General features: G+C 36.8%; 6 protein-coding genes across 8 annotated transcripts; 2 read left to right on the top strand and 4 right to left on the bottom strand.

Moving 5' to 3' along the window:
• Nucleotides 1-7,492: 7,492 nt before the first annotated feature.
• Nucleotides 7,493-8,345, bottom strand: LOC141658090 (uncharacterized). Its single transcript, XM_074465371.1, has 2 exons — nucleotides 7,884-8,345; nucleotides 7,493-7,844 (listed from the first exon to the last, which is right to left on the bottom strand). The coding sequence occupies exons 1-2, from the start codon at nucleotides 8,269-8,271 to the stop codon at nucleotides 7,651-7,653; spliced, it is 582 nt and encodes a 193-aa protein (XP_074321472.1). The 5' UTR covers nucleotides 8,272-8,345; the 3' UTR covers nucleotides 7,493-7,650.
• Nucleotides 8,346-9,977: 1,632 nt separating this feature from the next.
• On the bottom strand, nucleotides 9,978-15,155 carry LOC141602088 (SWI/SNF complex subunit SWI3A). 2 transcript variants are annotated; one of them, XM_074422402.1, is made up of 7 exons: nucleotides 14,964-15,155; nucleotides 14,304-14,872; nucleotides 12,643-13,380; nucleotides 11,375-11,544; nucleotides 11,244-11,293; nucleotides 10,965-11,128; nucleotides 9,978-10,580 (listed from the first exon to the last, which is right to left on the bottom strand). In XM_074422402.1, the coding sequence occupies exons 1-7, from the start codon at nucleotides 15,076-15,078 to the stop codon at nucleotides 10,386-10,388; spliced, it is 2,001 nt and encodes a 666-aa protein (XP_074278503.1). In that variant the 5' UTR covers nucleotides 15,079-15,155; the 3' UTR covers nucleotides 9,978-10,385. The 2 variants fall into 2 exon arrangements, with proteins under 2 accessions (XP_074278503.1, XP_074278506.1); XM_074422405.1 differs by having other exon boundaries at nucleotides 10,113-10,580; nucleotides 10,965-11,125.
• Nucleotides 15,156-18,435: 3,280 nt separating this feature from the next.
• On the top strand, nucleotides 18,436-27,278 carry LOC141602098 (F-box/LRR-repeat protein At5g63520). Of its 2 annotated transcripts, none has more exons than XM_074422412.1 (10): nucleotides 18,436-18,761; nucleotides 19,499-19,606; nucleotides 19,705-19,797; nucleotides 21,303-21,428; nucleotides 21,502-21,594; nucleotides 21,695-21,734; nucleotides 23,115-23,279; nucleotides 25,024-25,214; nucleotides 25,576-25,694; nucleotides 26,764-27,278. In XM_074422412.1, the coding sequence occupies exons 1-10, from the start codon at nucleotides 18,555-18,557 to the stop codon at nucleotides 27,167-27,169; spliced, it is 1,548 nt and encodes a 515-aa protein (XP_074278513.1). In that variant the 5' UTR covers nucleotides 18,436-18,554; the 3' UTR covers nucleotides 27,170-27,278. The 2 variants fall into 2 exon arrangements, with proteins under 2 accessions (XP_074278513.1, XP_074278519.1); XM_074422418.1 differs by having other exon boundaries at nucleotides 18,444-18,761; nucleotides 21,499-21,594.
• Nucleotides 27,279-27,870: 592 nt separating this feature from the next.
• Nucleotides 27,871-33,494, bottom strand: LOC141602106 (gamma carbonic anhydrase-like 2, mitochondrial). Its single transcript, XM_074422421.1, has 2 exons — nucleotides 32,912-33,494; nucleotides 27,871-28,523 (listed from the first exon to the last, which is right to left on the bottom strand). Exons 1-2 carry the CDS (start codon nucleotides 33,312-33,314, stop codon nucleotides 28,147-28,149), a joined length of 780 nt encoding a protein of 259 aa, XP_074278522.1. The 5' UTR covers nucleotides 33,315-33,494; the 3' UTR covers nucleotides 27,871-28,146.
• A 1,464-nt stretch (nucleotides 33,495-34,958) lies between these two features.
• Nucleotides 34,959-37,518, top strand: LOC141643090 (PKS-NRPS hybrid synthetase cheA-like). The gene is made up of 2 exons (XM_074452122.1): nucleotides 34,959-35,069; nucleotides 36,505-37,518. The coding sequence occupies exons 1-2, from the start codon at nucleotides 34,959-34,961 to the stop codon at nucleotides 37,516-37,518; spliced, it is 1,125 nt and encodes a 374-aa protein (XP_074308223.1).
• Nucleotides 37,519-56,962: 19,444 nt separating this feature from the next.
• LOC141643100 (uncharacterized) lies at nucleotides 56,963-57,979 on the bottom strand. Its single transcript, XM_074452131.1, has one exon. The coding sequence runs from the start codon at nucleotides 57,977-57,979 to the stop codon at nucleotides 56,963-56,965; it is 1,017 nt and encodes a 338-aa protein (XP_074308232.1).
• Between the last annotated feature and the right edge of the window lie 2,969 nt (nucleotides 57,980-60,948).

Genomic DNA, 60,948 nt, shown 5'->3' on the forward strand with positions numbered 1-60,948 from the left:
TATTTGATAGGAAAAGAGAGACGACAAAAAAGAATTGAGTAAGATGACTCAATGTAAGTACAGTTATGGAATTCGAATTTTATTGGCATCTATATGGTTAGACACAAGGAGGAAGAATTTTAAAGATTGCATCAGACATATTGTGGTTTCAATTCTATAAATCGAGGATGTTTAAGAAAAGAAAATTTGAAGGTTAAAGGACTTGAGTTTTAGGGACTTGTAATTGTTAAATCAAATAATTATTTCAGTTATGGAGAATGTTGGATTAATGTCTTTGGAGGTCATTAGTGCATGAGCATCACAATGTCTTATTAGAGTTTTGAAGATATTGTGGATTGAGGACTTGGATGATATTATTAAGGGATTTATAGCTAATAGAGTTGTACTTAAGTCGTTTGGATTATGCAAAAGAGATTGACATTGGGTTACTTAGAGAGTTAGAGGTAAAAGAAAAGGATAAAATATTTTCAAGTTTTAATTTGTATTTTGAGTATGACTGTGAATTTGGGATTGAAATTTGGAAGTTGTTGGTTGTTGATAGTAATTAGGTAATATGCTAGTGATGGTGAAATTTGGATTATAAAGTTTTGCTTCAAAGAAAGTATTAGATCAGTGAATGCATTTTTTTTTTATAAGTTATTTGTGATTAAGATGATAAGATCATAATATCAGGTGATTACATTATTCCATAGATGGAATAGTAGACATGATTGAAGGTATCTTGTGGGATTAATTTATTAGGCATTATTAATGTGGGTTACTAAGTAATTGTGGATTAGTGGAATATTGAGTATTAGAGTTATGATGTTTTAATTGGGGAACATTTGAATATTTTATGAAGCCCAAATTGAAAGAGCCCAGTTGAGATGAGCTGGCATTTACTGTTTTGAAGTATCGATGTTGAAACAGTATTAGTATAAGACAATATCGTAATATTTCGTAGTTGAGATGTCAACTTGGGAAAGGAGCCTAAGTGGTCCGAGAATCTCAGATTGTTTAAGAAGTCTGAGGTTCGATTTCTAATAAAAGGCAAAAAAAAAAAAAAAAAAAAAAAAAAAAGGTTACCCTATTTTTTAACCTTTTAAACATGATTAATATGTGTAGTTTATTTGACAAGTTGTTAAGGCGATAATCAAACTTCTAAAAATAAACAAAACACGTAGATGAATAACATGATTAATAAGATCAAAGAGAAAGTAAGCAATAACTATTTATTTCGTAATATAAATTATAATTATTGCAAATACCGCTACTAATACACATATTAGTATCATTAGCAAGCTAATGAGTGTCTTCACTTCATTAAGAGACTTTGTAACGGAATTATAAAGCTCATCGGAGGAGATATCGGGTGATTTATTGGATGATTTATCCATAATTTAAGAGAATATTTTTTTATGAGATTTAGGATAAGAAGTAAATGAAAAGTGAGTGGATAAAATGGTTAATTTTTGTGGTTTTATAGAAAAAAAAATTAAAAAAAAAAGAAAAAGAAAAAAAGTGTCGGTAGGCACTGCACTACTGTAGCGTCAGTGGGTACTGTTGCGTTAGTGAACAGTAAGAGTCGGTGGAACGGTAAATAAGTAGACAGTCTATTTATACAATCAATAAATTAAGTTATATAGAGTGATAATGTACAAATTAGGAAAAGGGAGAGGAAATTGGTTTGAACATAATATTTAGTGCGCCTGTTCCTAGGCATAGAAGCTAAGCTATACAGTGACGCCTCTAACCAGAAGTGAGTTTATTCTTGGACAAACTAGGAAATGTGATTGAATATTTAGACAAAATAAAATGGAGGTTCATATGAGACGAGGTAAACATGAGACGAGGTGAAATGATTTTTGTTTCTCATGGATTGTAATATAGGTATTCAATAGCTCCTTTGTAAGACATATGTGGTAGTAGAGGCACTTAGTGATAGCTGTTTTATTGCTTATCTACCCATAGTTAGGCAATTCGTGATTCAAAATGATGATAACGGAAATTAGATTTAGTTAGCTAGTATTTCATGTTTAGAAGATTTAGAAAGATATGAGAATAGAAAAAAAAATTAGTTTGACTTATTATGTATAATGATGGATATTATGATTGTGAGAGCAATGAGTGTACCTAATAGTGGAAATTTTAAAAGAAGGAGAAATTAATACTCATGTACCTTATATTAGTACACCTTTTAAGGGAATTAGTTGTATAAAAATATTTGACATATGTGATGACATCATAGGAAAGTACGAAATTTTAGAATTTGTCACAAAATGTCTAACCTGTCAGCAAGTGAAAATGAACATTAAAGGCCAGGAGGAAGTTTACAGCCTTTGGACATTCCATCATGGAAATGGGAGTCGATAAGAGTGAACTTTGTGACAACGTTTCCTTTGACACCAAAAGGAATGAATGAGATATGGGCGATTTAGATCGACTAACCAAAAGTGCACACTTTAGCAACCAAAACCACGTGAAAATCTGAACAGTTAGCAAAGAATACCTCAAAGAAATTGTCAGATTACATGGAGTTCCCAAAACCATTGTGTTAGATCGTGACACAAACTTTTTAGAGAAATTTTGAAAAAGTTTCTAGAATGCCCTAGGAACTCGTTAACATTGCTTTTCACCCACAAAACCGATGGACAAACAGAGATGTTGAGACCCAAATTAATTATTTAAGTGTTGATGATGCCTTAAGTCAAATTAATCTCATTGTTTATTTAATTGTGTGCCTCTTAAGTTTTAATCTTATAGCTCAAGAGCTCTAATTGTCAAAGAAGATTGCAAAAGGATGATCAAAGATGAAAAATGTCGTAGATTGAGTCATCGTGTTATAAGAGATCATTAAATTTGGGTTATTGTCTAAGTACAAAAAAAAAACAATTGTGTAGTCCACTGTTACTTAAGAAGACTCGTCTTTGAAAGAAACATTTCGAAAATATTTTAACTCTTGAAAATGGCTTTCCAAACTTTCAACAAACCTTATACACTTCAGAAAAAGAACTGGTTTACTCATTTAAATTGAGAATGAAGCTTTTGATTTCTTTGGAAAAGAGCTTATGTACACAAAAAAAAAGACCCTTACCAAAAATGAGTTGATTACTTTTACAAATATGGCAATGTTTATGGTTCCCATGAATAACACCAATTAAGCTCTTTACGGAACAAAAACCTAACCCATATTTGTTAGTGTGTAAGCAACAAGATTACTTGGAAAAGTAACCTATATTTGTTAGGAGTATGTGTTCTGAAAGTCCAGGAGTTTTGAGAACAACATTTTCCCTTGACCGAGTTTCATATAATAGTTATCATGTTAGTGTTAGAATGACTCATTTTGAGGCTTTGTATGCGAGAAAATGTGGATCCCCAATATGCTTTAGTGTTAGTGACGAATCAAGGGTCATTGCACCATATTTCATTCAATAACCCATGGATAAAGTGAAAACCATACCATAGAAAATGAGAGTTGCTCAAAGTTGTCAAAAGAGTTATGTTGGACTTAAGAGATGACCAGTGGAATTTCAAGTAGGTGATTCAAATTTTCTAAGGTATCACCAACGAAAGGGGTTATTAGATTTAGGAAACAGAGAAGACTCAGTCCAAGGAACATGTCACCATTTGAGATAGTTGAGAGAGTTAGAAATGTTGCTTATAGACTATCCCTTCCAATAGAATTTTCTATAATTCATGACGTTTTTCATTTGTCACTCCTAAGAAAGTATATCCCCGACCAAGTCACGTCATTAACTTACCTCCAGTTCAAATTATGGATGACCTAACCAACGAAGAGAAACCGATTCAAATTTTAGATCACAAAGAAAAAGCTCTTCGAAACAAGGTTATTCCACTAGTAAAGGTTTTGTGGTCACATCACGATGACATATAGGCGACTAGGAAAACAAAATAGGAAATGAGAGGTCGATATCTTTATTTGTTCCAATAAGGTAATGATCCAAGTTTCGAGGACGAAACTTATTTTAAGGGGGCCGGGTAGAATGTTATACCCCAAATAAAATTATATTATTTAATAGATTTAAGTAAACTATTCATTGAAAGGGGAAAGAATTTTTATCAATGTGGAGTCGAGAGAGAGTACAAAAAATGAAATGGACCTTACCCGAAGGGATATATTGACCTAATAAAATTCGAACGGCGTAGTAACCTAGTATAGGTAAGAGCCTAGAATAAGAATAAAATAGTTCGGTTGAAATCCGACTCAATAATAACTTCACCCGTAGAATTTTTATTAAACCTATCTTAAAGAAAATAACCCATAAGATAAAATATCTAGATATTTTACAAAGTTTATAGCTTATTATATGACTTTTATGTCACATGTCTAAATTTGGAAAAAAAAAATGTAACATATGTGCATGGTTGGAATGCTTTCCACGTACAAATGTAGAATGGTACATAGGTTTTACTTGGCTGGGGTAAAACACACGCAAGGCATAGGTAGGAAGGTAGGGCACTATTGTCACCGACTTATTTTCACTATAAAAGGACGTAAAGCCCTTTGAAAATGCATGCACACACAATAAAAATAACCAATTAGAGCACAAGGTCGAGTATTCGGAGTAGTTGAACAATTGTAAAAGGTATATTTCCTACCCTTTCATCTTAAGTTAATGTAATGAGTAAGTTATCGTCATAATTACTTAACTGATATTATAATATACGTGAATGATTGTTTATGTGATAAAGTTAGGTTATAGTTGTATAATTTACGTAATGTGGTTTACGTGAGATATGACTGTGGTACTGTTTTTGTTAATAATTGATGTTATAATGCTCACATGATAATGTTAATGTTAAAATACCAGTGCTAAGATATACATTTGGCCAATGTATCATCCGGGGACATTATTGTTGAAAGGGACCGGACCACATTATTATTTTATCCCGTGTACATGGACGTGAGCTCTGAAGTGAGCTCGGCAGGGGGCTCGGCAATTGGCTCCGTCCCGTTATATCCGGATAAAAAGAAAGAAAAAGGAAAAAAAAAGGGAAAAGGAGGAAAAGATTGTTATCCTGTGTACACGGAGGAGGGCATAGTCTAAGGGAGTTTCGACTCAATAATGTGGCCCTGTTCAATAATAATGACCCGAATTATATTAATTTGAGTTGGAGGTTATGGGAAATATACTCAACCTGTGGTTGGTTGACCCTTTATTTTATTAATCTTTTTCAGGTACAAGAAACAGGGAAGGGCATGAGTGAGGTTGACGCAAGAAAATAGAATGAGAATAATGTATCATAATAATATAATCTTATCAATAAGACTTGTTACTAGCTATTTGGTTGTACTAAAGAATAATGTAAGCCTTGTATTTCTCTGTATGGGGAAATACGGCGGTAACGCTCTGTAATTTCCGCTGCTATTAATAAAATATACCATTTTGTACTCTTGTTGTTTACGGGGCGTTACAATGATGTAATTTTGTTGATATTAATATACTTACCTTTTACCAAAAAAAAAAATAAAAAAAAAATAAGGAAATACAAGTACTTAAAATGTTTGAGAATAATAAATACTAGTTTTAAACCCGTGCAAAATTACACGGGTATGTATTTGGGCCGGTATTAATGTTTTTGGATGTATTTTTTTTTCGCATTTCTATTGTACTTATTTAGTTGGTCTAAATCAGCGATCTACATAATTAATGTTTAAACTTGTTACAAATATGTGTTCACATGCAATGGTTTAAGAGGAAATAACAAAGGATATTTTTTTAAAAAAAAATATATGGTACTATCTAGTTTATAAAAATTATGCATGTAATTTATTCAATTATATGTAATTCAATCCCGTTATTAAATGTAATTCCTTCTCGTAATTATGTTATTTTATTATTATTATTTTTCTTTTAAATTATGTAATTCATTTATTTGTAATTAGTTTCATTTATTCCGATTTGTAATTCATTTTGCTTATATGCCATTAATTTCATTTATTCGAAATGTATAAAATTATTTCATAGTATTTGCTCTAAGACGGAATTTGTCGCATGTTTGTATAGCCGGAATTCTGAAGAAATAAATACATTGCACACTAATGGGTCCCACCATAACATGTATTTCAAAAAAAAAGGTTGAATTAATGACGTGGCACGCCCTGGATTGAGTTTTGTCTTCTGAATTAATAAAGATAAGATACGTAGTTGCTCTTTCATGGACAAACATTACTCATTTGTGGACTTTTTGTCATTAGTTTTCCATGCCTTACCCTTCTAAAGAAACAAAATAAACAAATTCTCTATAAGTCTCTACTCAACAAAACTAATCAAATCCATCAAATTATTCAATTATGAACGCTAATTCTCATGTCGATCAAGTAATAATTATAATTTATTAACTATGTTACATCAAATTAGAGAGATTAAGTTATTTTTTAGACAAATTTAATTAGGGTTTGTAATTATTGTCATGTGGAGACCGGTTACGGTATTCGTCCAATCATGCAACTTTGTTGGAAACCAACACGGCGACACCTATGCGGTCAGCAATTTAATGTGGCCTGCGATACTAATGGATGAATTAATGCAAAATCTAGTAGTTCCAGTCCCGGTAATTTCACTATACATGTGTAGCCATTCAGTCTCATTTATTTAGATGTTAATATACATGAGGCGGTTGACTTAACATCAGCAGAAGAGATTTATTAGCTTCTTGATAATTCCTTCGTTGATTCGTTTGGAGATGCATTAATTGTGCTCTTATTGATGTGTGGATGATTGAATTGAGTTTACAATTTTGGATTAGTTTTCCATAGTCCGTTTTACATACTACGGTGCAGGGGTGGGTGGGCGTCCGGCAAAGGGGGTGGTCTGGGACCGGTGATGGAGGATGGTTCGGTCGGTGCGGTGGTGGAGGAGGATGGTGGCTTGTTGGAAGGTGTTGTGAGGATTTAATGATTATGAAGCAAAATGAAAAATGAGGGAATAGAAATAGCAAGGGTATAATATTCATTTATGTCCATGATTGAGTAAATCATGTCCATGAATGAGCATGACCCATGTTTTTTTTTAAGACATAATTTAATAAAATTAAAACAAGGTCAGAAAATTAACGTTTAAAAAATACACAAGATAAATACACAAGTACGGGTTATAAAACAAATTAGATTCAGGTGTAAAACAACTTCAAAGGTTTTTGAGAGTAATAAATATATTAATACCTGAAAAATCAGACCTTAAAAAACAATAATAATGTTAGAGAATAAATTAACTAAAAATTTACATAATACAGTATTTTTTTTTGGAAAATCAATGCTTAGCTTTGTAACGTTTTAGATTATTAATACACTTGATAACATATTATACATTGAATAGTATTGATTAGTACCTTAGATTATAAGTATGTCGAATCTCTAATTATTGACTTATTTATATTTTTAAGGCATTAAAAATTTAATCACGCTTTTTTATGTGTTTATATATTCAATGATACCGTCTCTTATTACGACCCGTGTATTTTTTATCCGGATTTAAAACTAATAATTATAATAGAAAAATCAACACACCCCTTTTATTTATATAGTCCGTCCTTAAACATATTCAATCAGTACATATAGGACGGAGACATGGAGTATATGTAAAACCACATATGACACAATTTATGCAACACTTGGCCTTATAGGCATACTATAAGACATGCAACTTGTTAGTTATGACATCCATCTTTTCCGTAACCACCGTCACCTCCGTAGTTACCACCATAACCACTCCCGTAGTTATCATTTCCTCCCTTATTACCGCTTCCATAGCCACCATTGTACCCATTTCCATAGCCCTTTCCGTAGCCATTCCCATCTTTATAGCCATAACCGTCTTTATAGCCATAACCAGAACCACTTCCTCCATAGCCGTTTTTATAACCGTCACTTCCATATCCACCTCCATAGCCGTTTTTATAACCGTCATTTCCATATCCACTTCCTCCATTGCCGTTTTTATAACCGTCATTTCCATATCCACTTCCTCCATTGCCGTTTTTATAACCGTCATTTCCATATCCACTTCCTCCATTGCCCTTTTTATAACCGTCATTTCCATATCCACTTCCTCCATAGCCGTTTTTATAACCGTCATTTCCATATCCACCTCCATTGCCGTTTTTATAACCGTCCTTGCCATCCCCACCTCCGCCATAATACCCTTGGGTACTAAACTCACTGTCTTTCTCTTTCTCTGCAACATGTGTTCCCTCAGCTGATCCGAAATACATCACTGCAATCGACAACAAAAAACAGAACACACCCAAAACTCCCAAAAACTTCCCCATGATTTACACTCAGAGTCACTCAAGCTGTTATTGATGTTCAGAATGCTTGAATTGTTTGTGAATGTAAATTATTGAATTTTGCGCTTGTATTTATACAGGAAAGTTAGGTGGCTCAGAAAATGACATACAGTAGTTGGCCATGCTTTAATCACAGCAATTATAGCAGATTAACTGGTGCGTGCCTATTATCTGAATTAATCGGAATAAATGACGTATCAGTCAGTATGTATTATCTTCTATCTAGTACTACACTTCAAGTACATAAATGTTGATGTTGCCACATCGTGGTCTCATTAAGAACAAATTTTGACGTATGGTCGACTGTACCAGGCTTATAGAAGAAGAATAAACGAAATTGGAGATCACCACCCCGAAATCCATGAAAATGTATATAATACCTATTATCCAATCTCAACAACAGCAGAGGCTCAATCTTGATCATCAGAAAGACTTAACCAGTAGGAATAGAGAATATTTCGCAGACAATAATAAATTCAGTCCGTCCCAATCATTTATTTGCAATAAAACAAATGATTGGGACAAAGGGAGTAACTAAAAATAGTAAAAGTTGACAAAGAGTGGAAGACCTACAGGCCTACAGCCCGTGCAAAACTGCGTGCAGGCTTCTGTGTTGAGCGTGAAACCAGTAGGGACTCATCACATCAGCCATACACAGTCTGTACGATTCAAGTCAAAATCAAATTTCAAAATCAATCTGGTGATGGTATTTATATAAGGAGCATATCCAACCAAGTTTCCCGGTATACTATCAACCATTGCAGATGACCACAAGGAATGTCATGTTATGAAAATTTGTCATGAAAGTTTTTAGTTTAAAATCAAGACTTAGAATCTCCTACCAATGTCCAGGTATTAAATGTTAAATCTCTATTAAATTAATTACAACTATGTAAATTAGATTATCATATGATCACTAATTCGTATTCACACATTTTTTGCTTAAGACGACCATATTCGTATTAGAGGTGAAATGGAGCGAAATATTAACACTTGATGGTAATACTAACACATTTTTTGTTAGCATATTTGGATCCGTTTTACCAGTAAAACAAACATTACGTCTTAAACAAGAATTTGTGCTCGGATTCAGGCCCGTGTTACTTAGTACTCACCCATATGCTACCAAATGTATGTTCGCGGAATTGGTTGTCAGGGCATTAGCAATAGAGGTTCATCAAGAGGTTTGTAGGATGAGAGGTTTGTCAACAAACCTTCTATAGTTGGTGATGAATGTTGAGGTTCAGGTTGCTTGAATTGTTTCTGAATATAAAATGTTAAATTTGTAGCTTCTATTTATAGGGGAAAGTTAAGTATCACAGAAATGAGATGCAGTAGTTGGCCCTGGTTTAATCCCTCCCTGTAGTTAGTTATATCAGATTAGCAGGTGCATCTGAATTAATCAGAATAAATGACGTACCTGTAAGTGTTAGCTTATAGTACTACACTGCAAATCCATAAATTCTTATGTTGCCACATAGTCGTCTTATTAAGTACTACTCCATAAATCGTAGTTTTTGATGCACCACATTACTTCGATTTGTTGACAAATTCTTGTTTAAGACAGGTGCATCCATCTTAAGCTTAAGACGGGTCAAATAGTCTGAATAAGACAAAATCAGAATGTATAGGGAAAAGAAAAGATTTATTTAAAATGCTCAAGTGAGATGATATATAACCAGTTTTAATGTTAAGAACGATACCTCCGTCTCACGGGAGACTAGCTGCAATATCTTCTCCTGAGCCAAATTATATGCTTGCAGTATTATTTTCGGAGCTAATTACAAAGAACATTACAATTGATATTACCAAACTAAGAAGAATAAACAATCAATTACGATTCATATATCAAGTAAATGTAACTGTTATAGAGATCACAACTCACAAGCACATCTGTGGCTCAAAATTAGATGTAAGATGTCTTATTTCTCAGGGAGATCAAATGATCTGCTGTTAACTAGATGGATACAACACAGGTGGTATTCAATTAATACCTCATAATATTACAGAGATGATGAACTCTTCCCTTTGTCGGCTCATGGGAAGCTTTTAGGCATAGGTACTGGCTTCCTCTGTGAACAATGTCAAAGGAAGACCTATATATCATGAGACGTCGGTCTCAATGAACTAGAATCCCTTAATCGGGAAATTCCTTCACCAACAATTCTTTGCAAAATGTCCAATCGTTGTGCAAGTATCGAGTCTTTTGATTCCTCTAATACTGTATGTTGCTTTTGCATCAACTGTTCTAGATCTTCGGAGAGTTTTAGTTTGCATTCCACTTTCTTCAACTGTCAAACAATGTGATTTGCAAATCAAAAATTTCAGACGGCTAGGTCGCATAAACACAAAGCGTAAGAATCTTCATCCCTTGGATTCAACACGAGTCTTAAGTACTTAAAATCAACAAAGTATTACCGAATATTATCTATATTTGAGACTCCACATTTCAGTTTAAGACGCACACATCAGAACTCTTAAGACATTATGTAGGATTCACCTTTTCCCATCATATTCACTATTCAGTAGTCTAATGTCTGAATATGTGGCATATGTTAAAACAAAGGCTGACGCTCAGAAGCTAGCTTAAGCCTGGGATAAAATAATAGCAAGTAGGAAATAACTGATCAGGGTTCATGATACCGTAGCTTAAATGGTAATTAATGAACATTTACCTGAGTTTCAATTATGAAGGCAACCAAATGTTCGATTTTCTTTTCTTCGTGATCGGCCAATAGCCTAGCATGAGCTGCAGCTGCTCCTAGCGCTGTACCAACAGCAGCTCTTGTTTGCAGAGCTAGAGGAATGGACTCTCTAACTGAAAATATCTCCTTAACTTCTACATAAAAGTAGTGTACAGCTACGTCAGTGAAAACGGTTGTGAATTTATAAAGTACCAAAAAGAGGTACTACTGCAACAATATCATGGGCAACATCTCAGGCTAAACAAATACCTGAAGAGTGCGATGCATCCTTCATTTCTGCATCTTCAGAAATGAAAGCCCTGAAAAGTTTCAAAAGTCTTAATACGTCGGCGTCCCTTCGGTACATGACAATAAAATTGACTAAGGAAAGAAACAATTACCTCTCCATTTCCAAATTTAAATTGCCGGATTTTTCACCGTTGACAGAACCATTGTCGTCTACATAGAAAATGTCCCTCACTAAAGGGTTGCCGTCAGAGAGAACTGTGACGGCAGCATTTGCAGCAGCCGCTGTTATTTGTGGGCCAACCATGGTAGAAAGAAGAGCTACCTAACAAACATTGAAATCAAGAGTTTACCAAAAAGTACACAACAGAGTTTGTGCAACTTCTACAGTTGGATAAACGGACATAATCACATTTATAATGTACAAGATTCTACCTAATAAACTTACATGGAAATTAAGAATAGCAAGAGGACTAATAACATGTAGGAAATAGTGTCCTTGTCATCACCGATCGATAAAATAGTATTCCATAATCGTCTAACTGTCCAAGGTTAACCTACAAATGTTCATTACATGCCTATATGCATTTTACTGCACCATCCATTAAAATTCATTCTTCCCTTCATCAACCATATTATTTCCATAGTAGACCAGGTCTATCACATTGTCATTGTTATATCCAAGATTAGAACATTCAAATTTGAAAAACTTCCAAAGTTTACAGTGTACAATTTCTAACGTACAATATCCACACTTTCCCATCATAGGCACCCTCTGTCCTCCAAATTCCAAACATAGTACCACCACCCAGTTTCGGACTCAAGAAAATTTGTTTTTTCTGGTGTCCCTATGGGTATACTCTTTTAAATTTTCTAAAACAAAAATTGGGCAAATGCACCAAAAACAATTCTGGGGTTAAGACCCTGTATATCATAAGGTGCATCCACCATTGCTGACACTAAAACCATGTATTTCAAAGTACTTAACAGTGTTTACATAGTAGTATAATACCCACTTAATTGAGTATGTTATACATAGATTTTAAGCAAACCGTGTTACATGAATACACAAAACTGTTCGCAATTCTCCGACAAGTAGCCGAATCCGGTAATACAAATTTAAACAACCTTCCTCCCATCGAATGGAGAAAAAAAAAGGAAAGAAAGGATACATGAAATGCCACATAATAACGAAAATTAAAGAGGCAATGCTTCAGTATATTTCTTTTTTGGTATCTGATGGTATGACCAATAAACACAAGTTACTAGTAAAGGTCCTTTGTACATCTAGGCGATTTAGCCCCCATCTCCACCCCCAAAATATTTAGAAGCAAGGCAACACTATTAATCATACAAAAAAAAAAAAAAAAAAAACACGAGTATACGAATGAAAATATAGGTGCCAGCTAAATTGGGGGGAAACCTGTTCCATCAAGGATCTGCTAGGGTCTGAATTATCAATGCGGCTTTTCTTTAAAGGTGGTTCCAGATGTTCAGTATCATCACCGTTTTGCAGTTCATTTACTGCACCATTTTGCATTTCAGTGATCTCTTGCTGATGACTGTGAACGATCTGCATTTGATGATTGTCCATGATTTCCGGATGAGAATTGTCTTTCATCAAAATGTTATCGCGGGATTCACTTGGGGCTTTTTGCTCTTGTGTAGCATCAATAGATGACTTCTGCTCTGGGCCCGCATCGATTAAAATTTTTTGCTCTTCTGTTGCCTTGTGCTCCTGTCCAACGCCAAGAGAAGATTCCTGCATTTGACTGGCAACATTTGGAGTGTTTGGGTCGGGAATAGTAGTAGGACCAGCAGAATGTGAAGCATTCTTATCTCTTCCTGCATCACCTTCGTCAATGCTAGCTCTAGATGCAAGCTTGTCCCGTGAACCTAGAATTAGCTCCCCTAACGGCAACTCAATGAGCCGTGATATGCATTCATGTTTTGTCTTGGTTTGCACATTTTGTGCAACAACCTCCCAGTCATCTCCATTCTTCAGAACAGACTCCAAAAGGAGAAGAGTTTCTGCCTCAGTCCAAACAGGTTCTTGATTACGACTGCTTTCAATACTGTCGTTAATCTTGAAATCCTCCTTAACCTTGTTTTCCCCAAATTCACCTTTCTCGAAGCATTTAAGGCAAATTAGATATTTTTCCTGTCAGACAAAAAAGTGATACAATTCCTTCAAAACGAGCGACAAAAGGTATCGAACTTGTACTACAAGGTTACTCAGCAAATCAAACCATATTTAGGCATGCGAAAAGGAATCATAATTGATTGTTGAAATCAGGAGAATCAATATGGAACAATGACAAATGGAAATCTTTTTAGATAATTGATTATGAAAACCAATAATTCCCTCCCACAAAACAGCGGCAAAGCATTTGATCCCTCAAAAAGACGTGTTTTGACAACGGCACATAATGCTATTATAGATCAACGATTTTATCGCAACATCTTTGCACTAACAGGAAGTATAGGAAGAGTGTGCTAAGAGACAGTAAAAAAAAACCTTAACAGCAGAGCTTAAAGATAGCAAATTTGAAATTATTGTATAGCGACGGACTCTCATGGCTCCTGCCTCCTACAATAGATTAAGCTCAAAACCAGATACTACAGCCCCCGCATCTCCACTACATAATTGATTTACCAAAGATTACCATAATGATGTTCATAAACCACTGACCAACTCGTTAGCTTACGATTAAAGATCGGTAGTACATATCAAATTTTATTTCTGAGTATCTATCAATTTAACTAATATCCACAACCCATTATTAACATTCCTCTAACTGAATATAGCAAAATACAAAACTCCCTCCATCCCCAATCATTTGTTTACCTTCTTTAATCATGTGAGGAGTATTTTAATCAAATGTACACAAATGATTGGGACGGAGGGAGCAAGATTTACCACGTCAACTCCAGTAATCAACCTTCTACTATCTATCACAAACAATAATAAATCAAAGAAAAACAAAAGGTCCATATGCAATTCAAAGAAGCCATGCTTGATCCAAGCAACGAAAAGCGAACTCAAACATAGAAAAACACAACACAAGAAAAAATCAACATTACCTTAGTACATTCATAATACTTGGAATCACACTTCTCCTTACAACTCCCACACCTCACCTCCTCCACCCTTTCTTTCTCTTTTCCCACACCCACCTCTCGAAACACGTCCTTATACGACGCCAACGGCAATGAAGACACCGCCTTAAACCCACCATCATCACCACCAGCAGCACCCCGAACAGACACCACAGGTGGCACAACAGGCTTAAGTGACCCAGGCGCGACAACAACCCGAACCCCAAATGGGGCACCCTCTTCAACCCTAACCCTAACCCCACCATCATTCTCCACCACCTCTGGCGGCGGAGGCGGTGGCGGAGCACTAAAATTGATCAAACCCCATTTATCCAAGAAATTAAACACCTTTCTCAAAACACAAACATCACCCACAAGCGATTTCCTCACCTCGGTGAATGTCAACCTTCTAGAAGGATCTTCCCTATACTTAGAAATCATAAAATCCCTGTATTCCTTATAAATCTTGACAGATCGCGTGAATGAGCTGTTGTCGAAGAATTCCCGTAATTCGGATCGCTCCGTCTCGTGTATCGAATCCCATGAAAACCAACCTGCAAGAATTGAAATTGAAATTGATTAGTAATAAAAATTTGAGTATTGGGGGAATTTTGGGGGGTAGGGGAATTAGGGTTAGGGTTTTACATGATTGAGTGGGGATAGTGTATAGTTCTAGTTGAGGAGAAGGGGGGACATTAATGGCGGGAAAAGGTGATGATTTGAAAGAGGAAGAAGAAGGAGGGAAGTGATGAGACTCCATTAAAACTTAAAACCAATTTGTGAGACAAGTGATGTGTGTGTTCGTGTGTGTTGTGAGAGAATGAGTGTGAGGTTTTTTGTTTAGTTTCAAGACTATTTTGGTTTAGTGCACGATTTGGTCTTTTTTACTAGGTGTACGGTGTACCTTTCACCTTTTAAGACGTTGGGTAGGCCCGTCCGAAAAATAATATACTCTGTGTTAAACACGGTGGTATTAAGATTGTTGTTAGTTTGTCACGGAAGACTATTGTAGTTGGGTTATCGTAGTGGGAATGTACTGTGAGAGGGTTTATCATGGTCGACGATAGCTGGCAGGAGAGGAGAATGATTAAATTTCGGTGATTAGGGTGATAAAGTGATGGTTGGTGGTTAAAGATGGGCTGGTGGATCGGGTGTAGTCGTGTAGGTGACATTGTTGGGGATGTAGAAAAATGGTTGAGTTAAATTTGTCTCATAAGACGAGACAACTTCAATCTAAACGTACTCAATGTTTTTGTGTTGGTTGGGGTAATGGTAAGATGTGAAATAAAGTGTGTCGTTTATTGTGCGTTTCATCCTTCTTTTGTTGATTTGTGGTATGTGGATGAAAGCAAACGTAAAGATGGGATTTAGTGTTAATAGGATGTCAATACTCGGCCGTTATTCACATAGTTGTAAATTTTTCGTAAGGTCATCATACGTCATACAACGACCTTATATGCCTGCGAACCTCAATTATTGACAACTTCAATGAGATATAAAGCCCAAAATTACATTGTAAGGTTGTTTTACATAGTAGATGTGTAACCAAGTGGATATATATCAAGCTCGGGTAAGCTTGAGATCAGCTTGTATATTAAAAATCGAATATGAACCCAAGCTCTTGAAATCTATGTTTGATCTTTTTTTTTTTTGGTACATAAGAGGGGCAAAGCCCCGATAAATTAGCTAATAACTAAACGAGGGAAAGAGACACCTAGAATATCATCACGAAGGATGATTCTAAGTTCTACAGTAGGAGAGTCAAGGATAGTAATGGCTGGAACCGAATGAATCCCTTTGTTAGCTAGCCAATATCCGCAACCCGATCAGCCTCTTTGTAGATATGATCAATATGAACAACCCAACCGTCCATTGCTATCAAATCTTTGCATCTCTGAACCAGTGAACGTAGATTATTACTCAACAATTGCTCGCTTCGGAAAAACTCCACGCATGGGCTATTGTCCATATGAACCGGGAGTCGCGGGATATGAAAGGATCGCGCATGCTCTAAACCCGCTAGCAATGCCCGCATCTCGGCTCTCATAGAGGTGCAAACACCACTAGAAAACATGAAAGCGGAAAAAAGTTACTCGTCTCGCCCCTAAGAATACCTCCACAACCCACACCCGGCTAACTCCGAATTTCCACAAGATGCTCCGTCAGTATTGAGTAGGACCCAATTGTAAGGGGGGGGGATGCCACCTAATGTATCGTTCCACGCGAGAAGTACCAGGGCTGGGGATAAAGAGAGAAAAAGGGTCGAAGGCTTGCTTCGATAATTCAAATTGACGATGACGAAATGATATGGGGTCTGATGGATTTTCCGTAGCTTTGCCAAACACGAGGTTATTTCCCCATCTCCACAACCACCAACGTGTTATAACGAATTTCATTGACCAATCTATGTTTGATCTTAATTAATATAATCTGTCACAATCATTTTTTTTCCTTTAAGCTTGATTAGGGGTGTCCTAACTAAAATAATTAAGCTTAAGCTCTAAGAAGGCTTAAGATTGATGAACATCTGAGCTCGAGTTTGCTCGCAGCTATTAGCTCATCAAGTTTAAAAAATGAAGTCTGACCTCGCCTTGACATCATATTCTTTACACGTATTCACTTTTTAATAATTTAACTACAAATATTGTCTTAAAAAGCAAATATTATCATATTATATGATTTTAAAAAATATAACTAAAAAATATAATTATACTCAAAAAACGAGTTTTCGAATTGAGTCATACCGAGCTAGAGATCGAATCATATTTAAACAAACTTAGCTCGAGTTCGGGTAAACTGAGTTCAAGTCGAGCCTTCACCGAACCGATTTTAAGGGTTTGCCGTTTAAGCTCAACTCATTTACAACCCTAACTTGTGTTACATATGGATTACAACCGTTTTATACGATGACTAATGATCAGAAACCGTTTAAAAAAACCAATTACAGGAGATATTTTTCTTAAATTCTTTATTCTAAGCCTCCGTTTGGCAAGACATTATTTCATGTACCTGTTTTGACTGAACTACTTCCTCCCAATGTCTATGTTTACCCCATTGTCCTAATATTTGTGAGGTGTATTTTAATGAAATGGGGCAAACATAGACATTAGGAGGAAGTAGCTTTTTTGATAAAAGTTTCAGGTAACTTATTTTTATGGATGTGTTAGGCAAGTAGCTTTTTTGCCCAAATAAGCTACCTGAAATGAAATGCTACCTAGAGTAGCATTTCACATTTCGTAATGACGATTCTTAGTAATATTACGTTTTTGCCCTTTCAATTTATAATATATTAAATAATTATTATATTCTTTTACGTCATTTTACCAAAAGAAGCTACCTTTTCGATTAGTTTGCCAAACAATTTTTATATAATCGATTCCTTATCGATACCTTTTCAGGTTTTGATTAGCTTTTTCGCTTTCAGTACCTTTTCGTTTTCGTGTACCTTTTCAGTTCGTTTTACCAAACAGAGCCTAAATACTTGGAATTATTGGGGATTAAAAATTTAAAAATGTGTAAACTAAACTAAAATATACAAAGTTATAATAATCGAACTAAACCGAAATTAAGTGGATATAAAGAGACTATTTAACCAAATTCGATCATTCCTAAAATTATCTCTAAAAACCTAGCCTCCATTATTATTCGGGGGCTTCCATCGATCATCCATCGATGGTAAGCCCCACAAAAGCTTTCTTAAACAACTAATATTATGCAGATCTATCTTATTTTCAATAATAGTCTCCCTTTTGGTGAGATCTCATTTGTTCCGTCCCTTCTTTCGGGTTTTTCCATTTTTTCGTGGGATTGTTATCAATATAATAAGTTTTAATCGACGGGAGAGATTATCGATTTGTTTCGTGGATGAATACATCAAGACGGCTACACTGTTTCCCTCCATCAAGAAGGATGCAAAGACATCGATTATTCATAGATTCAAGAAATTTATGATTTTGGAGCGGCAGCGCCATTACGAGTATTTAGATAGTTATTTTGAATGTATTTTTTACGTTAGCAATCTTGATTTTCCTTTGTCTATTTGTTATTTTCATTGTAACCTACGCCTAGTTGATTATTAATGAGATGACAATTTAAAAAAAAAAATTCGATCATTCCTTATTACCTCTTCGGATTGTTCCAACTTCCATTCTTCCAACCCAAATTCTAACGTCCCCTGCACCACCTTCACCTCATTTCTCTATTCCCCTCATCACCGCTGCCGCCGTCACGGCCACCATGGAAACACCGCCGCCGTATCCACCATCCGCCGTATGCGGAATATCTCACCTTGGCGACGATCTTCTACAGAACATCATCGGCAAATTACCAGCTCAATCCTTCGCTTCAGCTGCTTGCGTTAATCGCTCTTGGAATGCCGTTTGCGCTCGCGTTCTTTCTCGTCCCGTCATCGCCTCCGCTCTCTCCCTCAACTCTTCTCTGCCTGTATACTCTCCCTCCCTCTCTATTTTATTTTTTTCACATAATTAGTCGAAATGTTGGTAGTGTTGTAATGAAACTTTGATTATATTTGTTTTTTAGGTTTAGTAATTGAGTTTTTAGGGTTGATGAAATGTGATTATGTGATTTAGGGAGCTATGATGGTAGTAGTATAACTAGTATTGGGTTATTAGGATACTGGTAGTGGCGGAACCAAGATTTATACTTTAGAGGCGGAATTTGTTTGAGATTAATTAATTCAATTATGTAAATTGGAAGAAATTTCTGACTTTTTTGTGTAACTTCAAAATGCTCATTGCTTGGAGCGATCGCCCCTGCTAGGCTCTCCTTAATTCCGCCACCAGATGCTGGAATTGTAGCGAAGAAAATTTGATTTTGATGATTAGTATTTGAGTTTGGAGGGTCGATTACTGTTTTTGTATGATTAGTAATTGTTTTAGAGGGTTGATGATTGTGATCAATTTGATTTTAGGAAGCAACGATTGAGGTATACTAAGAGTGTATAGTAAATAATTTATGATTTTTTTGACTATTATTAATTGAATTTAGAGCATCATTTGGAAACATCCTCCTTGTGTTTCTAACACAAGACTAAGACTGCGTACATCCGACCCGCCTTACCCCGCAATATTTACGGGAGCTATTGAGGTATTGGGGTAATATTGTTGTTGTATTACTAATTAAATTTGGAGGGTTGATAATTTTGATCGATATGATTTTAGGAAGCTATGAAGGAGGTGGTAGGGAAGGTTCTTTCAGGACCTATTCGACCGCATTTTGCAATTCTCTGCATTTGTCCCGCGTTTGATTTGGATGAAGCTCATCGACTTGTATGTACTTTCTCCATTTCATTGTTTTTTTTTTGTCCAGTGGGGTTTTAGAAGGGTGAAGAAAGTTGGATTGTGGTGAAGTGTATTTGTTTATGCAGATTACTCATAAGTTGGGTTCTAAGACGCCGCTTATCACTTGTGATGCTGGAGGGATAGTTGGAAGAGACGCACTGTCTGATCAATTTAGCGAGGTAAGGTCGTATAATTTACTTTTTAGAGTGTTTAATTCTTCTTCAACACAATGTAATTAGTTTACGATTGCTTATTTTGCTGAATGTAGGTAGGTTAATAAATTTAGCTAACTAGATATGAGCTGATTACAATTTACACGCACAAATATACACAAGTATCAGTGTTGTTTGCTGTTTCATAATTTTTTATTGTTCTGGAAGTGGCTGAAAAGGTGAAGTGTTGCGTATAAGATCATTGATTCTATCATGTATGACATATATGATGATCTCGAAGATGTATTATACAGAATTTGAAAAATATTGAGAAGCCATTGGCAATGATGTTAAATGTTGTTAGTTGAAGCACATGATTAATGGAAAGGAACACTATTAGGGCTATATATAACTCGTGTGTAGAGAAGTTACCCTCCAAGTGTCAGCCAAAACAGTAGAATAAGAACTTCTCTAAAGATGGGTAAAAAGCCTATATTAGTTGCATGACATTTGGACTATTATCATAGGTTGTATCTTAATGTTGTGTTACAAGTTGCATCTATCCCTCAAGCTTTATTCATAGCTTGCTTATGATGATCCTGGCAGACAAGTAAGCTGGATGAGGGGTCCCGTGATTTTGTTACAAGCAAAACAGCAGTAAATCTCATTGTCTTTGGTGCGGTTGTAACAATTGGGTTCTTGGCAAGGCAAAAGGCTGATTTCCGGTCACCATGGAGTTAGGCATGCTTTGATGATTTAGTTACAGCGGCATCAGAATTCCTTTCCATCATAGCCGTGTATTCTTGTTTGGGGGAGCATCTTAAAATAGCGTTAATTCTTGGAACCTTCCAGATGAAGTAGGGTCTACCGTTTCAATGTTGAAACCTATAAGGGATCTTCTATCAGGGACAAGATGCCAAGTCTGAGTCGAGGTAAGCTTGTAGGTTAAGCTGATTTGTAGCCTTGAGAAGAATGGCTCGACCACAAGTATTTAAAGGATATAGTGGAGGTTGTGGTGTGGTAAATTGGTATGAACTGGGTAGCTAGAATCTGGTCTGGCACTGGTGAGGAGATAATTTTGCCAACTTGGTTTCTATAGACTGTTGGATTAGAAAGAGAGACGCCTTTGTCTGCTGTGAACTTCAGGTTTAGTGGCAGGGAATTGACTGCAGATTTGAAACTCTTATGGTTGCTCTTTTAAATTTCCTTAGAGCAGTGTTTATTTGTTGAGGAAGGTATCCAGCCCCCTTGTCCTAGAAAAATAATGGTTATTTGTGGAGGAAGTTATCAAACCTCATGTCATAGAAAAGTAACTTGATTTGCCCAAATCTTTTATTTCATTTTTTCATGAATTTTTTTTATGCTCTTGGCCTCGGCTAAACTTGTTCTAGTCTGCAACTTTGTCGTCCCCGTAGACTTCAAGATTGGTCAACTTCATGTTAAAAAATCTCCAAGGAAAATGTCTGTATTCTGGCTTTAATGTTAGCCTATGATTTGGGGTGGTACTAATGATTATATCATTCATTGCTCAGGTAATGTTCCCATATTATGACGATGAAGAAGTAGTTGATCCTGCTGATTATAAAGGCATTTCGTTGACAGTTGGATATGTACCTGGACTAAAAGTGGATGTCATCCCACTAATGTACTCAGAAGAGGTACAAGTTGTGCCATATAATGTTGTTTAGCTTTCGATGTAAGGGCCATGATTAAAAAGGTTGACAATAGCAGGGTCATATCAGCGACAAGTTTGTTATGGATATCAGGGATTACTCCGCTTCAGTATCTGGTTACACATCCCCTGAAGCAATTTTTATGTTTGGGGTGAGTGCTGCCATTAGGTTTGTTTGCTTTGTAATTGTAGATGTTTTGTCAATGTAAATCTTTTGTCCTTTATCTTCACAAGTCGGGTACAATGTTGCAGGATTCAGAAGCTGATATGAAACCTGTCATTGAAAAGTTGGGTGAGTTTCTTTGTCAGTTGCTCGTTCTTAACTGTGCGGGATGACATGATTTGTTGTTGGCCAATCTATTTCTTCTATAAAAGAGCTTTAGAATCACTGCTTTGTATGTGTTGAAGTCATATATATAGTCTATGTTGCTTAGTACAGTCATTGTTTGACTATCTTTCCCCTCCTCCAGTCCTCCTTCCCCCTACCTCTATCTTGGTAATCTTCTATTTCACGTGTTATGCTAAAGAGCAAATGTTTAGATTCACTGTTGTCTTCCAGGAGAATAACCGGCCTATTGCCATAGTAACTGTCACGCGTCTTCTTTAGTTTATCAGAAATTAATATGAGTAGGTAAGAGGCATGGGAGGGAGGTAAGGGTATTCAGGATCGTTGAAGACTTGAAGTAAGTTGGAGGCCCACGAAGGAGGCAATATTTTTCTTTGAATAGATGTTGAGCAGCTGGTCTTCCTCATTCTTACCGTTCAGTTTTTGTTAAACTTACAATCTGACTACGTGGAGTTGCCAATTGACTTATTTATACAGCAAGTCAAAATTGACATAATGATTGATTACTGTATTGTTGTGCAGTAATATCATTATACCTTTTTGAAGTCCATGTGTTACTATATATACAAGCTTAATGATACCACACAGACGCACAAAACATCTTCATGAGCGCTATTCAAGTTTATTAGATATATGTGAATATGATTATCTAGTGTCCAACACCAGTTAGGTCCTGAGTTTTGACACCTTTAACGCTCATGGACATTAGTTGGTCTGTAAATCATCTGGTATCTCTCTGGGCTATGCCCCTTTATAGGCTGGAACTCTGGAAGAACTTGGGCTGTAATTTTCTAATGCTCTTTCCAAGTGTTAGAATTAGCCAACTTAGTTGTTCCACGTGCTAACTGTATTTCCTTTTGGGCTGGTCTTCCTCTCTGATTTTCATGACCCTGATGTTGAGCCCGGTTCTGGTGTCAGAAGCACCCCTTAAGTTTTGAACCAACAGTTAAGTGGCCGTGTGACTGTAAGATACAGACATACAGTACGGTTGTGTTAACTTGCTTCATCATATGAATTAATTGTTTTTTTTCCTCATTCGTCGTTCCTAACTTGCCTCCAAAGCAACGGAGTCAACATAAAAGGAAAAAATGGCTTACTGAATCGTCAATCGTCTATGCTTCTTGTAACTTGAAGTATGAGTCTATTGAAGCAACTCTCGACACATTTTTCATAATGGTCATGAGTCATATAGGAACAACCTCTTTGTGGTTAAAAAAGAGGGATAGGTTTGGAGATTATGCTTTTGGCCGTCTTACATTGTCACAGACTCTAGGCTTCAAGGCACTTGGCTAAATGTTTTTAGTTGCTAACTATTGGATTGTACAGATTATGCTTTGCCTGAGCAGACGATCATTGCTGGGAATGAAACCTGCCGTTTCAGGTGTTCAAGAATGAATAATCCGTCTTCCAGTTCTTTACCTCAAAGTGATCAGGCACAGACTTATGGCGCTGTTGGTCTTGTATTTGCCAGTAACAAAAATGCACCAAATGGTATGGTTTGTTTCTGTGTTTTTTTTTTGGAACTTTGCCTAATTTTCTTTCTTGAAATAACTTGGAGGCCTGCTAGTAAGCCTTTAATATAAATATTGTGCTAGGTGATTTATGTCTTGTAAACTGTACGTGTCAAAGTCACTCAGATTTCAATAAAATATCTTGAAGCAATTCCATGTTGCATTCTGACTCTTCTGAGTGCTTGCCTAGTCACCCATTCTATTGCTTCCTCATTTGTATGGGATTGGAATCTGTGCTCTGCCTTCTAGTTAGATTTAAGAGAGGAAAATTTTCTTCATTTCCAGAGGGCTGTCTGTTGCCAGTTAGTTGGCACTTGAAATTTCGTATGCTTTCTATAAGCTTCTGCGCATTTATGTTTGGCTGTGCATTATTCTGCTTCGCTGATTGCACAGTCAGACAAAGTTGTTGATATTCGGCCGTCAGCATCAAGTTTCTATCGAGCTCTGTACTTTGCCTTTACGGCTTTACCTTCTGCATACTCTCTAAGTGAGGCTGAATCCAAAATGAGGATCTTACTTGACTCTGTTACGCCATCTCCCCACTCAGTGCAGATGTCCTTGCACCTTCAATTTTTTTTGACTAAGACCACTTCAAATTTACAAAGATAAATCAAATCAAGTCTGATGGATATTTTTTAATTTACCAAGTATTTGGGCCTTTTCCTACATTATCTAGTGTTTCGGAGCTATTCATTACAAGGTTGCCTGAATCGTTATGAGTATGCTGCGTCTGATATGCAATATGCTCGTATAGAGTGACTCTTACGAATATTTTGAGCAAGCACCATGATAGAAGATTTTTTAAATTGATTTGCAGTTTGCTGGGGCCGAGTGAATCCGGTAACCCAGATCCATTATTCACTTATACCCTTCAGTTCTCATTTTTCATAAATTTTCTGACAATTGTTGGACCTCAACCCCAACTGTGTCATAATAAACATTGTCCCCTTGCCTTCTGCGATAGAGTCCTCTGCTTGACCTCCCCTCATCATTTACCTTTCACCAAATTCGTACATTCAGTCCTGATTCCAATTTAATGGTATTCATCAATCAAACCATGTTGAAATTTATGCTTTGACTTATCAATTAATTCAAGTAACAATGTCAGCTTTCAGTTTCATAACCTTTAACCGTAACTCTCATATGGCAAGGGTGGAATTTAGGCTTTGACTTATCAATCAATTTAAGTAACGATGTCAACTGTCTATTCGGTTTTTTGCCAACTTCACGGGCTTCCGATAACTCCCGTACAGCCAGGGTGAAATTAGGAAAAACAAACCTCATGGTTACTTGGAGAAATATCCTTGGTAAAAACCATTGGGCAGTCCTGGATCACATTCCATTATTCCACCAAATTTGTGTTTTATTTTCTCCTTAGGAAGAGTAGCATCAGATCTCTCAGGGATTCAAATTAGTTTTCCATGGTTGATTGCTAGTTAGTATACAGCCCCAGGCGACCAAACACATGTCAAAGCATAATTTGGTATCATTTGTGCACCCCTTGAAAATCCGTGAATATTTACCATTGTGAGGACCATTGTCGAACAAGCACATTTAACTTTGGTTTATATCTGAACTTTTGAAGGATAATTGGATGACCTTTTATTTGGAGTTTTATGCGTAGTAATGTAGATTCTTTTGCGACATTTCTGCCCTGAGTATTAAGTTCATCATTTAGACCTAGTAAGTCACATTATACTGACTGTATCAATCATGACAAGCAGGTGCCTGGAAAATTGATTTCCACTTTGCAGTAGGAGCTGGTGTTGCTGCTGTTGGTCCAAATTATAGGGTTGTTTCTGCAAAATCGAGGAACCGTGAGTATACTACCTGGCTGACTGCTAAACGGGAAGGAGAAAATGAGCCTCTCGATGGTGAACAGATATTAGATGATTTACTGAATGTTAACCTGGAGGTACTTTTTCACTCCAACTATTCCCAAAATGATTTGCAACTATGTGAACCGTCATAAGGAATTGTGAAGGTAGCTTCTCTCTGTAATTTGGTTTAGTGATAAGTTTATCTGCCTTTCCTCTCGCTTTTGGAAAGGAAAATTTTGTGCCTCCCAACTCATGCTTCTAATGTTGAGTGCATTGGAATTGGTTTTGTCAGTTGTTACATAGCGCCTTTTTTTTTCTTCTGCGAAGAGGAAAAAACTTGCTAACTTCATTCACAAACTGCTGTTTCTACCAAGCTTTTTCCATGGTTTGCAGGTTATGTTTATCAATTTTCGTCTCAATTTTAATTTTGCTATAACTTTCTCTATAATTTGGCAGGCAGTAGACCCTATCTTTAATTATGATCTTTACATTGGTGTAACAAAGAGAAGAAAATATTCGTTCGGCGGGGAGAAGGTTAAAGCTTTGACATTTCTGTCATATCATCCGGTCCAACAGTAAGTCATGTAGTTCTATATTTTTCTTTGAATATCTATTATGTCGTCTCGTGTTTCGTATTATTGATATATTAAACAACTATCTGAGTACATTTGCTGCTAAGATGCACTGCTTAAAATAGAGCTTTATCTAATAAACAAGATTTTCTGCTATTTTAACACTCTTTACCATTGTTTAACCTTTTCCCTGCTTCAATTTGAATATGCTCTGTTTTAAAAGTCTGCACTCGGTGCTTTTTGTCCCGGATAAAAATTGAGGCTGGCTGTCCACTTTTTGGTCGAGAATACAGTCATGCAATAGACTGAATCAAAATGGCTCATCCTGCACATCTTATTTTCCTGAAGTTGTCAATGACCATGCTGTTTTTGATAAACTTGGAAATACTATTGTAGGAGAAAGGTTACATACAGTGCTTCTCTTACCCTGCTTTGAGTGCGAGCCTCTTCAAAAGCAATGAGTGTAAAATAATGACAAAAGGTGTTAATAGTGTTTGGTAGTTTCCTTGTGATCATCGTTCATATGATGTGTTGTTTCTTAATTTTACCAGCACATATATTAAATTAGCGGGAACTTTTATGAAATGTAGGGGCGGCTGGTTTTGAACATGGGACCTCGAGTTTAGAGCAATACTCTACTAACCAACAATAATTACAATGGTCTATATGCTTGCAATATATATCTAATACTCCATTCACTTGGGAGTATTACATTTCTTTTTGACCAAAGTTTTGGGAATCTAAAATTTTAAAGAAGATTGCGGCTCACACACCCACTCCCATGTTTTGTGAGTTATTTTTAACCGAAAATGGAGATGTAGGAAATTCATTTGAATGTTCAAAGGAAAAAGGAAAATGTGCTGATCCAAATGAATAGTATTAAATTTCTCTTCGAATGTTAAGGCTGATGGGACTTTGCAAAAGCTGCCCCTTCATATATTTTACAGAAACCTGCCGTAGACACAGGATTTCATAACTAAATTAGCTAGTTGCCGTAATGTCTAACTAAATTCATTTGATTTCATAGCTGATTGAGTCCTTGACATATTTTACGAATATTTTGGGTATACAGAGGAGATGAGCAGTACCTGTATGTCCGTGGTTTAGACATCAAGACTGGAGATTCTTTTCGGTTTTATCTGTCGAATCCAGGATTCGCACTTGGCCAATGTGACACTGTTTCTGACAACATAAGGAGGATAAGGCACAAGGAAATGATAGGGGGTTTTCTCTTCTCTTGTTGTGGCCGCGGTTCGACTTTCTTTGCTCGACCCAATGTGGATAGCTTGCCTATCTTGAATAACTTTCCCTCCATTCCACTAGCCGGAATGTTTTGTGGCACAGAAATTGGGCGTGGGCCCCCTATCGCAGCTCATTCAGGCCCAGAACAAGATAAAGATTTGACCCGCACTTGCCTGCATGTCTATAGCTCTGTCTATGTTCTCATGTCTTGCAGTCAGCCTTCTTGTAGGCCATAGAATTACTGTTTTACTCTGAATAAAGGGGGAGAGGAAGTGATTATGGTGTTTTCTGGCTTTTGTTACGGGCTCGGCTGATTGTTATTTTTACAGTATGGTCAGATGTGGCAATAATGTTTGACTTTAGACAGTTATCTGGCTATGGTAATTTTTTTTTTTTTTTTTTTTTTTTTTTTTTTTTTTTTTTCACATTTCTTTGGAGTGTCACCTAGTGAGTAGTGAGTAGCAAGTAGCAACCCTCATTGTAAAAACAAAAAAAAAGTTGGATCTAGGAAAAAAAAAAAGGAAACAAGAGTGATGTGCCTAGAAAGATGGAACTGCAAACAAAAAAAGGTTATGTCGATCGTACTCAGCTGCAAGTGAAGTGCTAGGAGTTGGTGTGTTTTAGAATTCCTTGCTAGTTTCATGGGATAGTTTTGGGTCTCTGAGCCCCTGTTCTCTTTGAGAGAAATGACCGAACGGAAATTTGTAGGAACTGCAAACAAAAGATTGTATTGAATCCCGACTTCTACATAAAGTGTGCAAAGAGTTGGTAATGTCACGGAGACGTATATTGTTGTTACAACCATACTGATTACCCATACATTTGTTCAAAATATATATAGACAATGAATAAATGTATGAAAATGGAAATAGTATGAAATGCATATGCTCATCAAACAAACTACAAGACCAGCTTCTGGGATTGCACTGAGGTTCAATAACATGAAATAGCATATGCTGGACATGCTGATTTGCATTCTCAGGCAAAAGTTACAGAAAGATCCCGGTGCAAAAAATACGTTACAAACTACTACATGGGATAGTCAATGATTCATTCTTCTGTTTAGTCTGAACTACCAACACGCATACATGTGTATAATCGGCACATACAGAAGCAAAAGGACTTTGAAAACATCGATCTGAGTCAAAACTCAAACTGCTGCTTATTTCAGAAATAACATTAAAAACCATGGAAATTCCGAAACCAAAAACAATCAAATATTAATTCCCAGCTTCTTCTTCAGCTTCTCGACTTCCAAATATACAGTGGAGTATGGTAAGAACTCAAAGAAGTGAGCTTTGCTCAGGTCATTGATAGCTGTAGCAAGCTTTGGGATCTCTAGAGTCTCTTCATGAGTCAAGGTTCTCACAAATCTAGCGGGATTACCAGCCCAAAGCTCGCCAGTAGGGATTCTTCGTCCTGGAGGAACCACTGAACCAGCTTCAAGGATAGAATGAGTCTCCATCAACGAACCTTCCATTAGAATCGAGTGCTGGCCTACTATGCATTCCGGTTCTATTGTGCACGACCTTAAGAGAGAATAAGCCCCGACTGTGACAAACCTATCCACGGTTGTCTCAGCTGGTAGGCCTGGAAAGCATACAGGTAGACAAAATTATATGAGATGGTAACATTTACAAGTTGATTTCTGAGGACAGTTAACTTACTTTGTGATTGAGATTATCTACACGTCTTGAAAAGAAAGTAAACTAAAAAATGGTAGCAAGAACGACAACAAAGGCACTATCTAATATACATCACTACAATTATTACCCTGGATGGCCTTGTTGGTAGTGAGTTTGCAGGGTTGTATGCTCCAACTCTGGGTGTTAGGACTTACGAGTAGTGACGCACAATACAATGATAGACAGCCAATGTGATACTATAGCTGCATGATTAGTTTGGTTGAATGTCAACCGTAGATATGGTGAATTGGCAGCTAAAAATTCAACACCAACTGGTGGGTGTAATCCTATCCGTATACTTGCCAATGTTGCCATTATAAAAACAAATTACAATAAGATTCCTCACCAAAATTATCAAGATATGTTGTTTGCAGGGCACAGTTCAATTTAAACAACGCTAATATTATCACTGTTTGAGCATCAGAACCCGAGCGAAGACTCCCCCAAACTCAAATATTTAATAAACCCACCTTCCCTAGATAATAAAAGATGTGGCCTCAACCTTGGTGATTGTCATCACTTCAAAGTATTACAGAAATATAAACTCGCATTGCCATGTATCTGAAAGTTACCGACGTCCGAGGTAAAAGGAGATGAAGGATGTCACCAATGACCAATCTAAAATAGGCATGTGACTGTTTTAACACCATTTTGAAGGAGCAGTCATAAGCTTTGTTCAGATTCAGGAACTTTAACTGTTTAGTCTTTGCTTAGATCACAACCAGTTTATCAATGAAACCAAAAAAAAAAAAAAAAAACCTCATGCCAACAGTGACTCCATAATATATTTAGCAAACACAGGCATAACTCTCCAAAACTATCCTTAGAAACTTCAATCCCAGTTTCAAATACCAAAGACATTAATAATAAATCCACTCTTAACTCAAAAAGTCCACCTATAGTGCAGTAGAAAGCAAATGAGACAAATATCTTGTGGATATAAGGAACAATACCTTTCGGCTTTCCATACACACCCTAGCCAATCACATTTTTCCCTTTTTCATTTCTACTCACTACAGGGCAATAATACCTCATCTACATATCACCGTCTCATTCATCCAAGAGTCCAATAATGGTACTCTTTGTATGCTAAGGACATATCATTCACCAAATTTCTCTACAAACAAAGACAAAAAAGATGAGATTGTTGAAATTTCCATAATCCTCAAGAGCCGAGCCCCCCACAACTCCAAAAGCCTATAGAGGCGAGGAATTCCAGTTTCCAAAGAGCCCAGTGAATGATTGGAGTAAACCACTATCTATGCTACTACTGCTCTAACAGAACACAATATTGTACACATAAGTGGGAAATGCTCAACACACTTCCCAGCTCAACCATAACATCATCATCACTCTTCTGCCGCCCAATCTTGTAAGAAGACACCCATCACATCACAATTATGCCGCCCAAGCTCGGAATATCCTCATATTAGACTCATAAAAGTAAGTAATGGAGTTCAGATACAAGCCCAGTGAGACTTCATCCTGAAACCAATCGATACTACTCGTTGTTATCAACCTTGTTAGGCTTTTCTTGTTTAATAAGATGAATGATAAGTTTGAACTAGTCTCATGACCAAGTTATAAGTAAATTAGAGGATTTGAGTTTATTTGGCCTGAGTTTGTAGGTTTCATTATCAAAGCAATACTCGCGATCAAAGCTACAAACTAACAAATTCTACTAATATATGACCAGTGCACTAAACTAAAATCTTATAGCTTGACATATAATCTTTAACACTAGTTCAACTTACTTATTACTCATCATGTGTAATAGAAAAGTCTAACTAGGTGTTTCCAACAACTACGAACCTCATTAACAATTTAACAGTATTTTTTAAGCTTATGTTACTAAAATAATTCCTCGAATTAATTAACTTGCATGCAACAATTGGTTTAAACTTCTAACTTTTTATAGGATGGAGGGATTTGGAGGGGAAGGGAGGAGGACAATTTCCTTTCTTTGGTTAGGAAAATGGATTTGGAGGGGAGGGAAAATAAATCTTTCAAAATTTCCTCCATCATATGAAAGATATAAAAGGATAACTTAAATGGTTACATTCCTTCTCTTCTCCCCTTTCCCGTTCTTTTTGTATCCAAACACGCCTAAGGTGTGTGAGTTCACAAAGATATTCGAATTTTTTTAGTGTCCCAACTTCAAAGGTTAAGTCATAAAGTTTCCGAAGCCTCACTTGTACCACAATGCTCCATACTCACAATTCCATCCATGGCGAGGTTTCTTAGAATATGAACTGTCACATGAATGAGATTACTCCTTTCATGAACTTGGAATTGCAACAATAGACAAGAACCATACTTTGCAGTACTACCTTGGAAACTGAAGGCCAAATGAGTGAACTGGCCGTATTAAACGGAGTAGAACAAGAATGGAAAATGATCCGATTTCAAATTGATAATTTTTTTACACTTGAATATGATGTTTAGCAGATCGCACAAATCCTCAAGTGCCATGAATGAGCCAAGTGTAGCATAAGACGTGCCAATGAGCCTTTGAGTGACAAAGTCCGAAACAACTTTTGGTTAAGTCGCAGTTTAAGTTTTTGTGAAACTGTCAAGCCAAAGTTCATCAGATTCGCAAATCTGAAACCTCAACTTTCTGAGACTATATCACCTAGTTCTGAGATCTGTTTGGGTGACATTTGTGTGCATTTGAAGTTTGAAGTTCAAGAAGTTAATTTTTTAGTGGAACAAGTTTCGTCCAAAGATTAGGGGCGGTGAGAATTTTATAGCAGTTCCGTACAGTATGTCTTTCCGGCAATTCTGGTTCACCAGAGTTGTGTTAACTCTTGTTTACTCGTGCATCAATTGAAGCTGATTTGGCCATGCCACGAGGTACTTGGACAAGCGAGAATTATTAAAATAGCATATGTTATTTACATGAAGTGTTTTAATACGATAAGATGTCTAGGAATATTTTAGGTAGTGAGCTAATAAGTCTACCTAGAAGATTGGCAAGTGTAAGAGACAGTCTAGTTAGTAGTACTAACTAGGTTGTTTCTCACCCTCAACATCCTACTAGCTAAACTTGATGCTTACAATTAACATCAATTAGCTAAACTTACACTAAGCTAAATATTCCTAAACAACTTAACTATATACTTACTCTGTTCCAATGAGTTGTATACGTTTGCTTTTTGGGCACTATTCATAGGTGAGGAGAATCTTCACTATAACTTCTACTCCCTCCGTTTCAGTGATATGTTTACACTTTATCTTCACTTGAAATCGTCTTATCAAGTACGTTATTAATATCAATTTTTTTATAATTTTTAGTAATGTGTAGCTAAAGATATGAGCAAAAGAAAACGTGCATTGATGTACGTGTACAAAGCAAACGTATACAACTTATTGGAACGAAGGAAGTATAAAATACTGCATGGCTCTACAAGTCTACATCTATGGCTTTTAAGAGCACATTTCGCGCGCGAACTGCCTTCAATCGCAATATCCTTAGCTACAGCCTACAAGAATGACAGGAAACTACACAAAATCGCCGACAAAAGCGTATTTTTGTATGAACTATGAAGATCTAAGTTGTGTATGGGTTAGCCACAAAGAACTTGTTGGATAACTCAAACAAGCTCTTAGAAGTAAGTCAGTCAATCCACTCCTACACTTAGAATCTCGGTAAAGTTCCATCCTACTGTACATACAAACCAAGTGACATCAGATCCTAAAACCAACTTGGTGAATACGGTGATACGAAAACTCACCTACATACAAACCAATCTGCTCACCTTCACCTCAACAAATCTCAGTTTTAAACCACCCCCAACAATAATTCCTAGGAAATAGCACCTAAAACGCCGGTAAAATCATCAGGAACTATTATTAACTCTGCATTTCAAATGTATTCAAAAATCTCAACAACATAGAAACAAACAAACAAACAATTCATTTGCAATATCCAAAGTATTAAAGCTCCCACATTTCCCACAAATCCTTCACCAAATCAACTCACATAAAAGCAGCTAAAAACACAATAAACCCTGAGGTATCTCGCTTAAGACCGTCTTAAATCTACAATAACATGGAAAGAATTCGCCTTTAAGTTTAGGACGGTCTCAAACGAGATTCATCAGCAACTACAATCGTCTATCAACTAACAATTCATGTTATCAATCAACCTCCTACATTTCCCCCAAATCCCTTCATAAAATCAATTCCCAGCATAAAATCAACAAATAACACAATCAAATCAAACCTCGAGCTAGTCTCGCTTAAAACCGTCTTAAACTTCTGATATCAAAACAAATCAAATGAAGTCCGAACCTGTGGGAGAAGACCAAGCGGCATGAAGAACACACTTCTCCTGAACATTAGAACAAAAACCAACACTAATCTTATTCAAATCACCCCTCAAAACGGCGCCGTTCCATACAGAAGCACCATCCCAAACAGTGACTTGACCAGCGAGCACAACATTCGGCGCAACATACGCATCGACGGCGATCTTAGGGTTCCATTGACCTAATGGAATGAGACTCCGTTGTCCGCGATAATCCCATTTCAATCGATCGGGTGATTCTTCGATTTCTCGCTTTGGCAGCGGCGGGGGAGGGCGGTGATCGACGGCGGCTGCGGCGGCAGTTGAGGTGAGGTGGCGGAGGATGGATTTGGAGGAGGTGGGTGTGAGACGGAGGGTTTTTTGAGTGAGACGAGATAATGTCGCCATTGTTGTTCAGGTGAGAGAATGGGAAAGAGAGAGGTGGGGAGTGTGGTGGTTTGTGGTTGGAACACAATGCTTTTAGTTGTTACGACTCCAAAACTCAAATAAAATGGTTGTTGGTTCGGGGAGTAATCGGGATCGATTCGGTTAAAACTTAGCTTAAACGAGAGTCACCAACTCGGTCTCGATTGAAAAAAAAAAACTTTGTATTAGAGTTTTTAAGTATAATTTTAATTTCTTTTGATTATATTATTTAAAATTTTATATTCATATTTATGATTATATCATGTTTTACTACTTTATAATTTTACATATTTTTATTAAATTTGATTTAGACTAAAAAGTGAAATGAAAAAAATGAGGGAAAGTGAGGTAAAACCTAGGCAACAATGACGGCGCATAAGATTTCATCATCTTCATCAAAAAATAAAGAAAAAAAATCGAATAAAAATCGTTATTCTCCCCTTGATTTTTCTGTTGCTGGTTCTTCATCGATTGTGAAGATTGGGTCAAATCCAGTTGACATCGAACCTTATGAACTTGATGACCTTCTTACTGATGAAGAAACAGAGGAATGGATTGTGCAGAATCGAGGCAAGAATAAGCAGAAGTTGGATACTATCCCGGAGGAACCTGAAGGTATGTTGCGATTCTCTGCATCTGACGTTAAAAAGGAACTGGATTTCTGGGCGAACTCTGTAGTTTGTTTCATTTTAAGGGCGAACCCTCTGTGGGATGTTGTTGAGGATTTTGTCTTTAGGATATGGGCAGATTATGGAGTTGATAAGGTTTTCTTTTTACCTTCTAGTGTCTTTTTAGTAAGATTTAAGACACAGAAGGATCAGAAAGCGGTTCTGCAGCATGGTCGTTTCCTGTATGAGAATAAACCGTTGATTGTGAGGCCCTGGTCTCCTAATACAACCCTAACCAAAGCTGATGTGAAAGTGGTTCCAGTATGGGTTAAGCTCCTTTACTTACCTTTAAAATTTTGGGGGCAATGTATACCCAAAATTGCGGGTTTGTTGGGTGAGTATGTCAGATGTGATGGACCAACAGAGGACTGTACTCGATTAGGATGTGCTAGAGTTTTAATAGATGTGACCTTTGGAAAGGTACCACCAAAGGAGATTAAGTTTCTGGATGAGGAAGGTGATGTGGTGTGTATTGCAATTGAATTTGAGTGGCTTCCTATCCTCTGTCAGGCCTGTGGTGGCATGGGGCACCCTGATAAAGCTTGTCAAAAGCCTAAACCTGATCAGAAGAGTAAGCAGAAAGTGGTTAAGAAATGGCAACCAAAGGTGAAGGATCATGTGGGGAAAGCTGTTCCTATGGCTTCTCATAGGATGCCTGATCCAAAGGTGATGACACCCAAGACTACTCAATTCACTGTGCAAGCTCCAACTCTTGCCACTCCAATGGGACATGTTAAGAAGATTTTGGTGTCAAGGAACCTTCATGGATCTTCTATTGTGGCTACCCCCTGCTAGGCCTGTCATCAGACTAAGTAGACATGATTTGATATATAGACCAGGGTGGTAGTTCCATGAAATTTGGCCAACGTACGTTTTTGGAAGCCTTGAACCATGAAACACCTAAAGTTGGGATTTGCACGGTGATAGAGACACTACCCCCTGAAAAAGGGGCAGTGCAATGATTGGTTTTTGGAACATTAGGGGGTTGAACAGTCCTTCCAAACAGAAGTATGTGAAGTGGTTCTTGCATCATCATAATGTTGGATTGTTTGGCCTCCTTGAGACGAAGGTAAAATCTTCGTCTCTAAATTCTATGAGGCATAATATTTGTGAGGGGTGGTGTATTTCTACTAATACTCAGTGGCACAAGGAACCTAACCTCTATCAAATTCATTTCATTGAGTATAATGCTCAATTCATTCATGTCAAGGTGGATGAATTGGCTACAAAGGAGTCTTTTCACTTAACCATCATTTATGCATTTAATGGTGTCTAGGAGAGGAAAAAACTATGGGCTAGGTTATGTCACTTTTATGATACTATGAATGGCCCTTGGATTCTGTGTGGGGACTTTAACACAATTCTTAGGCCTAGTGAGAGATTAGGGGGAGTCAACTGAGGAGAATGTTAAGCTTTTCGAATTCCAAATAAATCAATTTAGGTACCACCTTGAATTGCACCGAAGATATTAAATCAGATGTCGAAGAGAAAGGATTTTTATTTTGATTAAAAATTGCCAAAAAACAAATAAAAGAAAGTTGGAACATGGCCCCTCCATAATGACGGCATATGCATCCCAAGAGAATAGAACAATCATCCGGATGTTAAAGCCCTCAAATACAGGTTTAATTTTAGGCGTAAGATCTCTCTAACGGCAGTGATCAATAATTGTATATTTTCGTAATTTATTTTCGCAGTACGTTTTTTACTCATTACAGTACTTTTTACACCACACTTTCCATTTGTTTGCCCTTCACAAAAAAAACAGTAAACCTAATTCTCTCTCTCCTTCTCTCTAGTATTGAAACCTTAACCATCTTCAACCATATTACAACTCTTCAATTATGAACGATTATTCAAGTGACGAACAGGTAATTAATCTGTAATCTTATATTATTTATTAATTTGACTACTTCTTTATTTTAGTTTTCTTTCTAATTAGGGTTTATGCTCTAAATTAATTAAGGTGTAGTATGGTGGGTTTATTGGGGTCGTTACTACTGCCAACGGTTCGTCGTCGATGGTGGGACGACCGTCGATGGTGGGACGCTGCCGGAAGTGTAGTTGGTTTGGGACCCCGTCAATGGTGGGACGTTGCCGAGAGTGTGGGACGTTGTCGGCGAAGGTGAGACGTTGTCGGCGAGGGTGGGACACCGGCGATGGTCGGACGCCGGCTACGATGCGACGTCGGCGAGATAGGCAGGGGATACGTAGTATACTGCTGTTTTAATTTTGTTGTTTTGCTTGTTTTTTTTGTTTTTTTCTCACTGTAGTACAGTTGCAGGAAGTTTTTAACTTTCTTTCTTGTTTTGTTTTTTTTTTTCCCTTTTTTTCTCACTTTAGTATACTTGTTAGACTTTTTTCATTTTTTTTGTTAAATTGTTGTACGTAGTACTTACTACGTTGTACGTTCAATGCAGTACGTAAAAATAATAATTTGAGTTTCTCAAAATAATTTATCAATGTAGTACCTTAATAGCATATTATTAATTTGTTTCATGCAGGATGACGTTGGTTTGGAAAATATTCCGAATGAACGTATAGATACTGGACATTATTTCATAACGGGAAAAGAGTTCACCAATCTAGAGGAGATGAAAAAGGAAGTTGAAAAAGTGGGACGTGAAAATAATATACACATTATAAACTATACGTTTAATGCAAAGCGGGGACTGCAGATATATGCGTGTGATAGATCTGGACCGTATCGACCTCCGAAAGGAAAAACACGTACGTACTCCTACAAATTTACGGGAACCAGAAAAATTAATTGTTCTTTTAGACCGAAAGCTCTTAGACAAGATACAGGTACGTGGAAATTGTTTGTTCGATGTGGTTTTCATAACCATGAACTAGATGATAATCCATTTGGTCATGCAAAGGTTGGCAAAGTCGATCAAGCTACGAAGGAGAAAATTTTAAATTTAAGCAAAAGTCACGTTACTGTTGGTGATATATTGACTAATGTCGGGGATAATGAATTAACTGCTAGACAAGTTTATAATATTCGTCAACGAGAGAAAGCTAAAACAAGGGAGAATAGAACTGTATCAGAACAGTTGTTAAAGTTATTGAGTGAAAATGGTTATCGACATTGGTTTCAGACAATTACTGTAAATGAAGGCGGTAAGAGGCGTGAGTTAACCGATATTATATTTTGTGCTCCCGGCTCAGTTGATATGTTGCGTCAGTATCGTTATGTCCTGGTTGTTGATAATACCTACAATACTAATATGTATAAAATGCCATTGTTAGAAGTTGTAGATGTTACACCAACTCATCGGAATTTTTCAGTATTTTTTGCTTTCCTGCAAAATGAGAAGGAGATTTCTTATAATTGGGCGTTGAAATGTATGAGAGAAGTTTTCAATCCGGATGAATACCCAGAAGTGATTATAAGTGATAGAGAACTAGCATTAATCAACGCTATTGAAAAACATTTTCCGACCTCGAAACATCTCTTATGTAGGCGTCATATAGAAAAAAATGGGTGTAACAGGAAGAGGTTACATGGGTGAATTCGCGAAAAGGAGATGAGAGACTATGGTGAACTCATTAACAGAGGAATATTTTCTGAATAATGAAAAAGCCATGTACGAGGCAGTTAGTACTGTGGGTGGTTTTGAGGATTATTGTAAGGAGACATGGATCAGTCGATATAAAAAAAGTTTGTTTCAGCTTGGACTAATAAAGTGCTTCACCTTGGAAATGTTACCACAAACAGGTATGCTATAATTCTTATTATAATTTGTGATTGTTACAATTACAATTTATAATAAATGTAATGATCCCATTCCAGTAACGATATATAAGGACCGCTTTATTTTATGGGTGAGGTGGGTTTATAATAAGTTAACATCAGAGCGTTTTATCTAAGAACATTATGTAAATAAATTCATCCACAAGAAAAGCAGGACTTTCTAAAGAGAAAACTACATTGCCATTTAACATATGCACAACAAGATGACCCCAAAACCGAAGGAAGTATTATGGTAATGTAGCACTTGTTTTCGGAAAACTAAATGACAGAGTAATTAAACCATTGATACCGTACTGTTTAATGGCAATGTAGTGACAAAATACTTAATTATGAAATCTATGGAGATATGAATATGCCTAATTATTTACCTGTGATGTAATTGAGCTGGTAATAGAGTCCATTGAGACATTATCTTCTTCAGAATGATCAGAAACTTGCACCAAATTAGAATTTGCGATTTACACAATTACAATTTATAATAACTTTAATGCTTTTGTACATTAGGGTTGAGGGTGCACATGCTGCACTTAAACGTTATTTACGCACCTCGGTTGGAAGCTTTGACACTGTTTGGGAAAAAAATTCATGATATGGTGAAAATCCAACGTCACGAAATCGAGAGAGAGTTGGGACGTTCTAAAACTAATGCCCTACATGTTAGCTTGGCCATGACCGTGTTTCGTAGGTTGAACCATTATGTGTCCCACCAAGCAATTAGGTTGTTGGATAATGCCTTCATTGAGGGACAGTGTAATTGTAACACCCCCATACTCCAAGTGCCTTACCAGGACCACTCAGGTATAAGGATACTACCATCTCGGTTACCCGAGGCATGATAATCATAAGACAATAACGAAGCAACTTTAAATAGTATAACTTTAGTGAAAGGTTACAACTGAAACCAAATACCAAAATACGAATACATGTTCTCAAAACCAACTGTCTACTGAGCTACTGAAATGTTTATTAAACTACTAAAGCTACAGCGGAAGACTTCTATCATCAGACGGTGGCACATCCTAGGTATCCCAGTAACTCAACTCAAACCTGCTCAATAACTGCTCACCATCCCCGAATGGATCACCGCAGGTTTTACAAAACAACAACCGGGGTCAGTACTAATCTCACAGTTTATATATATATATCAACAATACGATAAACAAACAGCTCACACCGTCACACACACACACACACATACACACAATCACACCAGTCCCATTAATCTCAATCACCGACTATCCACTGGACCAGCCATGCCAGTGGGGGACCGCAGCCGAACCCACCAAATCCCCGCTCATCATATTGAGCGATTTCCCTGTTCATTAATGTGCACATCCCCTTCCGTGGCGAGTTCTACGAAGGGCGAAACTAGGGCGTGAAGCCACTCCCGCAAGTGACTCCACTCAGCCGAGAACGCATCTCGAGAACCAGAGGCAAACAATCACAATCAACCGTCACAATATAATTACGATATTAATCAATAATCACAACACATCAATCAACCCATTATGGGACTAATACTGAGTAGGGAAACCCTACCTGGAAAGCACAACAATCAGACGATCTCACAGCTGATATCAAAATGCTTCCTCTACAAATCCTCCTCCTAATCATACAAACACATAATCACTACCAATCATAATCTACAACAAAACCCCCAAATCCCCATATTAGGGTTTAACTAACTTTAAGGAAAAACTATAAAAACGGTACGTAGATCTTACCCTCGACGCAAGGATCACAAAGGTATAAAGAAAGGTGAAATCCGACTTTCCAAACTCCGGGATTTGCCAACAATGCGATTGAAGCGAAGAACGTAGTTTGATTTCTCTTTTCACAGTAATTAGGTCTTAAAAAGTGTTTAAAGAAAAGTGACGGAAGTAATATATACTTAATCACATTATTAACAAAACGCGACAAATCATCACCCCGTAAATCGGCTACTCGATCGAGTATCTAAGGTACTCGATCGAGTGCCCCCTTACTCGATCGAGTATCTACGTTACTCGATCGAGTACCCAACAGGTCAGAAACTATTTTAAACTGCAACTCATCCTTACTCGACAGAGTAAGGCCTACTCGATAGAGTACCCAGAGACTCATAAAACCGTAGTATTACAGTCTTCCCTCCTTGAAAAGAACTTCGTCCCCGAAGTTCAACCCATACTAAAAAAAAAACAAACATACTAACTCGATTAAGACACAACAACGTAACTAAGAACTCAAAACAAGACTCCAACCAAACATGAACTCGTAACACCAACTCCACTAACTATTCCTACCTCCACAACATGGCTCACGATATCGTATCAACTCCCTTATATCTCTCTCAACACTAACTCCATACACTACCAATTACCATCCACTAACGCTGCTAGCTCCGTAATATATCATCCACTAGCAAATCCAATATCAAAATACTCATAACATCAAACGGAATGTTACATTCTACCACCCTTAAAAGGAACTTCGTCCTCGAAGTTTACTCACACTCATAAACATCATCATCCAACTGCCAAGACTATCGAACTCATAATCATCATCATCCAACTGTCAACACTATCGAAATATTCTCACATTCCTAAACATCGAACTACTACAAGCACAGTCATGACCTTTAATAAAGTCAAAACAAAATATCCGTCCTTTATGCTACACCAACACTCTACTTCCAATTATACTACCATATGCACAACCATCAAACTCTCTTTTATCGCATCCTACTCCTCTTAAGATAAATGTTACGTCCTCGTAACTCACTAATACTAAATCCTAGCTATATCTTCTCATTATCCCCATCACCACCGCATGTCAAAGATAACCACCTATAATCTGAGCACTCGCCATGCATAAATCTAAGGCTCTCTTACTTAAACAATTCTCATACTTCAATTCACTCGTCACACCACCTAACCTATACCTCAAAATCTTTAGCTTAACCCAAAACTTCAACTCCTCCACATTACCGCAACATGACACACCTCTCTATATAAACTATATAAAACTCCTATCGCCAAAAGCATAACTCACGATCCACACTTGTTACGTACACCCACACTAGATCCTCAAGTTCTTTTCTTTCATTACCGCAAAACTCATACATAACTTAACATGACACCAATTCCCAATACCCTGCACTCACTATCTCAACAAAAGATTATGAACCACCTGCCGCTTTCAGATAATTACAATACATGTTCCACAAATCACTTGCCATGACTATGATTACCGATGCCTCATCTTAAAACAAGATCAAAATTACTGTAACAACTTCTCCCAAATGTGTTCCATCAACAAAATATCACTATACCATGACAACAACGAAAACATATACAACTCTCTTTCATATCCTACTCTACCCTCATTCCCAAACTGAAACTGGTAAGCAACATCAACAAACCAAACAACAGTCTACATGTTCAACCAAAACTCACAAGGAACAGCAGCAAACAAAACAACAATCTATGTTTAACTCGTATGTACTTTCGAAAATTCGTATCATAACCATCTCGCCTACTCCACCCCAACCGGTGACGGCATCGCAACACCGCCATCAACAACCACACCGCAGTGCGAAAATACCCGCATAACAATACTAAGTACCGTGCCCGGATCACCACCCGAGGCACCACAACCACATCGATAGACATCACAACATACACAATCCCATAAACACTGACTCAGTATAACATCTCGGACAAGAAACTTACTCAAGACTGCTTTACTAGATCACAACACCATGTATCATACTGAATGACGAACAAGAATCTCATGCATACCATCCATACCTTTTTACGGAATAAACATATATCATGAATACACATGCAAGTATAACCAGTCATGTCAGACCACCCAAACTATCACTTTTGATCATCTTTCCATTTAGTTACCGTATCCAACATATATTACAGAACATTCAGATAACAACATTATAACTATCACACCATACCGCTTCTCGTGAGGTCACAACCTCACACAAACATTTATATACATCTTAGACCCATAATCACATCCAACTAGTCAATCCTGGTCACGTAAGTTACCACTCAACAAAGGTTACTTGTCGCTCGATCTTAACTCATATGCCCCTCATCACATATTTCCCCATTCGCATAACCATCACCTTCTTCCAAGAATAACCATTCAACTAGGACTCAACTACTAGCAACCGCCTCCTAAGACCACACCTCATACTTCCTTACAACCATACTCATCAATCGGGTCTCTATAAAATCAACCTCTTTAGAGTTGCTACCCTTCTTATCTATCATCACCTTTAACCATTATTGACCGTACCACAACAAACCTCTTACACTCATCTCCAAACATCACGGTTTCTTTCCTATCTTTGGTTAACATCCCCAAATCACGAACATCAAACCCATCAACCAAATTCACCCCAACACTATTTCCAATTTCATCCTTAATTGTATCATCATCTAATTCTCCATCTCATATCATGTAGATACTCTACCAACTTCTTACTCCCTTAATTCCTCGAAACTCATGACTAATCATGTTGTTCTGAAACTCCTGTATAACCATTAACTAACATCCTCATGATAGTATCATAAATCTCGATGATTCCTTACTTCTATATTATATAACTCCGGTGAACATTTTCCTAGTTTCACTCCCTTCTTTCTTTTCTTTTTACCCTCGGCAAACGCAATTAACCATTCAACTCCTTATCACTTCTACCAAACTATTTAGTGCTCCCATTACTGATAAGGCTAAAGTCGTATCACCTTAATCAAAGTAAACCTAAACTACTACTAACAAAATAGCTAGCGGTAAGTCAGGGTCGAATCCACAGGGAGGCGGTGATTATCTAGTTTGTTTATATTTAAATCTGTCTTAAAGTAACCAATTGTGGGGGTTTGTTTTGTTTGTATGCTAACCAACTAATTGCAAGTAATTTAAAGGGCAAATAACAATAATATTAAAGGTCTAGGATTTCCGGTTCACTAGGTCAATTATATGGGGTCTATTAATCAATTGCTAGATCTGTCAAGCTGTCTAAGGTCATAAGATCGGTCAACTCTATTATGCCCTTTAGATCGATTCTAACATGCGGTCGCTATAATTAGATACAATCTATTTGATTATCGCAACCTATATTAATTCTAACCCGGTCGGTGAAAGGATTAATTCGCTACACTAATTAACAACTCAGGCCTAAGTTAATTAACTAGAATAAGAACAATAATCAAACGACAACTTATATGATTTCCCTAGCAATTAATCAATTTTCCCCTTTTAATTGACCTAGATCCCCTTCATCCTAGATGAGGAAATTAGCTACGCATAATAGAAAGAATAACAATAATAGTAATGGAAAACATGATTGCAAGCATAAAAGATGAACAATGAAATAAATGATTAATAATAAAGGAAAGATTAAGAACAATACCGTAATTAAAGGCAATAGATCCAAACAATAATTAAACTAAGCTAAGTATTTGAGAGAGTTTTATAAGGTAGCTATATTAAACCTACTGAAAATAAAGCATAAAAATAACCTAGAGAACGAGTTTAGGTATTTATAGTAGTCATAACCGACTTAAGGAAATTTGCGAATATCATGGAAACATGAAGTTCCTCGATCGAGCCAAGGTTGACTCGATCGAGGCACCAATTCCCAGATACCCCAACTTTCGACATTGCAAAGTTTATTGATTAGGTTGGTTCCTCGATCGAGTCGAAGGTGACTCGATCGAGCATGAAGTTCCTCGATCGAGCCAAGGTTGACTCGATCGAGGCACCAATTTCCTGCTTCGCGCACTGAACTTCAAACGGCTGCCATTTCTAAGTTACTTAGTAGAAACAAGCGATTTTTGCGGCGTTGGAAAGCTAAGAAGATTAGATTTCACCTCCAATTGGAATCATTTGAAAATCTGTTGTAGAACTCGAGATATGGCTCTTCAAAGTAGGCACTAATGATAAGAAGCTCTTTTCTTCGTGTTTTCTTCTTAACTTCTCTTCCTTCATTCTTATGGATTCTCGTGCCATGCTTCGTGTATCCCTTCATTCCCACTCCGCGATGCCCATTTAATTCATTTGCTCCTCAAATGCATCATTCCTGCATTAAACATCAAAAGGCGGAAGTATCGACATTCTAACATAAAAGGCATGTAAATGATATAAACTAGCACGAAAACCATATCAAAAGCAATTAAGGGAAGGCATAAATATGCATATAATTATGACTCATCAAACTCCCCCAAACCATCTCTTTGCTTGTCCTCAAGCAAAGCAACACACAATACAAAAGGCAATCATACAAATGGCGAATAAACGACTCAGAGCAAATGTTTAATGCACATACAAATCCCAAGCTATCCATATTTGTAACAAAGTAATGACTAAAGTGTACCAATAAAAAAAATTAAAAGGTACGGGAAATAGAAAACGTAGCTCAAGTCTCAAGTCACCATACTAGATACAAATGACAAATACCTTTTGATCTTGCAAGACAAATTAGTCGGATTCTCGCGGATTCACTCATGCACTCATAAGTATATAGGGTGAGTTATATGTGAAGATAGAAAGAAGTAGAAACACTCACTCAACTTATGAAACATGCATGCAATCTAATGTGATAGAGATTTCCCCAACTAATATGCAATCACATATGTAGACAAAACTACATGTATCAAGGACAATAAGGGTGGCAAATGGGTTAAAGGAATAGAAGTGGTTTGTGCCAAAGCACGTTATGGATATGTGGAGCTAAGACGGTAGTCGCAGCGCTAACCCAAACCAAATCTAAGTCTTAAAATAACAAATGAACCCAACTTAGAGAAATGATCTCAACTTTACAACATATGAGAGCTAACAAACTACTCTCCAATTATACTAGACTCTAACAACCATCTTTTTTATCCTTGACAAAACCAAATGAAGCAATCTCTTTTCTTTTCTTTTTTCCTTTTCAAAATTTTTCGATTTTTTCGATTTTTTCTTTCTTTTTCTTTTTTTCTTTATTTTTCTTTTGCTTCATATTTTTCTTTTTCCAACACAAGGATACAACACAATTATTAAATAAATACTTTGCTATATCCATATGACAACAATAAGTCCCAACCCAACCATAATAGCAAAATAAACGTGATAAACAAGCAACTGCGACTATCCCGAAAAGGTAGGCAAATTCTTGGATTGTAGTTCATAGGATGTAATTTAAGATTGGCTACAAGGGTTCAAATGGGCTAACAAAAGGTAATGTAAGGCTTATTTGAACGGTAAAAATCGCATTTCCACATGTACTTAGTCAAATGAAAACAATAAAAGTATCAAGAAATCAATGTCACACTTATGCAATTTGATATTACACATTTCACAAGGAGAAACCACACTCAAGCCTAATTGACAATGAGACCAGTTTATTGATGTTCCTGGCCTAGGAAGCTCTATAGACCTCAGAATTTTAAGTAGTTTACCAACATAATTTTGTCAAATCTAATCAATATAAGGCATGTCAAATACGGCTAAGACTTGAATTATGAGCTTTGTTTTCATGGCTAATGAGTCAAAACAATGTACATGAACAACTATATGGGATTCTAATGCAAAAACAATGCAATTTAACATCATTGTTATCTAATTCACCAAGACTCGACTTGAAATAAAGGAAAAGACATGTTTTTGTAATTTGAAATTTTTAAATTTTTATGGATTTTTGATAAATGCACACAACATAAAGTAAATCACACAACATAATTAAACTCCTCCCCCAAACCTAAATGTCACAGTGTCCTCATTGTGACGCCTACAACATATCAATCACACACAAATCCAGCAACCTAAAGGACACAACTAACAAAAGGAATGGAAAAGAAATAGATAATACAATAAAAGAAGCTACAAGGGAAGAGAATACCGGGTAAGAGCTGAGGAATTCCCCCAAACCAGCTGCAAAAATAGGGGAAATATCAACCGCGCAATTCTTATCATCGTCTGGCCATGAATTAAACCCAAAACCTTGGTGACTCGATCAAGCCCCATGCCACTCGATCGAGGCACCTGTTGTCGTCCGTTTCCTTTCTTTATTTATCAATTACCCGCAATTGGGAACAATCAAAACAGCTCAAAGCTCTTAAGAGTCGATCATAAATCTGTGCATGTGCTACACAAAAGCATAAGTAGCACCAAGATATAACAGGAGCATATAAAATCAATGTTAAAGACCATCTCAGCATATCAAATATTTGATGACAATTATAGCAAAACCGCATCAAATTGTTATTCCAACCAAAAGAGTATGGAGTATGAAAACACAAAGTAGAGGTCATACGAGGTAATTTATCACTCTCTACACCAGTAATCCTCATGAAACTATCGTCAACAATTACCTCTTGGTCAGGAGGTCTACCACTCCTAATATCAGAATCGGTGGCAAAAGAATATACTACCTCTACCAGACTAGAAGTATTCATTGACTCATATGCCTTCTCATTCCCTTTGTTGATAAGCTTTATCCCATATACTTCAGCCTCTAAAGCATCCAACTCGGCTTTCCATATGGGAGATTCACCTGCACATGTCTCAAAAGATATCAAAACATCTAAAGGGTCCATAGTAGGGGGCCCTTGTGCAGAGTATTCATCAATATCATCTTCAACATCAGAAACATCAAAATATGCATTATGCACAGGTGTAATAAAATGAACCTCACTGGACTCAAAATTAGAATCAAATTCAACAACTGAAGGGGAAGTATCCAAAGAAAGAGTCAACATATCGTCACATGAGTCCCATTTAACCTCAAGATCTTCGAATCGCGCATCATCACTCTCCTTATCCCAAGACTCATCACAAAAGGGGTAATCTAAGGGGTCTGTCAAGTCTTTCTCATGTGACTCACTATCTGTAAAATTGTCTGAGCATATGGTCTCATCCTCTATGTTTCCCTCAATATCCTTTTCATTCCTTAAAACGATTTCTATGGTCTCACCCACACCCTCATCCATGTATGGCTGAAATGAAAAAGTGGGTTTAATACATTCAATAGCAAGCCATTCAAAGAAAGAAAGGACATCTTCAATATTCTTACCACCAAAATCTCCCATACCTATGGAGTTAATGTAGGCTTGGGTTTGTCTGTTCATACCTTTTATGATGGTAAGACACATAGTAAGCCGCGGAATTTTGGCTTCATAATTATGGGAACGAATCCAATCATTCCATCTATGCATGTAATCATGGAAGTTCTCATCTTCACCCTGTAGAAACTCGATGGAAAACATTAGAACGGTCTCAAGGAACTGATGTTCCCTGAGACAAAAGACAAACTAAAAAAAAAACAAACAGAAAAATTGTTGCCTCCCCGACAACGGCGCCAAATTTGATAAGGCTAAAGTCGTATCACCTTAATCAAAGTAAACCTAAACTACTACTAACAAAATAGCTAGCGGTAAGTCAGGGTCGAATCCACAGGGAGGCGGTGATTATCTAGTTTGTTTATATTTAAATCTGTCTTCAAGTAACCAATTGTGGGGGTTTGTTTTGTTTGTATGCTAACCAACTAATTGCAAGTAATTTAAAGGGCAAATAACAATAATATTAAAGGTCTAGGATTTCCGGTTCACTAGGTCAATTATATGGGGTCTATTAATCAATTGCTAGATCTGTCAAGTTGTCTAAGGTCATAAGATCGGTCGACTCTATTATGCCCTTTAGATCGATTCTAACATGCGGTCGCTATAATTAGATACAATCTATTTGATTATCGTAGCCTATATTAATTCTAACCTGGTCGGTGAAAGGATTAATTCGCTACACTAATTAACAACTCAGGCCTAAGTTAATTAACTAGAATAAGAACAATAATCAAACGACAACTTATATGATTTCTCTAGCAATTAATCAATTTTCCCCTTTTAATTAACCTAGATCCCCTTCATCCTAGATGAGGAAATTAGCTACGCATAATAGAAAGAATAACAATAATAGTAATGGAAAACATGATTGCAAGCATAAAAGATAAACAATGAAATAAATGATTAATAATAAAGGAAAGATTAAGAACAATACCGTAATTAAAGGCAATAGATCCGAACAATAATTAAACTAAGCTAAGTATTTGAGAGAGTTTTATAAGGTAGCTATATTAAACCTACTGAAAATAAAGCATAAAAATAACCTAGAGAACGAGTTTAGGTATTTATAGTAGTCATAACCGACTTAAGGAAATTTGCGGAATATTGCGGAAACATGAAGTTCCTCGATCGAGCCAAGGTTGACTCGATCGAGGCACCAATTCTCAGATACCCCAACTTTCGACATTGCAAGGTTTATTGATTAGGTTGGTTCCTCGATCGAGTCGAAGGTGACTCGATCGAGCATGAAGTTCCTCGATCGAGCCAAGGTTGACTCGATCGAGGCACCAATTTCCTGCTTCGCGCACTGAACTTCAAACGGCTGCCATTTCTTCGTTACTTGTCACAAACAAGCGATTTTTGCGGCGTTAGAAAGCTAAGAAGATAAGCTTTCACCTCCAATTATAATCACTTGAAAATCTGTTGTATAATTCGAGATATGGCTCTTCAAAGTAGGCACTAATGATAAGAAGCTCTTTTCTTCGTGTTTTCTTCTTAACTTCTCTTCCTTCATTCTTATGGATTCTCGTGCCATGCTTCGTGTATCCCTTCATTCCCACTCCGCGATGCCCATTTCATTCATTTGCTCCTCAAATGCATCATTCCTGCATTAAACATCAAAAGGCGGAAGTATCGACATTCTAACATAAAAGGCATGTAAATGATATAAACTAGCACAAAAACCATATCAAAAGCAATTAAGGGAAGGCATAAATATGCATATAATTATGACTCATCAATTACCTTTTCATTGCTCCAAAACTCACATCTCACTATTTCATATCGATATCACCTTACTCTTTCTTACCATGGGTCTTCTCTTATTATGCTATCACTCACACTTGCCACTAATCTATTAATAAAATCAACGTTCACTGTTCAAATAATTGCATCTCCTTTGTACCTCTCTAGAAATCAGAATTCATTTCCTACCGTTAATAGCCCAAGGAAATCACACAGTAATTTCATCTCTTAATAAACCAAATCTCCCAAACTCACTCATTGTGTACAAATCTACCTCGCGACATGTCTCCATAAAGTTCACTATATACCACTCTTCTCAACCTCTTTAAAACGAACTTTTACTACATATATCCTTAACCCACACGACTCCTAACCATCTCCCTCCATAATTCTTTACGCGTCTCAAGCTGCCACTATCCACATCCTTACTTTCAATCTTTTTATTCTCACGTTCCTTAGACTCACATCATCTATTGCCCACATTCACTTATATTTTTATTACTCAACACACAATCATGTCACTCATCTCGTCTCACACAACATGCTCTATGCCTCAATTAAGCCTTACCAATCTTCCTTTTCTTTTTCCTCTACCTGTCACAATCACATATAACTCATGTCCTCCCCACCGAACTCATACTCATCATAGGCGTCACTCTTTACATCATAAGATTGGGTAACTTACGCTTCAGGACCAACACATACGTAAAACAATGCATAAAGAAGTAATATAACAGCTTTGAATTAAACAAAATATGCAACGAATGTCAAAAGATAAGCATATGACCCAAAACAAGGGTCACTAGATCGAGTACAGACCACTCGATCGAGTAAGTGACTTACTCGATCGAGTAGGTAAAGGTCAGAAGCACGTAAAACAAATTACCAGGGCCACTCGATCGAGTAACTGACGTACTCGATCGAGTTCCCCCCTACTCGATCGAGTACCAAGGCTACTCGATCGAGTACCTACGTATTTCTCAGCACTGACCGGTTTTCGTAAAACAACCATAACTCACTCATTTCTTGGTCGTTTTGGGCGTGTGACCTATCGTTAGAATCGTAAAAGAACAAGCTATCACCTCCAATTGGAATCACATCAAAATCATATATAAATCTCAAGTTACAACAGTTTAAAGACAACCTCTCTAAAATCGAAAAACATAACTACTTGATTTTACTTCAAAACAACTTAAACGACAACAAGGTAAAAAAAAACAACCCAATACTAATAAAACCAGTAGCCCCAATCACATATTACTATTTTCGAAAGCAAAGCAACAACATTCATCATGCACTACCCACATGCTTTTACTCTATAGCCTTTCGTAAGACAAAACATACTCATACATTACAAACCCTATTTCCATGTTACTAATACAACAATATTACAAATACACTTCGTCACCTAAACATATTCATAATCACAAAATTCGTATTCTCATGCTATTGCCACTCCATCTTTTCAAATCAATTCATCCATTTCAACCACATTCTTCATACAACATGTACATATGAACAATAGTAGGCATGTATATAAAATCATTATATAAAATTACACAAACAAAATTATGTATAATCATATCACATATGAACTACTCCCTTTTTCCTCCACATTACTCATCATTCTCATGCACTTTTCTAACAATTCCAACCAACATTGTAAACCAACTATCATGCAACATGCTTTCAGTCAACAACAGTTCTATATACTTCACCAACCTTTCATTCACAAACTCGACCTTCTACTCCAAACATCCAACAATTACAACATACATCATCACATTCTCATACGAGCCAACAAGCATCACATACGACCTTGACTTACACCCCCCATGTGACCGGTTCAAAATTGTAGGGCGAGTTCGCGACTTTAGGACGTCTCCCAAGCCATTGCATTAGCTCCTACAACCTTTACCCCGGGTTCATTTTAATTTACTCCCTATGTTCATTAGACTTATTGGTTTCAGGTTTCAGGATCGTCGCTCTGATACCATTTGTAACACCCCCATACTCCAAGTGCCTTACCAGGACCACTCAGGTATAAGGATACTACCATCTCGGTTACCCGAGGTATGATAATCATAAGACAATAACGAAACAACTTTAAATAGTATAACTTTAGTGAAAGGTTACAACTGAAACCAAATACCAAAATACGAATACATGTTCTCAAAACCAACTGTCTACTGAGCTACTGAAATGTTTATTAAACTACTAAAGCTACAGCGGAAGACTTCTATCATCGACGGTGGCACATCCTGTATCCCAAGAACTCAACTCAAACTCACGCTCAATAACTGCTCACCATCCCCGAATGGATCACCGCAGGTTTTACAAAACAACAACCGGGGTCAGTACTAATCTCACAGTTTATATATATATCAACAATACGATAAACAAACAGCTCACACCGTCACACACACACAATCACACCAGTCCCATTAATCTCAATCACCGACTGTCCACTGGACCAGCCCTGCCAGTGGGAGACCGCAGCCGAACCCACCAAATCCCCGCTCATCATATTGAGCGATTTCCCTGTTCATTAATGTGCACATCCCCTTCCGTGGCGGGTTCCACGAAGGGCGAAACTAGGGCGTGAAGCCACTCCCGCAAGTGACTCCACTCAGCCGAGAACGCATCTCGAGAACCAGAGGCAAACAATCACAATCAACCGTCACAATACAATTACGATATTAATCAATAATCACAACACATCAATCAACCCATTATAGGACTAATACTGAGCAGGGAAACTCTACCTGGAAAGCACAACAAGCAGACGATCTCACAGCTGATATCAAAATGCTTCTTTACAAATCCTCCTCCTAATCATACAAACACATAATCACTACCAATCATAATCTACAACAAAACCCCCAAATCCCCATATTAGGGTTTAACTAACTTTAAGGAAAAACTAGAAAAATGGTACGTAGATCTTACCCTCGACGCAAGGATCACAAAGGTATAAAGAAAGGTGAAATCCGACTTTCCAAACTCCGGGATTTGCCAACAATGCAATTGAAGCGAAGAACGTAGTTTGATTTCTCTTTTCACAGTAATTAGGTCTTAAAAAGTGTTTAAAGAAAAGTGACGGAAGTAATATATACTTAATCGCATTATTAACAAAACCCGACAAATCATCACCCCGTAAATCGGCTACTCGATCGAGTATCTAAGGTACTCGATCGAGTGCCCCCTTACTCGATCGAGTATCTACGTTACTCGATTTAGTACCCAACAGGTCAGAAACTATTTTAAACTGCAACTCATCCTTACTCGACAGAGTAAGGCCTACTCGATAGAGTACCCAGAGACTCATAAAACCGTAGTATTACAGTAATGGGTGTGCTTTAAGGAGTACACATGGTCTATCGTGTTCACATGAAATTGCTAATCTCATTAACGAAGGTTTGTTTTAAGATTGTTAAATTTTTAATTACCTTACTATCTACGATCATATATAATTACCGTCGTTTTGTTTTAATATTATTGAATTGTTAATGGTCAAGGAAATATATTTAATTGAATTCCATTCATCCATTTTGGAAGACACTAGATTTCAAAAAGAAAGATAGCATTGACGATACATTGTCACAGGAGCAAGAAAGATTTCGTAGATTAAGTGATGAATTGTTAAAGTGTGTACCAGAAATGATCCAAAGATGTTGTGATGCTAGGGAGGATATCATTTATCCGTCTAATATAGTTGACCCGACAGTAAAAAAAACACGTGGACGCCCCAAAAAAAATTCAACAGCAAGAGATTTGTCCCATTGGGAGCATATTGACAAACAATTTCCAACGAGAAGCGAACGTGGTCGTGGGCGTGGTCGTGAAACACCTGATTAATCAAATTCAGAAACAAGAAGCAAATATAAACGACCTAGACGAGAACAGCCGGTCAACTCACCTACAATATCCATATCGACCACAGAGGTTAGTAACATTTTCAAACTAATTTATTTACCTTTAATCTATATGATATAATAAAAACTATTTATAGGTTCCATCAAAGCCACCATTTCCGTATCCTTCAACGGTGCTTAATGTGATAGATTCTATAACGGATTGGTATGACCCTCAACCCGATGGGAATTGCGGCTTTCGAGCGATTGCTCATCAAGTTTATTCCGACGAAAATGAATGGGTGCGGGTAAGACGTGAATTGCTTGGTGAGTTAATGAAAAATTCACATAAGTATGCTAATACTTTTGGATCTGAAGAACACTTTCATGCAATTGCGTACTTACTTTCGCATTGGGAGGGTAGAGCACCTGACGATAAGTGGATGGATTCTATGGATTTGGGATTTGTCATAGCCACCGTTTATAATGTCGTCTTCATCAATTTATCATTGAGCGGGTCAGTGACGTATTTACCATTGATTGGAACAAACCAAAGCTCTCCGAATTGGTCAAAGAATCCGACAAAATTCATAACTGTTATTTTGGTGGCAAAACATTTTTACTGGGTATGTTATTATGCTATTTTATATTTAATTCCATATCTAAATTGTATTTAAACTAGTTTAACAAAATTGTATTTTATATCATACAAGCTCGTCTTGCTTGTAATTCTCCTTTACCGAGAGTACACCCAAGTTGGGAGAAATATAGGGATGCAACATGTGCAGATTGGCTGGGAGGAATTAGTGCACGCTTACTTGGCTGGAAGTATGACCCCAAACCGACAACTAAATTTATTGTTTTCGATGAATAATATTAGTCTTACAGATTACTTTAAAATTTTCAACATACTCTTAATTATTTTCATTTACATTAGCTTGACAGATTTTAGTATGTAATTTTTTGCCCCTCTTGTAGTACATCTTTTAATCATTACGTTACCTTATGTTAATTTTTGCGTATACTGTTTTCATAAAATTACACTAAAGAAATGTACTAATACAATGACAAGAGGAAAAAAATAAGTTATAATACGTACAAACACGTAATATGTTTACTACGTTGAGTAAATAAGTAAAATTTCATGATAAATACTGTCGCATTACAAGCACATACTACGTCTACTACGTTGAGTAAATTACAAACTAAAAAAATAAAAAAAAATAAAAAAAGAAACAATGTAGCACACAAGGCAAAAAGATCAATGTAGTACACATACATTTATCCCGAGGAACCACCATTACCAACGTAGTACATCATCCGCTGCCGCATACACTCGCCATTACCACCGCCCACACCCGCCATTACCACCGTCGCATAATCGCCACAGCCACGTCATCACCAACGCACCTCCACCACATCATCACCACCACCATCAACGCATCTCCTCTATCTCGACGCACTACCGCGGCCGCACAAATAATGACGCACCAAGCCGGCAGCCGGTTACTCCCCTATTCCGATGTCGACAACCGCCTAAATAATTTCCTTGTGAATTTTAAGATGAATTTATGTTTTCACAGTTGAGAGAAAACATGAGAGGGAGAGGTTAGAGAGAGAAAAAGGGAGGGGAAATGAGAAGGGTCATCTTTATAAATATATTTTATAGTTGATAAAAGAAGTTCAATTATATTTAAATCATTTATAAACAAAAGTTCGTGGTTGGTATAGTTGATCAATGAACTATTAGTGCTTTTAGCATTGGAGTTTTGTCATTTAGTAGTTATCATTTTAGTTATAAAACATCAAGTAACATAATAAGAGGATGTAATTAGTTTTTCCATTATTGTTATAGAAATCACAGGTTTTAATTAAATACAAAACATTATCTCCAAAAATATAGTGCAGCTCACTAAATGAACCGCCCTTAATAACTGAGACAAACCTTTATGAGTTTTGCAAATTATTTTAACCTATAACAACTACGTAAAACTAAATGGTGTTATGTAAACCAACAAGTATCATAAATAACTATATTTAGTCCGTTTAGAGAAATGTTAGATCTCCTATAGCAAAAGTTTACCTTGACTATCTACAATTAAGAGAGTGTTTTGCTCTTTATATATCTTCTAGTAAAATCAAATTCATTCTAAATTCCAATAAAATTAGTAGTCTTTAAACAACAGTACAAAAATATATGTGATTCTGTTACATAGAATGCATGAGGCTCCCATTAGGATCATCTTTAACAATATGCATGTTGAATGTTCTAAGAATTTGTTGAACAGATTGCAAACATTGGTTTACATTGTCATGATTTGATAGTAGACGTCAATTAAGTTGATAAAAGAAAAAGTCCAACTATATTGAAATAGGAACACGGAAAACTTTTGGGTTGATTATTGATGGATCATCAGTCTCTTTAACTTAAAAGCTACTCCTTTTGGTATTAATTATATGAGTTGTATAGCATCCGGAGACACAGTTATGTTATGTAATTACCTATTTTTATTGTTGTACGTGCCACCGATTTTAGTTAATTTAAAACGTCATTCCCAAAAATGTGGTTTAATTTCATAAAATGAACATGTGATAACTGAGGCCGATTTTATAAGATTCACAAATTAGATTAACTTACAACATTTACGAATATTCTATTTTGTAAGCGTACAACCGTGTAAATATTGAATGGTGGTACGCAAAACAACATGTATCTCAATTATATATGTAGCCTGTTTGGAGGATTTTTGTTAGATCTCTAAACAATAAAAAAATGTTTTTGACTATTAACCATTAAGACTGGTTATTCCCTATGAACTTCATGTAAAATATATAATATGAAATTTAATTTTTTAGATGTGAGATATATTTTTAAGTGAATTAACGGTCAAATTTTGCAAAGTTTGAACTCCAAAAAATAAATCACGGGTTTTATGTGAATTCGAGGGAGTAGGATATTATGATATTACTCTTAAAGTCTATTAGTTTTAGATTCATTCTATTAAAGTTATAATATAACTCTTTTTTGTTTATTTGAAATGTTATCTATTCACAAAATCAAGTTTCATTATCTTACATTGTTATTCTACTCTTTATTTATAATAACAAAATGAACAAATTTTCAGAAAGAGTTTCAATTTTAAGAAAATTGCTTCAAATTACTAAATATATACGTACAATCGTTTTACTTCTTAACGAATATATATGCAGATAGGTTTTTTATCTTAAGGTCAAACTCTTAAGTTTGACCTAATTTATTACACTAAGAAGTACTTTAAATTCAACTAAACCCCACCCCATAGTTAACCATTAACAAAAAAAAAAAAAGATTATTTCCATTTTGGTTCCCTAAAGTTTAGCCTAATTTCACTTTAGTGCCCTGAGGTTTGCATAATTACACTTTGGTGCCTTGAGGTCTACTTTCCACTTAAGTGACATATACATAACATTCTTAATAATTTATACTCCTTCCATCATCTTTTATCTCCTTGGCCACTTCTCTAATATATGTGAGAGAATTTTATTGAAATGAGAAGATAAAAGATAATGGAAGGAGTACTAAAAAAATATTTTGAACATAACAAATCAAACATTTTTTGCAATATTACTATGTTGTATTCAGTTTAATATCCAATTTTGCACTTCATTTTACTGAAAATATAATTACTTAAGATAAAAGTTGACTATTAAATGTTTTAGGCCACCAAAACGAAATTTTATTCAAAACTCAGGTTAACAAAGTGGAAGTAGTCGAAACCTTAGGACACTAAAGTGGAATTATGGAAACCCCATGACACTAAAGTGGAATTAACCCAAATCTCAGAGATGAAAATGGAAATTTTCCAAAAAAAAAACACCTTTGAAATGCTACCGTAAAAACTATTGCACTTTTAAATATACAATCAGTACATGACAAAGTAATAACCAATCATTCGCATACCGCGGTAAATAATTAAGTGAATAAAAACACATAGAAGAATTGGAATTTAAAAAGTAAAAATTGATCTAACCGAATAATTTTGTATATTTGGCAGTTCAATACATTTTTAACGTCTATTATGGATTTGAGATAAATTTGAAACCAGTTTGAAAAAAATTCGGTGATATAATAGTATATTATATATAGTTCTCACAATTTGTATATATATATTTACACTGACTTATTCATAGTTAGCTGGTTCTTGAATTATTAGTCCGTATAAAATCGAAATTCTTGACTTAGTTCATTTGTATTTAATTTTTTGGCTCATTTGACAAAATCTATATGAGACTTATTTAATATTTTTAAATGGTAGCTCATTTTTTTAATCTTATGTGAATATTATTGGTAATTTAATCATACACATTTGACACGTTATAGAAAGTCAGAGTTAAAACTATTTTTTTTTTGGTGAACTGTGAAATTATATTAATAATAATTAGGAAGTACATATGTTTGTCACCATACAATGTCATTTGTGCCTCACAAAATCAACATCAGACAACTAAACAATAGGCCTCACACTTAAGTAGTAATCATTCTATATAGTCTAGCATTAGCCTGCACATCAGCTAGTACCCTACATGGACGAGGAAGTTGGAGTTCCATTCTGCACTTGTTACGTATAGTCCAAATATGGTAAACCAGAGCAGCCATGGCAGCCAGAATCACCTGCTTCTTCAAGAGAGAACGACAACGCCAGTGAAGCCCCCATTCCAGCACTCCCACCAAAGGCATGTTAATATTTAGCCAATCTCTGAACAGGTTCCAACATTGAGCACTAAAGAGGCAACCATATAAAAGATGATGATGATCTTCCTGATGAGCCAAGCACATATCACAGACTGCATCAGTTATAATGCCAAATTTGAGCAACCTGTCCTTAGTCATTAGTCTCCGCTGGACAGCCAACCATACTATAAATGAATGCTTGGGGACATTCATTCTATTCCAGACTAGAGGACTCCAAGTAACCTTCTGTTGATCCCCTTGCAGCCAGGCATACCCATTAGATACTGAATATTGTCCCTGATTATCCCAGCTACTATTAACAAATCCAGTTTTCAATTGATCCTTCACCTGGCAAATTTTACGCCAAGTCCAACTAGAATTATTAGTTGGTTGGTAATCCAGCCACTCCTGATCTTTTATGTAAACATGACTAACCCACTTAATCCAGAGATGGTCAGCCTTGCTCACTAGCCACCACACATATTTTCCAATAAGAGCTACATTCCACAACCTGCAATCAATGATACCCAATCCACCATACTTTTTAGCTTTACAGACTTTCTCCCAAGACATAGGAGGAGACTTAGAAAACTGGTCACCACCACTCCATAAATAATTCCTGCAAATTCTCTCAATCCTGTCAATAACAGTCAGAGGAATGATAAAAATTCTAGCCCAAAAGGAATGGAGTTGGGATAAAATAGCTTGCACAAGTACCAGCCTGCCAGCATAACTGAGTTTTCTTGCCCCCCAGTTCCTGATCCTCATCACAATCTTTTCAACTAACCTAGAACAGTCCCCAATGGCCATTCTTTTGTGAGAAATAGAAATACCTAGATATCTAAAAGGGAATTGTCCCTCTTTGAATCCAGATAGTCTGAGGATATCATTACCAGTCTGCACACTGTAGACACCTCGTTTCTGCACCCCTCGCAAACCACCCGGTGATGATTGGGCCGCATGTTTGATTCGCGGAACGATTTGTGACAGTTCGTAAGATTATCGTCAAGTGATCGCTCAAAAATTAATGTCAACCTCTTAGTTGTCATCTACGTACCGATACGGTCGTTTTGGCAGTAATTAGAGTACATTCGGAGTCCGGGTCAAAAACCGTCTCCATTTTCTGATAACTGTTAAATCCCGAGTCAGAATGTTCTGGAATGTTCCGGATATTTCTATTCCATATTTCTCAAATTTTATCTTTTGGCAAATAATATCCCGTAATATTCAAAAGATAATCGAATCAAATCCGTCCTACCATAACTTAAACACGGAAATCTTTCTTAAACAGGAGGAAACCTCCTGGGAATAGACGCAGCAGGTGCTGCGCCTCTTCCAAGAGACGCAGTGGCTGCTGCGCCTCTTCCCAGGCCCTTCTTTGCATGATTTACGTATCTTTTTCATATCTTTCCGAGATTCACTTCCAAAGAGTCTCCGAAACCCTATTCCTCCGTGTGATTAGTATAAATAGGAGCTTTCGCTCCTCATATTTCTCACGCGAGTGTCCGCCCTTCTCTTCTCCCTTTGCATTCTAGACTTTGTTCTTACTAATTGGCGCCTACGTGCTTGAACCTTCGACCACGTAAGCTCGGATCCTTCCGGGTACCAGCCTCTCCGTTGCATGACCGACCAATTTGACCACTACACTCAATCAATCTAATTAATCAATTTGTTAAATCGTTTTCCTCTTTCGAGGGCACTCTTTCCTTGCATTCGCGTCGAGCATCACTAATCGATTTTCTTAGTTCATCTCGTTCCGTCAACATGTAAGTCTGAGGGTGTATTAACCTCTCTTTATTTATTGTATTTATTTTTTCGTATAACAATTGTAAGGTTTATGTCGAAAGTACCTCATTAAAACTGATTTCTAAAACCGCCTTCAAAACCTTTTTTTGCTGATTTCCAGTAGACAGACGTCGAGAAAAGACGCAGCAACTGCTGCGCCTCTTCGAAGGAGCGCAGCACCTGCCGCGCCTCTTCGTGAGGCTGCCGCAGTTCCTGCTTCTTTTCTTCTTCTTCCGTCCTCTGTAATTCGTGTTTGTGTTTGTTTCATTTGTTTCCTCTTGTTCTTTAATTCGTTCATCATAATAACATATTAATTTCACATGTATATAATTAATCATTCATCATTTAACATGTTTAATCATCATAAATCCGGCTTAAATCCCTTATAATCAATATTTGCGGGTTTTCGTCATAAATTCAATCCGGGTTTTAGAGATTCAATTTCATCATATTGAGTTTCTGGAATTCATCCTTTGATACATTCTAATTTATTTATTCATTAATTTGTCATCAATTCATCATGTTTAGTCTAATTAATTTTGTTTAGTTTGTAGTTACTAATTAATGTTATTTCATCTCGTAATTAATTCTTTAGCATCCGTCTCATCCATGTTTTACTGTTTTTATGACACCTTCATATGTAAATAATACATTAAATTACTTTCATCCGAGTCAATTGTCGTAATCGATCCATAAATTAACCAATTAACATTAACGGTTTGCAGTTCCGGCTTCACAGCCAGAACTCACCCTTGGAATAGACGCAGCAACTGCTGCGCCTCTTCCAAAGGGCGCAGTGCCTGCTGCGCCTGTTCCAGGGTGATTTCTGTCCCTGAACTCCTTTTCTGCCTTGACGTAGTTTAATTAGTCTACATATTAATTAACTAATACCCGTATTATCACTAACTTCTGTTCGTTTACTTTATTTAATTTTCTTTGTTTTATTCTTTTATTTTCTTTTCTCAAATTATCCGTTTTAAAGGTATTTTCGACATAAATCGCCTATTCCGTTGTAATTAATGTAATTTTATTGTAATTTATCGTTATTGTATTGTTTCTTTCATTTGTATTGTCTTCATATGTAAATTAACATTAATTCCTACTTCGACCCCAATTGTTTGCTAATTACGTGTTCACCGACTTAGTCTAATTCTCACATGTTAGGATTAATCTATGGATGTTGCATTGCATGCATATAGCCGACGATATATCAAGTACGAATAAACTCCCTAATCATTAGTAGAGGCCGCTATCGAGGCGGGCGGGATTAGGTGTTCGATCAAAAGAGCTTCCTAATACGTACCCTCACCCCTTACTCCAGATCTCCGTGAGCACCCGTGTTCATTGGCATCCACGAGAGTCATTCTAGACATAGAATGCTAAGGGTAACGATCGCTTAGTGTTCATGTCACTACTTTGTGTCTTGACATGACACGAGGTATTCGAACGGTTCCAATTTCCCATAAAAATTGGTGGCGACTCCTTACAAAATGCAAACGCTTGTTCTTCCCGAGCTCCCCTCGTCCCAAGCGCCCCCGTGGGCGGCCCGCTGTCCACGCTTTTGGCGACTCATGGGATCATACACTTACGTGTAGCTAGGGTGAAACTTGAACAAGGTTAGGGAATAAGTTTGTACAAGACAATTGTCGGTTTTCATAACTCGGTCTTCCTAGACCGTTTTACTCGGCCTTCCTAGGCCCAACCCAACCCATTCGACCAATCGTCCCGTCTAAACGGTCCTAATTCTTATTTGGGCCTAAGGATGGATAGCGATTGACGTCATCCATACCATGATGCTTACTCTTGTTTGTATCAAGGACTTTCACTACTTGAGGAAATGGACTAGGAATCGGCCTTACTCTTGTTTGGCACGAGCCTCTCCACAGACTTCGGGTTTGATGGTTCGGTATGGCAACCCACCCTTTAAACCAAAACCCTTCTAAATGCACTCAGCATCCCGTTATAATGCTTGTATAAATATGCAAAACCTTATG

This window comes from Silene latifolia, chromosome 1 (genome assembly GCF_048544455.1).
Source record: "Silene latifolia isolate original U9 population chromosome 1, ASM4854445v1, whole genome shotgun sequence".
Taxonomy (NCBI): domain Eukaryota; kingdom Viridiplantae; phylum Streptophyta; class Magnoliopsida; order Caryophyllales; family Caryophyllaceae; genus Silene; species Silene latifolia.

Excerpts from the sequence above, each read along its gene's own strand:
- LOC141602106 (XM_074422421.1), bottom strand. The coding sequence starts at position 33,314 with ATGGCGACATTATCTCGTCTCACTCAAAAAACCCTCCGTCTCACACCC. Across the intron at positions 28,524-32,911 it reads CGCTTGGTCTTCTCCCACAG|GCCTACCAGCTGAGACAACC; the intron begins GTTCGGACTTCA and ends TATGCTTTCCAG.
- LOC141602088 (XM_074422402.1), bottom strand. The coding sequence starts at position 15,078 with ATGGAGTCTCATCACTTCCCTCCTTCTTCTTCCTCTTTCAAATCATCA. Across the intron at positions 13,381-14,303 it reads AGTATTATGAATGTACTAAG|GAAAAATATCTAATTTGCCT; the intron begins GTAATGTTGATT and ends TTTGTCTGACAG. Across the intron at positions 10,581-10,964 it reads CCTTCATAATTGAAACTCAG|TTGAAGAAAGTGGAATGCAA; the intron begins GTAAATGTTCAT and ends ATTGTTTGACAG.
- LOC141643100 (XM_074452131.1), bottom strand. The coding sequence starts at position 57,979 with ATGGCCATTGGGGACTGTTCTAGGTTAGTTGAAAAGATTGTGATGAGG.
- LOC141658090 (XM_074465371.1), bottom strand. The coding sequence starts at position 8,271 with ATGGGGAAGTTTTTGGGAGTTTTGGGTGTGTTCTGTTTTTTGTTGTCG. Across the intron at positions 7,845-7,883 it reads TTATAAAAACGGCTATGGAG|GAAGTGGTTCTGGTTATGGC; the intron begins GTGGATATGGAA and ends ACGGCTATGGAG.
- LOC141602098 (XM_074422418.1), top strand. The coding sequence starts at position 18,555 with ATGGAAACACCGCCGCCGTATCCACCATCCGCCGTATGCGGAATATCT. Across the intron at positions 19,798-21,302 it reads TGTCTGATCAATTTAGCGAG|GTAATGTTCCCATATTATGA; the intron begins GTAAGGTCGTAT and ends TTCATTGCTCAG. Across the intron at positions 21,429-21,498 it reads CACTAATGTACTCAGAAGAG|CAGGGTCATATCAGCGACAA; the intron begins GTACAAGTTGTG and ends GGTTGACAATAG.
- LOC141643090 (XM_074452122.1), top strand. The coding sequence starts at position 34,959 with ATGATTGGTTTTTGGAACATTAGGGGGTTGAACAGTCCTTCCAAACAG. Across the intron at positions 35,070-36,504 it reads TTGGCCTCCTTGAGACGAAG|GATGACGTTGGTTTGGAAAA; the intron begins GTAAAATCTTCG and ends TGTTTCATGCAG.